This window comes from Podarcis bocagei, assembly GCF_964188305.1.
Source record: "Podarcis bocagei genome assembly, chromosome: 8".
Lineage (NCBI taxonomy): Eukaryota > Metazoa > Chordata > Lepidosauria > Squamata > Lacertidae > Podarcis > Podarcis bocagei.
In genome coordinates this window covers 40047796-40119884 of record NC_138133.1, presented here as the reverse complement: position 1 = coordinate 40119884, position 72089 = coordinate 40047796, and the positions used below count along the sequence as shown (strand labels likewise).

At 41.5% G+C, this 72089-nt stretch overlaps 1 long non-coding RNA gene across 1 annotated transcript; it reads right to left on the bottom strand.

The window, feature by feature from the left end:
* Positions 1 to 15764: 15764 nt before the first annotated feature.
* LOC308593366 lies at positions 15765 to 46094 on the bottom strand. Its single transcript, XR_014010921.1, has 3 exons — positions 45963 to 46094; positions 42373 to 42447; positions 15765 to 16084 (listed from the first exon to the last, which is right to left on the bottom strand). It is a non-coding gene; the product is annotated as an uncharacterized lncRNA (long non-coding RNA).
* Between the last annotated feature and the right edge of the window lie 25995 nt (positions 46095 to 72089).

Sequence of the window (72089 nt, the reverse complement as noted above, 5' to 3'; positions counted from 1 at the left end):
TTTTTATGTCATCCCTAAAGATGTATGACTCCTCCACAACATATCTTCATGAAGATTTAATGGGTTATTTTTAATGAGTAAGCTTTTCTCCTCCTTCTGGTATTTCTCTGTCATGTTAATTGTTACAAGATAAAGCTGATAAAGCTCTTTCCCTCCCTCCCCAGTGTTTGGTTAAAAGTTGCAATAATTTCTTTGATTCTTTGGGAAACTACAGTTCTTCGGAAGTATCTTTTGAAGTTGGGCGTTCTCTTTTGTTTGCTGGTAGGGCTAGATATAGAGTCTTGAAGAAATGAACATGAACATATTTTCTGTGGTATTTTCACTAATACATTCACTTAAATGACACTTTCCCCTTCATGTAAACATTAGTTGGTTGGAGAACTGCATCACAATATTTGTGCAATTGTGAATTTTGAAAGACAGCTGTGTTTTGGTTCAGGTACTGTTTTGGAAAGTTGTGATAGATTCACCTTCAGGTGAAAACAAATGAATTTCTGCCCCCATCCCTACTTGCAATTTTAAGAGAGTGGGGAATTGGGATGATATCTCTCTCCATCTGTGCTACCATTCTTCCTGGCTCTGCTTTTGTCTCTTCCCCACTCTGTGGCACAGATCCCCCAAATCTGGAGATGTTTGCAGTATCAAAACCTCATCTAAAATATGCAGCAGCATCCTATTGACCAAAAAAGCTAACCAGGAAATTCATATCCCTTCTCTTACTTTTGGAATATTGTATGGTATTTATATCAGGGGTTGGGCATCTCAAACCCAGGAGCCAAATGAAGTCCTCCAGGCCTTTCGGTTCAGTCCTTGGGACTCTTCCCAGGCCACAACCCACACTAGCCCTGTTTCACACCATCCTTGAGTGTTTTTGCCTGGCTGGAATGTGACCTGGAACTGTGATACTGTCTGTTGCTTGTCTGGAGGGAGGTCATAAGAACCTCTGGCTTTTGTGTGGCTGGAGAATAGCATCTTGCCAACAGGCTTTATCAGCAGTTTAAATTTATTACCCAGTCACTTTAATTATTACACTGGTCAACAACAAATTGTTGTCTGCATTTTTTCAGTTGATTTAGGTCAAATCTGATGCGCTGAATCCAAAAATGACATTGGTTTTGCTCAATCAGGTCAAGTTTTTGAGCTATGGCCACATGTCGTTTTTTATGTTTTTGTTCACATGTACGCTTGTGTGCAGCATTTTAGAAGAAGTTGGTGGGGATAAAATGCCATGTCGAATAATTGTTTTGATTAGAAATGATTATTTTAATGACAAGAAGTATTCAGGTCCGATAGTTCTGGGTGATTATGTCGAAAAGGGATCAGTTTGAAGCCATAAAACCTCGAAATCTTCCATAAATTGGTGCTGCAAAGCATAAAGTTGGGGGATCAAAACTAAGTTAATCCTGATCTTCAATCAGCACGTCATCCTATAGCTCATTGTGATGAAATTCCAGTGCCTATCTTCGGAGAACTTCCTGACATTAGTGACGAAGATGCCTCCAGTGTTGAAGGACATGAAGAAGAAGAAGTGGTTCTTGAAGATGATGCTCCACATCCATTTTCCCAAAAGGAGTTGAATGATCTAGTTCGCGAACCCAAAGATTGGAGACTGTTCATTGACAGCAGCAAGCGATCACTGAAATGTGTTCTGCTACACAACGGCAACCGGTTTGCCTCTATACCCCTGGCTCACTCGACTACACTGAAGGAGAACTATGAAGCTGTGAAGTATGTGCTCGAGAAAATTGGTTATGATCAGCATAAGTGGTTTATTTGTGTTGACCTGAAGATGGTGAACTTTTTGTTGGGACAACAGCCTGGCTTCACCAAGTACCCATGTTTTCTGTGCATGTGGGATAGTAGGGACCCTGCTCAGCATTACATGAAGAAGGACTGGCCTGTGCGGGAGGAATTGGTGCCTTGCAAAAAAAGGAACGTCAACAACGACCCTCTGGTGAACAGAGACAGAATACTCTTCCCACCGCTGCACATCAAGTTTGGCTTAATCAAGCAGTTCACCAAGGCTCTGGACAAGGATGGTGACTGCTTCACTTACTTGTGCCAGGCTTTTCCAGGATTGACCATGGAGAAGTTGAAAGCTGGCATCTTTGACGGTCCTCAGATCCATCAGCTCATCAGAGATCCAGAGTTCGGAAACTCAATGAACGAAGTGGAACTGGAAGTGTGGAAGGCATTTGTTCTGGTAGTGAATAACTTTCTTGGCAACAATAAGGCCAGAAACTACGCAGAACTTGTCAACAACATGCTGACTGCTTTCAGAAACCTGGGCTGCAACATGAGCGTCAAGATGCAATACCTATTTTCACATATGGACTGGTTTCCTGAGAACCTGGGTTCAATGAGTGACGAGCAGGGGGAGAGATTCCATTAGGACATGAAAGAGATGGAGACCAGGTATCAGGGTCGCTGGGACACAGTCATGATGGCTGACTACTGTTGGACTCTGAAGAGAGACCTCCCTGCCGCTGAGCATTCCAGGAGTTCCAAGAAACGGAAGTTCAAGCCCTGAAGTTTGAAAAATGGTGAAGCAACATGCAATTTACGTGTACTTACCTTTATCAATGCCCACCATTGAATTTACAGTAAACCTGACCTGATGGAGAGAAACGGATGCCATTTCCTGATTCAGCAGTGCAAAAATACCCTAAATCAGTTGTAGAAATCTAGACAACATTCAAAAAGTAAAAAACTGTTGCCCAGTGATATCTGTGTTGGTTTTAGTGGTGTTTTATGCTTTAAGGTTGTACACTGCCCTGATATTTTATGATATGGTGGCACTGAAATATTTTTATACAAATAAATGAATAAATATCACATCTCTTCCCATGTCTACTTTTGCCTCTGGCTACACTGGTATGTGATCCTAAGAAGGTTGCCCCACAAGGGAATTGTTATGTACTAAGCTTGGATCCTAGAACAATAGGCAGGTAAGATCCTAGAATGCAACAATCTGATTGGCCTGCAGGAGCAGCCCAATCAGGCCCCAGGAGGAAGTTAATCAGCCTGTTAGGCAGGTAGGATCCTGGAATGCAACAACTGATTGGCCTGCAGGAGCAGCCCAGTCAGGCTCCAGGAGGGAAGCAGAATCAGCCAATCAGACGGGACCCATTGTGTAAATAATGTATATAAAGCCAGAGGGTTGGGCTGTCGGGGAGGGGGGATTCATTCACTGTTTTACAAGCTGCAATAAAGAGCATGAAATCACTATGTGACTCTGAGTATCGTATATTTCAGGAATACTGCCCTTAGTTTGCAAAAAGTTTCCTATAGGAGGCTGCACAACAAAGTGGGATAAATACTGTTACCACACAATGGCCTTTGATCTGCACAGAAAGTGGAGTTTGCCAGACAGCTATCTGATGACCCCCTTGTGCTGCACATAGAAGAAGTGTCAACCATACCTATGATGGTTACATATGAAGCCACTCTTGCCTCTTTGACAACACAAAAGAAAAGAAAACAGAAAAATCATTTCAATATACTGTTTATTGATACAGATAAGCAAATTGTAACAGAAGCACAAGCCTCCCAATTTTCATCACTGGATGTGCAAGTGCAGTCACAATTCCTGTGTGAAATGTCCATACAGTAAGCTATTCTTCTTAAATTGCTAAAAAGGAACATGGCACAATTGTCTTTAACTTAAACCTTGGCTTCCTGTGTTGTTTTTCATCCTCCTTAACAGGAGGCAGAAAAACCAATATCTTATTTATACAGCAGGAACAAAAGACTTCTTTTCACTTTGAGTTCTGTGCATGAAAGAGCATCAGTTACCCACTCCCCTCCCTGCCCTGAAAGTCTTCTTTTTGACCTATCAGTGATCCTGCTTTGGAATCCCTGACTGCCTATTCAAACCAAATGATGACCAGCCAATGACACTTGAGTGCAAACAACTGGTAGGAGGTTATGCAGCAAATACTTTTTGACATGCTGCATAATTTAACATGAAATCTATTACTGCAACGCGTGGTGACCTCTAGGCCATCCTAAGGAGGGCTTGGGGAAGTTTAAAACAGTAGATTCTCTGCCATGTCCAAAGCTTTGCCAGCTTGTGCTGGCCAGGGTGGAAGGTGGGATTACTTGTTTCTGTCATTTCCATGAGAACACCTCTAGACAACCGTAGTTGATGGGAACCATGGGACTTTAGATCCATCAATTCCAAAGCCTTTGGTGTCTCACTCCCACCCAAAGTGCCCTCTTGCCATGTCTACCACAGGCAGCTGTCAGTGAGAGAAGCAGCCATGGCTGCATTCCAGTTGCTAGGGTGAAGCTGAAACCCAGTGGTGCACCTCTCTGTCAATGGAGACTGACTAACATAAACCTATGTGCCATCCTAACCCTGGCCCATTCCCAGGGGCTGGGTATGGATTGCACTCTGGATTGCTTTTAAAAATGAAACAAACCTTATTTCTAGAGAACCGATCTACAAATGGCTATTAACTATCACATCAAAAACAAAGCTTCTGCATAATGATTGCTGGATTTTTGCACAAGTAACCAGAAGAGTGATTAAGAGAAAAAAATAATCATGCTGGACCATTGGTCTGATCTAGCAAGGCAATATCTATGTTATCTAGGTACTTTATTCCTACAGTCACTATAAAATTCCTGATAATATTGTTGATACACATCTCAGACAAATAGAGCCTTCTACTATATTCTTTTTGGTTAAGCCACTATCTATCATTGCTATTTAGGTTGAACTGCTGCCCATTGCCACATTCTTTGGTCAGATGATCCTGATACATTGCAAAATACAACCTAATAACATGAAAACTCATTGTCAGTCTACTTTTATTTCATGCAGCTGCTGAAGACGACAACTGCCTAGCATGGGCTCAATTAACCAGGTACTATCCAAAGGGTCACAACACTTTTTGTTTTCAAACTTTTTCTACTATTCTACTGTTTCTACTATTTTCTATCATTATTCTCCTATTTAAATTCTACAGCGAGGTGTTGTAATGGAAACAATGTGAAAAGCAACTGAGAAATAATCATAATAATAAAATCCTTCTATTCTAAACCTTATCTCTATCCACAAACAGAAATATATAGTCCTGCCTAGATTTCCTTGCACACATCAGAGATCCATTATCCCAAAAATGTGGTGTAAAGGCTAAAAGACATAAATTGTGTGGGAGCTGATTGACTTTATCATGAGGCAGGGTTGTTATCAATGCTAGCAGGCATCTGGCTGTATTCACTTTGATTTACTCTGCTGAGCGTTTTTACAGATGTAAACCTGCTTTGCCAAGACAAATGGAGTGGTAAATAAACTAAATGCTCATTGTATAAGAAGAGGAATTGTGTCAAGGCTCTAGCCATAGCAGAAGGGAGGTTAGAGGCGGGGGAACCAGGTTCCTAAGACACAGCCTTCATCCTTCCTAAAGCATAGACTGAAGCCAAAATAAAAACCATTCCCGAGAGGGATAAAACAGCTCTAAAGGCAAAGGGGGGAAAACAGGCCTGCTGAGGTTAATCTTTTTATTTATCTGCCCACCCCCCACCCGCCCACAAAAGACATCTCAGCAAACAGTGGCAGATGTCACCCTGACAGGAAAAGTGGCAAATGGCCATATCTTTGTGACTTCTTTCACCAAAGTCAAGCTGTTTTTTCCACTCCATTCAGCATGTTTGTGCATGCTTGATTTGGTTGGAAGAAACAGCGGAGAAAAAAACCCAAAAATAAAAAGGGCAAGAGTTCTGGAATTCAATAGAAGGTCGAAATGGCAATCTTTTTGCCGGGTCCAGCTTCCTTTTATGCTTTGACATCTGGCGCCCATTACCAGGACAAACTGGAGCAATTCAAATAGCTGGAGTGAGGAGGGGGAATGAGGGTTTCTCTCCTTTTTATATACCGCACCAGCTACAAATTTGAGGACAGGAACCGGGCCTCTGCGTGATGCAGCACAGCAATAGATTGGCCACACTCGTTTCACAGGCATGGATGACTACAAATGTAATCAGTGATCACACTAGAGATGGCCACCCTGCAGGACACTCCTCTCACACAAAGAAGAAAAGAAATAATTATCCTGATGAGTTTGCGCTGAATTTTCAGCCTGTTATAGCATGAAGCTCAAGCATGAAGTTGATTCACATCATGAGGAGCCTATTACATGGTATCTCTGTCCTCACCAGTTGAGCAATTGAATAAATCTAGCAATGCAACATTTTCTACTTTGGGGCATCACATAACATCATAGAATTTTTAAAAGCAAAAATGTATCTTCTGCCTTAAACAACACACCAAAACAAAACAGCATCACAGAATCTCTCATTTATTTGCATTCTAATGGGCTTCACTTTCATCTTTGGCATCAATTCACAAAGAGGAGGAAACATACTGTACTTTTGAAGGCCCATGGTACACAGTTAACAACCATACTCATGGCTACAGGCGAAAACAGGTCTTGAACATAGAATCTATAAGTGAGATTTGCTTCAGAGAAAAGGCAATACATTATGTCCAATGAGTTGCACTTCACCAGGGAGGTGATAGCTTATCCATCTAGAGTCTTTCCATTGAAACACGTATGCTGTATCTGGGGCTGAGATTTGCTTTTCAGTTAAGATAGGTCATTCATATAAATATCTTGCCCCCATGGCTCTTTATTCCACTGACAAAGTCAAGTCTTAAGTATAAATAAGGGAGGGGAAATCAGAGTCTAAAAAAAGAAGCCCTCCTGTTCCAAAGGAGATAAAGGGCTTTTCACACAAAGTTGGTTGAGTCCCAGCTGCACAGCATGACAGATGTAATACTTAGCAAGACATCAGGCATATAACTGACACTATTTATGGCATCATAATATATATATTGAAGATCCTTAACTTACTAGGGAGCATGGAAGGTCTCTGCACAATAGTCAAAGAGTTCCTCCCTTCACAGCATTTTTGTAATGATGTTTGACAAAGTTTAATATAGTCTTATTGATGTAAGGACACTGCTGCAAAGGCAATTTAATGGCTGGCTTTTGATACACATTGTCACGCTTTAAACCTGACCACTACCCTCTGGCTTCTGACTATTACTATAAAGAAATAATAATGCTGCACTTTGCCTTATTAGGGCAGATAGTATTGCAAACAAAGAACAGATGCTGCAGCCACGGAAAAGTTATAAAGCAAAATGAATGAACCAAATTGTGGACCAGAATGAAACACACACTCACATTAAATCCCCCTTCGGACATTCTTAATGTGGCTTAAAAACAAAATGGAGAACACTGGAGGTGAGCATGCTATCTACACACACACACACACACACACACACACACACAATACTATTTGCCCACAAACTTGGAAGGGTGTATTGTACTTGTTGAAAACTGAGGCCTTAAAAGATGTGGGGAGGCTGCACAAGTACAGGAAGCTCCCTGCTTCACAAATGCACCTTCCAACTTGGGGGGGGGGGAGGGTGACGAAATCAGTAACCGTGTGTGGGGTTCTTTCATTGAAGGGGTTGAAATAGATGAGCCCTGTGGTCCCTTCCAACTCTACAATTCTATGATTCTATGAAACACAGCTACCATTCAAAAGTCACACTTTGCTGAAATTTGTGATAGTTCTCCAACCAATGCAAGCAAAATGTGTAAGTTGGTGGGGAGAATAAAATAAAATGCATTATATTAGGGAAACTTACCTGCAAAAGACATGTATATGAGGCAAAAATGCAAACTAATATGTTAAAATGTGCACTAAAATGCTGACAAATTTTCCTGATTAGAACAATAAATAACTCACCATCTGATGCAGAAATGTAGGGAACTGAACTGAACTTCTTTAAAAAATGAGAAACTGAGAGAAACCAAAATTGACAGATTCATGCAGCCTGTCCCCTTTTAGAAAGTGTTAGTTGGAGACAAGGGAAGAGGGGGTTCTTCTATCCAAGGGTTTGGTTATTAATCATCTTAAGACATTCTCAGAGGAGATCACACACACACACACACACACACACACACACACAAGCATTTTCCAATGGGGGGGGAGGAAGAGATCTAAAACACTTCTGCCCAAACTGACAATCATCCTGTCCTAGTTGAAGGCATCTGATACAAAAAGCTTTGCTGTGGGCTGGAAGCCAAGCACTTTATGATGCAGGCTAACAATAGCAAATGATTTCATTAGCATGGGCCCAGCTCTTGAGTTCTGCCAGTGGCCTTGACTCATTTACCCCATCATTTCCCTTCCCACTCAGCCCCTTCCCCGTTGTCCCTCCTCAGCTGGGATCACAACATTGCCTTGCTTTGCTGAATTCTATTTTTGTCCAAACCAATCAGAGTCTTCCACATAATGTATTCCCAAGCATTTTTTTTTCCTGAACAACATCTCAAGTGCCAAATACCAGACTTCATTAACTCTCCAGGACCCCCCCCCCATCCCCACCCCCAGCTGCTTCTTAGGACACAGATATCTAATGACTGCAGAAACCTACCATCCCTAGATTAGTCTTCACCCAACCAAACATACTTTCTCCCATTACAGTAACCATTTCTATCAGCAACAATAGCAAAATGTAACAACTATGTTCAGAGGCAGTATCCGTCTGAAGAGAAGATCTTGGAGACAAGCAACAAAGGGACACATTTGTTCATTCTTCACTGCTTGTCAGCTTCCCAGAAGTTTTTTGTGTTGCCACTGTTGAAAGCGGTGGGCTAAACAAAGACAAGTGATTTCCCCAAAAAAACCACAAACTGATTTCAAGGCAGGGGTAGGGTCTAAGCTGAATCACGTCTTTCATCCCAAATTTGCTGCTACACAGAATGCAAAACAGTGAAGTTGAGTGATAAGAGATTTGCCTGTTAGCAGAGAAGGAGGATAGGAAAATGCCCTGATCCAGCATTTAAGCATCTATGCACCCTGAATTCCAACATTTCAATTTATTCCTCCAAATCCAGAGAACAGCTTATCCCCTTGTGGCAATGTCAAACTCCTGATTTGATTGAACAAAGCTTGCATGGAGGATGAACTATGCTCGGTCTCTATTGAGCATTTGTTCTGACTTGCTTATGGTGAGGTTGAGGTTATATGGCAATCAACACTCATACTGATTTGCTTATATGGTGTTTACACTTCTTCCCATTAGTCAATTGTTCCTCCCACATTTTTCAGTTCATTTCCCTATCACTTTCTTAAAAGGAAAAAGTCAGATCCTTCCTTAAAGTGAATTTGTTGTGCAAGGGCACCCAAATATCTAATTACATGTTTTTAACATTTCGTGTAAGGTAAAGGTAAAGGGACCCCTGACCGTTAGGTCCAGTCATGGCCGACTCTGCGGTTGCGGCGCTCATCTCACTTTACTGGCCAAGGGAGCTGGCGTACAGCTTCCAGGTCATGTGGCCAGCATGACTAAGCCGCTTCTGGTGAACCAGAGCAGCGCACGGAAATGCCGTTTACCTTCCTGCTGGAGCAGTACCTATTTATCTACGTGCACTTTGACATGCTTTTGAACTGCTAGGTTGGCAGGAGCAGGAACCGAGCAACGGGAGCTCACCCCGTCACGGGGATTTGAACCGCCAACCTTCTGATTGGCAAGTCCTAGGCTCTGTGGTTTAACCCACAGCACCACCCATGTCCCTCTAACTTTTAGTGTAGAATATGCTTATTGTTGCTATTATTATTATTTTACAGAATTCAGAATCCTGTAAATAATGCAGAATTCAGAGAAGTGCAGATTTCAAGACACAGCTGTTTCAGTACATATATTGTTTTGGAAAATGACTGGTAACTTTGCCTTTAAATGCAAATTGAATTTCTCCCTCCTATCCCTAGAGTGATGACATGTCATCAAGCCACAGCTCTCCTGGAGCAATTGCATCTGCATTTCAGCAAGAGCGAAAGACAACAGAGCATGTTGACATGAGACTTGATTTTAGTGTCAAACCATGGTTTGTTGTTGTATCTAAATCAACTAAGAAACGAAACGTGTTTGATTTGATATTAATTCTGCCAAGAAAGAAGTTGCAGTAAAACACCAGGAAGGAACTATGGATGAAATGTTTCGTCTAGGAAACAGAATAGCAGTTATTAAATCCGACGATGACAATGATTTGTCAAAATATGTCAAAACTAAAATCTGCCTATAAATTGTAATATTCCATTTTTTGTGACATTAACTACAAAATGAAATGGGACTGCTGACACACTGGATGTTTCAATAGCTGTTCAGTGTTTCCAGCTTTTGGGCCATCCCAATGCAAATTAAAACCCACATAGTAACATGTTGCTTTAGGCATATCGCACACGGTTCTACAAAAGCATGGATATTTTTGAGGAGCATAGAGTTAACTTGAAGAAAGGCAAACAAAGGAAGAAAGTAGATCAAGGGATCTCAGCATGAAAATAGAAGTTTTGAAGTCTGAGAAGGCTTCAAGGGACCAAGTAGGAATTTTGCTAAGAGACCAGTGAGTTTTAGAGTCTGTGTAGACCAGGCATAGAGGGTTGTGCTTATCTTTGGATGACTTTAAAGATGACTTAGACAAATTCATGGAAAATAAGGCTATCAATGGCTATTAGCCATGATGGCTTATTCTGCTTCCACCACTGGAGGGAGTATGCCTCAGACTACTAGTTATGGGGTGTACAAGTGGGGAGAGTTCGGTTGCACTCAGGTCCTGCTTGTGGTTTCCTACAGGAAACTGGCTGGCCATTGTGAAGAAAAGATGTTGGACTGGATGTGCCTCTGGTCTGATCCAGAAGGAACTCTTCTTCTTGTGTTCTTATAGAAGCATACCCTGGAAATGTCAGAAATGGCTACAAAACCGAACAAAACATAGTTGGAAACGTGGAGGAAGGAGCTCAGTAGTAGTGAGAGTAACACAAGTCGATAACTGGTAAAACATAAGACTGTACCTCTGTCTTTTACACAGTCCCTTAAGAAGCTAGCACATATTACAACATGCAATATGCCTCATTTTTTTCACAGTGAGAGCCAGCTGGTGAGAGCCAACCTTCAAATCCATTTTGGTAGTGAGAGAAAAGTGACAGAAAAGCATTCTGCATATGCTCAAAGTCTCTCTGCCTCCTTCCCTCTTGATTTCAGACATACACTTTTCTATAGAGCATCATGACAACTGACAATTACTCAGGGCATAATTAGGATCCTGCTTTAGAGGAAGTCCTACATAGGTTACACTTCTGGCCTTTTTTTCTGTCCTAGCATGGTTTCTGGAACTGTACAATCTTCAGAAATCTATTTTTACTGAAAGTCCACCTGGAAAGGCATTTCCCTGTGTGCTGTGTACATGTCAAAATTGTGGATATTTGCCAGGTCAGTAAAGAATACATGTTGCCACCATCAAGTATGTGGGGGAACGATTCATGCACCTGCCAAAGAGAACTACAGGAAGCAAAGTCCCTTTCAAGCTAGCCTGTCAATGCTCACATCTAAAAGGCATCTAACAAATCCTTTCCTCTGAGCTTTTTCTATCTTTCTCCATTCTACTTGCTCAAATAAAACTGACTTCATTTGAAGTGTAACACTTCCCTGCAACTTAAAATGCAGTAGCATTCCTGCTGATTCTGGTGCCAGCAATCTGCCATCTCTGAGCTGAGCAAGGTTGTTTCAGATCTAAGTGGGATGACATTGTCCCTTTAAGGGATCATTTTTTTTCCTCCCATAGCTTTCAACCTCCTAGAGAAACTCTTTCAACAGATAAGGACATCATAAAATATTTTCCAGGTTTCTCAATTTTATTTTCTTTGACAGCATCTGGGTTTTTTTATTTAAAGAGATTATCTGGGAAAAAATATTGTTCTTCACCGTGTCACCTGTATCTCCTTTGCTTGCTTTTTTAAAAAAGTGAAGATTAAAATGGGTAACATCATGATCAGATATGTAGTTCTACTATGTTATTAGAAGATTAGAATTTCATCTTTAAAAGTAAATACATTTTAGAGTCTTTTTACATGAGCACCTTGGTAGACTGTAGGTGTAGCATGGTGAAATCTAGTTTCCAGAGCCGTTGCAAATAGTTGTTCATCTCTGTATAATGTTCTCACTTTTAAGTGTTGAAACACCTACTGTCACTTACACAGCTGCCAGTTAAGGGATATTTTATTCTACCTGCCAGCCAGCAAACATTTATCAGCAGGGCTGATTTGTGATAACCAGCCATTGTGAGAGGTTCTCTTTTTTGATGTCCTCATATCATCTTAATTTGAAGTCCTCCATTGTTTTCTCACCTTATATTTGATTTGGGGACTGGATATCTTGGCTATCAGTTAAGAGGAGGTTTCAATGGAAAAATTAACATCTCCTCTTGTGTTCAACCTTGGTAAAATTACAGACAATGGCTTTAAGAAGGGCGAGGAAAGATTTGTTACCTGAAGGCAGGGTCTCCACATTACAATGAAAATGAAGCTGCATTCTGATACTGTCAGAACTGGAGTTCAGTAATTCATGTAAGGCTTATGGACTAGTCCTGCTTTCCAACAACATGCCTCCCAGCTACATCTCTGACCTTTATGCCTTCAGTTGGGAGGTCTTAAGGGGCCTTTTATTTATGTTGAGCTACAGGTGGTCAAATGTCTCCCTGTGATCAGGAACTCTCATTACCAAAGACTTCCAACTACTGTATGTTCAGCTGAGCATGGTTAGAAGACCTTTCCTTACCTTTGTGCTAAACACCTGAAGGTCAGAAGTGGAGCCCAGTGTGGGTGTAAATGTTGGTGGCAGCCAATTCTTATTAAGTCTGAAACAAGCTACAGGTAGGGTGACATTCTGTTTATTTAGAACAATAGGAAATACTAGAATGTGGTGGGAAGGATAGGATTTGTTATTGTGTGTGCATGTAACATCTATCATTTCCTTTGCGTATCCTTCCCCCCTACTTTTGGTCTAGAGTCTATTGACAGATATAATTTTTATTCATTCCATGACGACTTCCAGCCATATCCACTGAAAGTTCACCCAGTGCAAGGTTGTGCATATGCTCCTTTATGACCACCAATGACCAACCATGTAACTTTTAGAGAAGACTACAAAGTCTCGTGTGCTGTGGCATGTTAAAAACTAATGGTCTCAAATCAACAGATTGAATTCACCTAATAAACCTGTGAGTAGAAGCCTTATGCAAGGGATTCCACTTATGAAATGGAGCTTTCTTCCTTTTTCTCCCTGCACCCCCTACAATTGGCTTGGAGGGTTTCAGGGGAGCCCTAGAACAGCATGCAGCAGGGAGGAGCTTCCATCTGGGAGGCTGCTATGCTTGCAAAGCTGGAACATTTGTAACAATGCAATTTTGAATTCCACTCAACATGTTGAGCTGTCAATTTCTTCAGAATGATTAACTATGACCAAATCACCTGCATGTCAATAGTATGTCCCCCAGGGTCCACTTTAGGAACTAAGAAATGGACATTCAGCAAGGTATAATTTGATGGACCCTGGCTGCAGCTGCTACCTTAGATGCCCCAGGATCTGTTGTCCTAGCAGTTCTGTAACCCCACAACCGTGTGAAGGTGGGGAGGTCTCCACCAGAAAGTGGGGACCACCAGGTAGCACAGAATTATAGGATGTTTGGGGCCACTGCATGTGGGGAAAATTAAGATGGTGGCTGCCCAGAGCCTCATAAGCAGGCATCATCATTGGTTGTGGGTCCTGACAGATGTCCAGGAATGTTAGGTGGTGACGTTGGGTCTGATGGGAACCATTGAGCTGTCAGATATTTGGAGCGACTTTCTTTGTTAGTGTGGCATTTGGCCCTGAAAGTCATTACAACCATTGATGGCATTGTCCCATTTTTTTGAACCAACTGCCAGTTTAAGAAAGGAATCCCATTTTTCCTATACAGCATTAACATACAAATACTATAAAAATCTGGCTGTTGTTAATCATTATCTTTCAGCAGTTATTTTTTTTTAAATATAAAGTTCTTTTTCCATGCTGATGATAAAAACTTGTTTTACTGCCTGCAGTCTACCCTGTGCTTTAGATTTTTATGCCTTCATATTTTGTATCCTTATCTGTTCTTCCATTTTCTGCAAAAGACTTTAGTACTCAAAGAGCAGAGGGATGCTACCTGCCATGATTTCTGCCAGTACAGTGATGTATTTGCAGTATGAGACACAGACCATTTTCTCCCTCTGGAATTACAGTGAGGAGAAGTGTTGGGTATGTGTGCCTGTGTAGTATTATTATTTTCCATTGAACTGGGGCACTTTAAACTGTTCTGAGAGACTATGTCCCTAGTCCCTGACTTAATACAGAAAAATAATAATGTAAGAATAGCAGTGAATCGTATACAGGAAGGCTCCAGCTGTGATTGCTGGCTTTTTAGTCTACAAAGCAGCACTAGGAGACTCAACTCAATTTAAGGGCTATAGCAGGCTCTATTTCACAAATGAGAAGTTTAGGCCACAAGGGAAGGGGAGAACAAGAATTGTATGCATGTGTTCATCATTAGAGTTGAGTGAACTGTTCACTACATAGCTTAGCTTTAAGCAAATGGGTATAAGAAATCTTTATATACACTGATTCTTTATTAGACTGATCAGTAACAATAGAACCCTTGGGAAAGAAATGGACTGATTGGGTCAGTCAATTGTTCCTTCTTACCTCACAAAGGGTATATTCACACCAGGGCTGACTCTACCATAGAGCAGTGCTGTACCACTCACAAAGCCTCTCCAGAAGCAGGCTACATCACAACATAACATCATCCAAGAGGCACAACTGGGGAAAAGGAATATAGAAAACTCATACAAATGTTCATCTCTCCCAATAGAGCTCTGTGTGATGAAGTCACCATCCCAAGGCCTATTCACACTGCAGGCAAATGGGATGTATCATGCGGGCAGGATATATCCATGTATTAATAGAAGTGTTAATTGCATGGTATTATCTTCATAGTGACATGTATGAAGCCGACTTACACATACCACTCATTTATGGCAACTTTTTTGTTGTTGTATTGTACTGCTGGTTTTGTATACTGCCTTTGTCTATTTCAGTAAAATAAAATGTGGTGGTAACAACAACAACAGCCCATATAAATGATTCTGCTATATGAAACCATTATTGCTGATGTGACTCTAGGAAAATTGCATTGCCACTATAACCCATATGAAAGCTATCCAGAATTTTATCCAGAGGGGTTACTCAAAATGCATGGGCTAGCTTCATCATCCAGATACTAATGCATATGCCAGCCATGTCCCCCAGCCTACTTGTGACCAACATCAGTCTGAAGGAGGACTATGTGCAGGGATACACAAGTATGAACACCGGCTTTGTTGGTGTCACATCAGCCAGCAGGATGCAGACAGTGGAGGTTACTCTATCGAGGCAAATGGGGTACTTCCTCACCATCCTCAGTTCTTCCAATTCCAATTCTCCCCACCTTCCTATTTAAAAGTGGCCAGCTTCTCGTGTGGGCACTAGCTCCTGTGTTATGGATAGCCTCTTCATTCTTGAATATGGGTTATGGGAGAGGTTTGTAAGGTTGTGTGAGAAATCCCTTTGAATCCTGAGTGAATGCTACAAATGTGAACACTATAACATGAAAAGACCATATTTTTCAGTCTATAAGATGCCCCCTATTTTGGGGGACTCTGATTTAAGAAAATGGAGGCAGATGGCCCCGTGTATAAGATGCCCCCTAATTTTAGACATAATTTTTAAGGGGAAAAACCTAGTCTTAAACACAGAAAAATATGGTAAATGGTGTACTCCAAAGCTGATGAAAAATCTCAGGCCAGGTGAGGAGGAGTAAGTGAGCAAAAAAAGCACACAGGCTAACTTCCAGAGTTACCAACACTTTAGTTATACAGACAAGCAGCTTTTATTCCTCAGATGTTTGTTATAGACCTTGACCTGTAGTGAGCCACAGATGATTTATTTTGTATTAGTGGTAGTTCTTCCTTGCTCTCAACAAGCCTGACTGATATGTTGGATTAGCCGTTGTGCACTCATGTTTTCTGCCTCATTTTCCAGGGTAAGGGTTTGTTTGTTGGTAATCCTCTTTGTAGCTCTCTTTCTTCCATAGCCCTTATTCAGCAAAAAGCATTGAACAAGTTATATTGTTTCTTGCTCCTGGGTCTGGTAGATATTTGCAAATCTCTGTGGAGAGGAATTTAAGGCCCAGGATTAAAAGTGAAGAAGTGTATCCAGGCAAACTTAGTTGTGCTTACTTCCAGTTGAAATCAACGGGACTTAAATCATTACTAGCATGTCCCATTGATTTCAGTGGGCAGGAGAAACAAATGGTAAGACACAGATTCCATATATTACAACACCAATCACAGTAAGAAAAAGCAAGATGACCTTAAAGAGCTCAGGAAAAGGTTTATTAGGCCCAACACATTTCATAATAAATCCTACGTCATTGATGTAGAGATAAATAATATAAAACTATTAAATACTTATATGAACCAGTACTTAATGGTAAGACTTTACATGGTCTCAAAATATCAACAGCAACCAGGAACAGGACAAACAACTAATCCATTGTTTAGAAAGTTCTGACTGGATTAAACTGGATTCAGCCCAAATTCTTTCTTTCTCATCAGCAGATGAAGCACACCACAGTGAGATCTGATTGAGATAGACATGGTTTAACTTCATGATATTTTGCATGTAGCTTGTACACAGTTTTCTTTGGGATCTGAACATATGGAAGAGCAGTCAGTGCTTTCCTTGCTCATTGCAAGCACACTCTGTGCCCTATTTGCCATACACACCATCTGTTGTTAGGGCATATGGATTGGTCCGTTGTCATGTGCTGAGCAGATAGTTGTACCTCCAGAGATTAAGCAAGTAAAGGAGGAGAAAAGCAGCAATGACTGGATGCAGTCAGGGGTGAATGATGCGCTACTTCTAATACTGCTAATTTATTTAGTATTCAGACTTCACTGAAGAACCTTTTGTCACATCATCCATCACAGAATGGCACTGGAGAGATGGAGTTTAGAAAAATTAAAAACCTGTTTGTTACTGTAAACCAAAGAGCATGAACAACATCCATCAAACACAGACAGAGGTGGAAGATAAACAAGAGTTGGTTGGAACCAATTGATGTGCACTGATTTTTTTCGTAACTCCAATTTATTAAAATGCTTCTGCTAGAGATTAACTATCTGTAGTGCAATATTTATCTTCTCTCCCCTTCCATCTGCATGGCTGCACATAGCAATTTCAAACACTTAAAAAAATTAAATGGGGGAAAAAACATGTTTCTTCTTATTTTTTTATAGTTTTACAGCTTATGCTAACTCCTGTATTTAGAAGACACACCACAGCTACATTTTTCAGTATGTTATAGCACATGGCAGGCATAAAAGGTATGCCTCCTACAGTAATGCTAAAAGCTGCTTGGCTTAATTCCCCCTAGTGTGTGCACAAGTATATGAGCTCATCCAGTGAATGGAACAGGCAGCCTTGGGGAGGTTCTATCTATCTCAGCTTCCATTTTATTTTATTTAAACATTTTATATACTGCTTAACACAGTAGTCTCTAAGAGGTGTAAAGTAAGATTTAAGCAAGCACAATAATGATAAAATTGGTTAAAACCATAAATAAAAAGTCTTTGCTCAGCACCAGAAGTTCAACAGAAATTGGAGGAGGGGGCATGTCTGATCTCAGCTGGAAGTTTGACAAAAGTGGGCCCAGAATTGAGCACACGGCTCCTGATAGAGGTGAGCTGTGCATCCAAGCCACCACTAGGCGTGACTCCTCCAGATGGTCCTTAAGGTATCCTGGACCCAATTTGTTAAGGCCCTTGTAAATTAATAGAATAACCTTGAATTAGTTTCTCTGTGAATTAACACTTTTCCATGTCTAAACTGGGTATGATAGTAATTGTACAATCTCACAGGGATTCTTGTTTTGATCACACACCAGAACCTTAACGAGCATCTATAATTTTAAATGGACTTTATGGGGATGCACAGCTATAAATAGGGATGCGGGTGGCGCTGTGGGTTAAACCACAGAGCCTAGGACTTGCCGATCAGAAGGTCACTAGTTCGAATCCCTGCGACGGGGTGAGCTCCCATTGCTCGGTCCCTGCTCCTGCCAACCTAGCAGTTTGAAAGCACGTCAAAGTGCAAGTAGATAAATAGGTACCGCTCCGGCGGGAAGGTAAATGGCATTTCCGTGCGCTGCTCTGGTTCGCCAGAAGTGGTTTAGTCATGCTGGCCGCATGACCCGGAAGCTGAACGCCGGCTCCCTCGGCCAATAAAGTGAGATGAGCGCTGCAACCCCAGAGTCGGTCATGACTGGACCTAATGGTCAGGGGTCCCTTTACCTTTACAGCTATAAATGATCACCAAAACAGCCATAATCAAATATCCTGGAAGTAAGTCAAAGCAGTACTAAACAAAACTCCTTTAGTGGTGTCATAGTTGGGCTAGAAGAATGGCTTGTGCAAGATAAGGCACAGGAAGTCAGCATGGGTCTCATTACTGGTTGTGCAACAGATTGTTGTAAGCACCAATACTTCCTGTTGTGAAACCTGTTGCATGATAAACTTCCACTAGTGCAGCTGTTGGATTTCATATGGCACAGCCATTATTCTTGCTCTTATGCTAGCACAACAGCCCTTGCACTGGCGGTCAGAGAACATTGAATCTGGAGTCATGGCTAGTACCATGCTGGTGTGCAATGGGTGTTGCACAACCTAGGAAGGTATGATCCTACCTTGGGAAAAATTGCCACTCTTTTCAAAATGATTTTAATTTCCTTTGGAGGTTCTCAAATGTTTTAACTGTGTAAGAACCTTAAAATTTGCTTTTGATTCTACACTAGATAAAGATTTTGCTGCTGCTTGAAGGATTCTTAAAATTTGGATGCTTAGATGACACTAAGGCACTTTATGCACTTTTGAAAAAATAAAAGGAATAATAATAATAATAATAATAATAATAATAATAATAATAATAATATGCAGTAATTATGACAAATGGTGATTCGTTCTTTCCTGTTTGGCATCTCTTGTATCCTGGAGAACAACTTTTAGATTTACTGAAAATGACTCTGAGCTTCATTTCAGTTTGAACACCTCTAAACTTCAACCATTCCCATGTATCATCCAGACTCTGTACTCATAACACTGGGAAGTAGATGCAATTTTCTTTTAAGGCAAACTTAATTATATTTATGCCTTTTCAAAATGACTGCTGCCAAATTTATATCTGAACTCATCATATCACTGGATTAGACATTCCGTATCATTCCCTGCTGCTGACTTCTGAGCATTATTTACTTGATTATAAAGCCTGGTTTGATGGGACACAATCACATTTCTGTTCTCAATTATCAGCCCAAACTGTGTTAGTCAGAGATCCCTTTGAATAAAGAAAATGACCTAATGGGTTAGTTCTCTGCCATGGAATTCAAATGTCTCTATTCAAATGTCAAACCAAACTCACTTTCGCTCCCCCTAACCTTTTTAAGTTAGCTAAAAGTATGGAAGCAACAAGCAATTTGATTTGCAACTTAGGGGCAGTTCAAGCATCATTCAAACTGGCATTCCTGTATATGCAGTGGAGCACAGGCTACATGTCTGCTGCCTATTACATATCAATTATAATGTGATTCATATATCTGCCCAAGTACACATAACCTCTGCAATCCATCTTCCTTGAAGAAGAAGGAATGGATGCTTTAGAAATTATGAACCGTATATCACAGCACCCAAATCCATGCTGTGTGTGCACCAGTAATCACTACTATCCCAAACATGCTTTTTTTTTAATTCACAAGCTATATATATATATATATATATATATATATGCAGGTTTTGGTGTTTTCGGGTATCTTCCCGTGTAAGAGTTGGGGTGTCTAGGCGACGTTTCGACGAGGTCTCACTCGTCATCTTCAGGCTGGTGCTTTCGGCTTCTTGTTACTAGAACAGAGCAGGATCTCAGTGTTTGAGTTCCTATAAATACTGTTGAGGGGGTGTGGTGTATAGCCTCCAACGTTCTGGGCAGAGAGGAAGTTCCCAGGTTATTGTGCCTTTTCTTCTTTTGTTCATTAATTACTTGAGGGATATCTTGAGTGATTTCTTGAGTGATATTCTGAGTACCACTTAGGAGGGTCATTAGGTGTGGATTAGTTGCTAAAGCTTTCGAGTCTTGACCTCTTGAGCTTGTGAAGAGTTTTTCTGAGTTTTTCTGAGAAGAGTTTTTCTGAGAAGATGGCTGTACTGCACTTAGTTGTGCTCTGGCTTGGCTTCGTGTATAGGGGCGAGCTGTGGTTTTGTGCCCTGTGCCAGCCAGATCTGTGTAGGGATTGCAGGGGGGTGCAGCATCCGGAGGTGCCACTATGGTTTGGCTACTGGATGGTATCTGTAATTTATCTGTGGAGAGGGTCTGGGTTTGGGTCTGGTGTGGTTGATTGGAGATGGCGTTCTGTGTGCCTCTGGTTCTGGTGTCGGTTTTTGTGGGGAGGGCTAATTTCCAGATGTCTGGCAGGCGGGACGTGTCGTCACGCTTGTTCATGTTGTGAGGGTGTTTCTCTATCTCGATGGCTTCCATGATTATTCTCTTGTGGTGATGTTCCATGTTAAAGAGCAATTTGGAATCTGCAAAATTAATTTCGTGTCCTGTTTCTTTCATGTGTTGGTAAAGAGAGGAAGTTTTTTCTTCTTTTTTGACGGCATTCTTGTGTTCTGCGATACGTGCATTTATTCGTCTGTTTGTTTGTCCAATGTACGTGGCTGGGCAGACTTTGCAGGGTATTTCATAGACCCCTTGGTTTTCTAACTGGATTTTATCTTTTGGGTTTCTGAGGATATTGGCTATTTTTTGGTTGGTGCAAAAGGCTGTTTTGATATTGTGTTTATGGAGGATTTTGCTAATTTTATCTGTGGTGCCCTTGATATAAGGAAGGAGGGCCATGCCATTGTTTTCTTCTGTGTCTTGGTTTTTGGGGGGTGTTTCTTTTTGGATTAGCTTCGTAACCCTGTTTTGCTGGTATCCGTTGGCGATTAACACATTTGAGAGATTCTGTAACTCAGTTGTCAAGTGGTCTTCGTCAGCCAGGCGTTTGGTTCTGGAGATGAGAGTCTTGGCTACGGAGTTTATTTGTGCAGGGTGGTGGTGTGATTGTGCATGTAAGTAGCGGTTGGTGTGTGTTTTTTTCCGGTAGATAGTGTGTCCTAGGGAGCCATCAGGTTTTTTGTAGATTAGGACGTCAAGGAAGGGAAGTTGGTTGTTGGCTTCTATTTCCATAGTGAATTGTATTTTGGGGTGTAGGCTGTTGAGATGTGTGAGGAAGCTATCTAGTTTTTCCTTCCCGTGTGGCCAAATTACAAAGGTGTCGTCAACATATCTGAGCCAAAGTTTGGGTTTGTGTTCTGACTTGTCTAAAGCATTGGTTTCAAAGTGTTCCATGTACAGATTTGCGATGACCGGTGAGAGGGGTGATCCCATAGGTGCTCCTTCTATCTGTTTGTATCTTTGTCCATTGTGGATGAAGTACGTGTTGGTTAGGCAGTGGTTGGTCAGGTCCAGGATGTATTCGGGGGGATTGTATTTGTTTTGAATGGCTGTCAAGGCTTCATTAATGGGCACTTGTGTGAAGAGAGATACAACATCGAAGCTCACAAGTAGGTCATCGGGATGTAGGTTTTGCTTCTTTATTGTTTCTATGAACTGGAAGGAGTTTGTAACGTGTGAAGCGATAGATTCTGCATAGGGCTGAAGTTGCTTAGCGAGAAATTTAGCGAGATTTTGTAGAGGTGAGCCTATGGAGCTGACTATTGGTCTGAGTGGTGTTCCTTCTTTGTGTATCTTGGGGAGACCGTAGAGTTTGGGGCATCTGGATGATTTTTCTCTGGGGATGATTCTTAGCTGGATTTCTTCACTGATAGGAGAGGCTTTTATTTTGGATTTGGTGGTTTTTTCCAGATAGGTGGTGGGATCTGTTTTTATAGGTTGGTAGGTAGGGTCTTGGAGTAGATTTGATAGTTTTGCTTGGTAGTCCGATGTGTTCATCACAACAGTGGCATTACCTTTGTCTGCTGGGAGAATGATTATGTTGTTGTCTTTCTTCAGGTTGGTGAGTGCTTTCTGTTCTTCTTTGTGTAAGTTGCTTCTGGGTGGTTTGCTGGAGCAGAGGATGTTGGTGACTTCGAGTCTGATTTTATTGGCCATCCAGTAGCCAAACCATAGTGGCACCTCCGGATGCTGCACCCCCCTGCAATCCCTACACAGATCTGGCTGGCACAGGGCACAAAACCACAGCTCGCCCCTATACACGAAGCCAAGCCAGAGCACAACTAAGTGCAGTACAGCCATCTTCTCAGAAAAACTCTTCTCAGAAAAACTCAGAAAAACTCTTCACAAGCTCAAGAGGTCAAGACACGAAAGCTTTAGCAACTAATCCACACCTAATGACCCTCCTAAGTGGTACTCAGAATATCACTCAAGAAATCACTCAAGATATCCCTCAAGTAATTAATGAACAAAAGAAGAAAAGGCACAATAACCTGGGAACTTCCTCTCTGCCCAGAACGTTGGAGGCTATACACCACACCCCCTCAACAGTATTTATAGGAACTCAAACACTGAGATCCTGCTCTGTTCTAGTAACAAGAAGCCGAAAGCACCAGCCTGAAGATGACGAGTGAGACCTCGTCGAAACGTCGCCTAGACACCCCAACTCTTACACGGGAAGATACCCGAAAACACCAAAACCTGCATTCCTGTACCCGTGAAAATCTACGAAAGCAAATATATATATATATATATATATATATATATATATATTTGCTTTCGTAGATTTTCACGGGTACAGGAATGTAGGTTTTGGTGTCTTCGGGTGTCTTCCCGTGTAAGAGTTGGGGTGTCTAGGCGACGTTTCGACGAGGTCTCACTCGTCATCTTCAGGCTGGTGCTTTCGGCTGTTCTAGTAACAAGAAGCCGAAAGCACCAGCCTGAAGATGACGAGTGAGACCTCGTCGAAACGTCGCCTAGACACCCCAACTCTTACACGGGAAGACACCCGAAGACACCAAAACCTACATATATATATATATATATATATATGCAGGTTTTGTTGTCTTCGGGTGTCTTCCCGTGTAAGAGTTGGGGTGTCTAGGCGACGTTTCGACGAGGTCTCACTCGTCATCTTCAGGCTGGTGCTTTCGGCTTCTTGTTACTGGAACAGAGCATCACACCACCACCCTGCACAAATAAACTCCGTAGCCAAGACTCTCATCTCCAGAACCAAACGCCTGGCTGACAAAGACCACTTGACAACTGAGTTACAGAATCTCTCAAATGTGTTAATCACCAACGGATACCAGCAAAACAGGGTTACGAAACTAATCCAAAAAGAAACACCCCCCAAAAACCAAGACACAGAAGAAAACAATGGCATGGCCCTCCTTCCTTATATCAAAGGCACTACAGATAAAATTAGCAAAATCCTCCATAAACACAATATCAAAACAGCCTTTTGCACCAACCAAAAAATAGCCAATATCCTCAGAAACCCCAAAGATAAAATCCAGTTAGAAAACCAAGGGGTCTATGAAATACCCTGCAAAGTCTGCCCAGCCACGTACATTGGACAAACAAACAGACGAATAAATGCACGTATCGCAGAACACAAGAATGCCGTCAAAAAAGAAGAAAAAACTTCCTCTCTTTACCAACACATGAAAGAAACGGGACACGAAATTAATTTTGCAGATTCCAAATTGCTCTTTAACATGGAACATCACCACAAGAGAATAATCATGGAAGCCATCGAGATAGAGAAACACCCTCACAACATGAACAAGCGTGACGACACGTCCCGCCTGCCAGACATCTGGAAATTAGCCCTCCCCACAAAAACCGACACCAGAACCAGAGGCACACAGAATGCCATCTCCAATCAACCTCACCAGACCCAAACCCAGACCCTCTCCACAGATAAATTACAGACACCATCCAGTAGCCAAACCATAGTGGCACCTCCGGATGCTGCACCCCCCTGCAATCCCTACACAGATCTGGCTGGCACAGGGCACAAAACCACAGCTCGCCCCTATACACGAAGCCAAGCCAGAGCACAACTAAATGCAGTACAGCCATCTTCTCAGAAAAAACTCTTCATAAGCTCAAGAGGTCAAGACACGAAAGCTTTAGCAACTAATCCACACCTAATGACCCTCCTAAATGGTACTCAGAATATCACTCAAGAAATCTCTCAAGATATCCCTCAAGTAATTAATGAACAAAAGAAGAAAAGGCACACTAACCTGGGAACTTCCTCTCTGCCCAGAACGTTGGAGGCTATACACCACACCCCCTCAACAGTATTTATAGGAACTCAAACACTGAGATCCTGCTCTGTTCCAGTAACAAGAAGCCGAAAGCACCAGCCTGAAGATGACGAGTGAGACCTCGTCGAAACGTCGCCTAGACACCCCAACTCTTACACGGGAAGACACCCGAAGACAACAAAACCTGCATTCCTGTACCCGTGAAAATCTACGAAAGCATATATATATATATATATATATATATATATATATATATATATATATATATATATATATATAACTGTCACTATAAATAGCATTTATAAGTGGCACCAGGATGACTGTGAAACTTGTAGTATTTTGAATGTGAGTGCATTATACTGTACAGAGCCAAACGAAAGCCGAACCGTTTAATTATCGCTTTCTGCGTTCATATTCCTTGGACATGATTCTGTTGTTTCCAGTCTTCCTTTTCTTTTCTCTCTGTTAAATATGAAATGGGAGTAATTAATTTTAGACTCCCTAGAGCCTATTGCAACAACCTTGGGAATTGGATAACAGTCTGCACGAGGCAAACCATGTTGTCAAGATAATTTTTACTGCAGCTTGATGTTTCTTGTGCTGTTCTAATAAAGACCACTCCATTTCACGCACATAAAACTATATTGACAATCAATCCTCCACACTCTGGCTATTCCAACCATTTGCGCTCTTCCTTTAATGCCCTAGGACACCTCTGTGTTAACTTATAGTGTGGTAACGTCAGCTGCTTGCATGCATAAGAACTTAGACGGCTGCAAATTTTATTGCAGCTGTTTATCAATTGAGGGAAGGGCAAGTAAGCATTCTTCCCCCATCCCTTTAAATTGCACAGCAGAAAACACTTGGTAAATTTTCAGCCTCTGTTCTCATTGAATCCCATGTAGCACCAGATCTATTTACTCAGATTACTACCCATTGGTAGAACCAGGTTATCACCACAAAGATAGGAAGACACATGGGAAATAGGAAGCTGAGTCAGACAACTCACCCATCTACCTTTGTATTGCCTGCACTGACTGGCAGTGGCTCTCCAGAGTTTCAGACTTGGGACTTTCTCGACCCTAACTGGAGATGCCAAAGAATGAACCTGCATCTCACATTAATTTCTCATTCTAATCCCAGGTGCTCAGCTTGTGGAGTCCTTGAGTTTCTATTCTTCTCTAGCTGAGCTTCTAGTTAAGCACTTTCACATCAGCTGGCTAACAGCTGTAAGATGGCTAATTAACCTAATTGGCTTATCTTAATGATTTAGGACTATCTACAAAGGATCCAAACAATGACCAAAACATGGAAATACATCTCAGCTTCCATTTTATCATGATGGTGATTAGAAGAAAACAAAGCTGATTTTACAGAAGTGACCTGCTTGCTAAACAGAGCTCTTTAATATCAGCTGCAAAAGGTCTGAAAACTTCCAGTTTGGAATAATGAAGCTTGCCGTTAAACACCGTTATCCAGTGGTCTTGCTGCCAGCCCAACAGAGAGCATGTGAGAAACATAGAAGGGTTCTGCAGTCTGTTTTGTACTGTTTCTGCATATTGTCTTGCACATTCAGGGATGAGGTTGTATGCATTTTTCAGCATATATCCTGCCCAGCTCTGGAAGCTCAGAGCAAATGGTTCAGAGCAACAGATGATCTCAGCAACTACTTAAAAAAAGAACAGATGGCCTAGGTGAGGCAGGTATCACTGATATCTGACCCTCAAGAGGCTGGATGTGGGGAAACCCTTCATGCCTCAAGGGGCATAAAATGGCTTTGACCATAACTAGCTCTCTGTGGAAGGGCTCTTGATCCAGCAGATGTTCCCACATGAGTTGAGGTGACATTTCCTCTGATCTGCCCTTCCCACTATAGGCCCCTGCACTGCCTCTCATGATGCTCTGGAGGGTCCACCAACCTTCTAGAACAGTTCAGGGAACAACAAGGCTGCAGAGAAGAAGTATCTTGTGAATGTCCCTTTGTTCATCAGACCCAAGCAGATATTTTCCTCCTGTTGCATCATTTGGACAGCATTGGGATATTTTTTCACCCAGGCATTTGTTACTTGAAAGGTAGCAGGTTTCAGCAGAAAGTGTTACAGGGTTCAAAATGGTTTATTTAATTGCTTAACTTTTTTGTAATTGTTTAGTTATTTCCTTGTAGAACTACTAAAATATAAACTGTTATGTTGTTTGTTTAATATTTCGTATTTGGGGCAACATTTAATTACTGGTGTGTGTGTGTGTGTGTGTGTGTGTGTGTGTGTGTGTGTGTGTGTATATATATATATATATATATATATATATATATATATATATATATATAACTTATTTAATTGGAAGCAGAATGATGATCAGAACAGACCATTGGCCTGATCCAGTCGTCCTCCTTATGCCTTCAGAGGCAGTAGTAGTCTCCTGACTGCTACCTGTTGGGCAGGTGTGGGCAACTTTGGGCCTGCTATAAGTCAGACCCTCCAAGTGTTGCTATTTTCCAGAGACAGTCCCTGATTTACACAAACCATCCTGGTTTCTGATTTGATCTGAAAATGTCCCACTTTTCCTTAGGGTGCCCCTATTTTCATCAGAGAAATGTTGGAAGGTATGGTAGGAAGTCCCTATTTTCTTTGGAGGATGTTGGAGGGTATGGAGGTATCTGACCCCAGAGCTGTCTGAAAGCAGCCCTGTATAGGGAAGTTTTTTATCTTTTTATATATGTTGGAAGCTACCCAGAGTGGATGAAATAATCCAGTCAGATGGATAAATGGTAAAATTATTAATATGGAATGGGAGATGCCTATTTTCATCAAAGAAATGTTGGAGGGTATGCATAAGTTGTCAAATTACAGCTCCCATGATCCCTGGCCCATTGGTTATGGTTGCTGGAGCTGATGGCGTGGCAACATCATGAGGGCTAAATATTTCTCATACCTGCTCTAAGGAATGCTGCTGTTCCTGGAAGCATCTAACTGACCACTGTTGAAAACAGAATGCTGAACTAGGTCAGTCCCTGGATTGGAGCAGCTGTCTTCTTATCTTTAATAAGGGTTTTTTATTCAAATGTTCATAGAGTTTCCATTGCTTGCTAAATATAAAAAATTAGACCATGTCACAGTAACTTTCTGGTGCATTTTATCCTTTAGATGTCCTTTGAGAAATCTTGATGTACAACCTAGTCACTTTCAAGTGCTTTTATTCATTGAGCAAAATGGGACAAGGGCCTTCATCAACTGAAATACTAACAGGGACTAGCCTGAGAATGTGATTTTAAATACCTGTTATTATTTTTCAGAGAGACCAGGGTGTGGGGTGGGGGGGGGAAGTCTGCATAACATCAGCACTTCAGTAAAGTGTAAAGCAGAGTGCATTATGTAATAGCCAAGGTTGTATCTGATTTTTTTTAAAAAAAATTTTACAGAGCTGCTAATTGGAAGATGAAACGAGCAGAGCAAAATGCACAGGCGGTGTTTTCCGCCATGTACCATATGATTAAAAGATCACCTTTTTTGCTTCATACCCGCCATCTGACTCAGTTTTTTTCTGAGGGATTCAGCATCTTCCTGAACTGTATCCAACAGAGAGAGAAAGAGAGGGAGAGAGATAAAGTAAAATAAAAAAGTAGAGCTTGTTAAGTTTTGGGGGCAAAAAGCAAGCAAGCCGACAAACAAAAACCCTCTATCACGAATTGTTTGTGTCACCCACAGCTCACCAAAGAGATTTTCCAGAGAACTACACTACGTACCGTAGTTTTGACCGCTGAAGTGAAAATCTTTGCGGAGCTTACATTTTCAGGAATAGTTTGTCGCTTTCCAATTGCTTTAGGATTTTCAAAGTTCACTGTTCATTTTGGCTCCTGGTTGCTTTTAAAATTTATGTTACCAGATGAAGGAGCTAATCTCTTTTGATTCAGATCCATTCACTCTGGGAGTTCAATTTAAAAAGTTAGTATGTCCTCAGAAAGAAATAGGGGGGGGGAGCCCCAGCAACATGAAATTGGATTACTTACTTTGGGGAAAAAATGTGACTGGCAGCCCCATCTGTAACTAGTTATGCTGATTTAGCTCTATTGATTCCAGAAGGAGAAGGGACCAAACAACTTAAATCTATGAATTTAATTGTGTTATTTCTTCCTGACCATTAGAGAGGATAAAAGAGAAGAACAAGATAAGGAAAACAAAAAGTGGCATTAAGCTATGAAATTGACACCCAAATCTTCTGGATCGCCTCAGACTGCAGTTGTGGCAGAAGCCTAATCACATATTATGGCAAAACCTCCCTCTTGCTATTCTGCCTGGCCCATTTCCACCTGTCTGACTCCATTTAGCAAGGCTGCTCCATTTACTAAGGGTGACTAGAGATCCCATATGTTATGGGAAGAATCATGGTCATGTACGGTATGTATTTTCTGGCCCCTTGCAGGAGACAGAGGAATTGATGGTGGATGATGCCTTAGAGCTTAGATCTAAAGAGTGACATGAGACAAACTGCTCAGCCATTGTTTGGCATGCTGTCGACATGTTTTCTGCTACTTTTCATTATTGATGGTTAATACTGCACTTTTCAACTGCCTCATTGTAATGAAGTGAATTGGTTTGAAACCTTTTGAGACACCTTACTGATTTAGCAGAGTTGGGGAAAGATTTATTAGCTAAAAGTGGTTACAGTGGTGCCTCGGGTTGAGAACATGGGTTGATAAACATGGAAAGCTATTACATGGATTCTATGCATATTTGCTAGGTAGAAGATTCTGGTGAATAATATAACACAGGAGTCACCCATATGATGCTAAGTAGTGTCCATGAAAGATCACAGTAATACCCCCTCAAAAATCCACAGAGAGTGTTTGCTCTTCCTGCTCAGTTCCTGTATGAACTGGCTCAGCCTCTCCTACCTTAAATAAACTCATATTTCCTATACAGTGGTACCTTGGGTTAAGTACTTAATTCATTCTGGAGGTCCGTTCTTAACCCGAAACTGTTCCTAACCTGAGGTACCACTTTAGCTAATGGGGCCTCCCACTGCTGCCACGCAATTTCTGTTCTTATCCTGAAGCAAAGTTCTTAACACAAGGTACTATTTCTGGGTTAACAGTCTGTAACCTGAAGTTTCTGTAACCTGAAGCGTCTGTAACCCAAGGTACCACTGTATTAATTTTGTGATAATTGGGACATACCCAACTAAGTCATGCACAGAGCAGTCCCAGACTTAAGCCTGTTGATTTCAGTGGGTCTGTTCCCTGTTGGATACTTATTGTTTGTGTTCTTTTCCTTTGGATATAAATACTGTTTGTTCCCACAAGTTCACAGAGGAGGGTGGTCCATTATGCAGTATGACTCTGAATACACGCTGCTGTGAATCAGAGGTTCGTAGGATGGTGTTGCACTCATGCCATGTTTGCGGGCTTCCCATGTGCATCTGGTTGGCCACTGTAAGAAAAGGATGCTGAACTAGACAGATCTCTGGCCTGATTCCATAGGTTATTCATATGTTCATTAGGGGGGTTGCCACCAGCATCAAAATGCCAACTCCCACCTGCTTACCTTCTTACTTATCTCCAGTCCATGAGATGGAGCTACCCATAAACTCCTTTCCCTGCTTAGAAACAGTGCTGTTCTTGAATAATGTTGTAGAGAGGATGAGGAGCACCAAACTAGACTTAGTTCGCTCTGCTTGTTATTGGGTCTGGTTTCACCTACTCCCTGATTTCTGCCCCACCAGTGCCAATGGGCACTAACCACCAATAGGCATGTACAAACCAAAATATCTTCAGTTCATTACAGCAACAGACGAAGCCACAATATAGCTGGTACAGGATGCAAGAAAAAACTGGGAGGGTCACACCACCATGCATAATTGTCATTCTGTAGATAGAAGATGCTGCAAAGGTTTTAGTAAAACACAGCTCTTTACAGTTCAACCACAGATTGCAGCCAAGTAGACTAATCCTATGAATGTTTATTCAGGAGTCTTAAACTTTAAAGGAGACTTTCCCCCAATTTGCATAGATATGCAAACTTAATCAAATATAAATTCTAATTTTGAAATTCAGATGGTTTTTATTCAAGAAATTTAAGACTTATTCTGAGATCTTTTTATGACTCTTGGGTTTTACTTTCAGCTTATTTCCATTCACAGTCATTTTTATTTATATTATCCATTTTTTGTTTTTGTTTTTTCCTGTTAACTTTTGCCTTTTGATACTTTTCTTCAGCTACCTATGCCTTAATGGTGAATGACAAGTCTGGGGCAGTCCATCATCTGGTGACCTGTTTATAATCTATCTTCCTCATTTCTTGATTTTAAAATGGCATTTTTTAAACAAATAAAAAGCAGCCCCTTTTCTCACTGCAATGACTAATGGTGCTATGCTTAATATGATGCAATGTTTAATATTCAGGGCTAGTTTTACTGCAGTGCTTTTGGTACAGTAAACCTTTATGCTTTTATGTTTCTCTTTTTTCCTTCAGATTTATTTTATATCAAACATTTTTGTACCCAGCTTTGTTCTTTCTGGATTTCAAGAAGTGTAAAATCAATAGCCATAGCAAGAATACAATGATAAAACAAGAAATAAGATTCCTAAATTAACTTCCAACACTTTAAAGGACCCAGGATGCCTAACAGCAATTAAAAAAAATTATACAAATGTCATAACAACATACAAATATCAGAAAAATACATTTAAATGACAACAAATTTATAACCACTTTTAAAGATACAGTAGGAAAAACAATGAACTCATCCTGTTGATCTTGACCAGCATCACCAAGTGCTGGCAAGATTAATGTGTTTTTAAGCAACATCAAAACTTCAGCAGTAGAGAGGGCAATCCTATCTCAGTGATGGAGGAGTTCCATAAACAGAGGCTCTGCCACCATGCCACCACCCTATGAGTCTCAACCAGGGCTGATCCATCCATGTGTCAAGGTGAGGTGACCACCCTGGGGACAGCTGCCTCCAACAAATACATCACCCACTGCTGCTGCTGCTATGGTGAAAGCAGTGGCTGTGGTGCGCTCCTTGGAAGTTGGATCTGCCATCTCCTTGGCTGTCTCCCCATGCCTCCTCTACAACATCCTACCCCTAGCGAGGAAATGGCAGAAGTTGCCTTCTCCTGGGTTCTGTGCCTGCCCAGCATGATTCAGAGTGTGACCTCCCCTGTGTTAAAATTAAAAGCAACAATATTTTAATTCCCACTTCAGTTGTCGGGTAAGGTTGATTTGACACCCACCCCCTGTTCCCTAAACAGTCGTACACTGGAAGTCAAACGGAATCTGTTCCAGACGTCTGTTTGACTTGCAAAACATTCGGAAACCAAAGTGTGGCTTCTGAATCGGAAGCCTCTAGAAGCCCCATTGGACGTTCGGCTTCCAAAAGAATGTTCGAAAACCAGAACATTCACTTCCAGGTTTCGATCTTTCAGGAGCAGATTTGTTTGGGAGTCAAGGCATTTGAGATCCAAGGTATGACTGGAATGGGTTACTTCCGGGTTTCACCGCTCGCGCATGCGCAGACACTCAAATGAGATCACGCGCATGCGCAGAAGTGGCTAATCACGACCCGCGCATGTGTGGGTTGCGTTCTGCTCAGGATGCTCCGGATCCCGTTTGCATCCAGAGGTACCACCTGTATAGATCTTCATTCACTCCTCCTTCCCTGGTGGAAGCATTTTGTGGTTTACCTCAGGTGCCAAAAGGTCTTGGGCCAGCCCTGCCCTCACCTCTTGGTTTCTGTTGCCCTGTAAACAATGGCAACAGAAACACCACACTGAGCATGTGTCACTCCCCTCTGGAACTAAAGGGCAATTCCCCAGGTTTGCACATGCTCATTGACTAAGAACATTGTTCAGTAACTTGGTTCTGACCTAATGAGAAAAAAGCGCAAATTATAGGTAATATTTTAAACTGGGAAATAATAAAATTAAATGAAAAAGAAATACTGCAGGGCAAGTTGACTTATCAAGCAAAAACAGCTAAGAACAACAGAGCACTGGAAATTAATTCAGTACATGTAGGTTGGCTCCATATCATTCTGACAGGTCTCGCACCTACCAGTCCTTGAAACAAATAATAAAAATTCTTCCTCACCTCTCCCCATCTTCTCCCATATCTATATATACTTAAAAGTCGTTTTCCCAAGAGAACAATTTACTGTTTCCTTGAATTGGGCATCACAGTTGTAGACAGAAGGAATGCAATGACCCCAATAAAGCAAGTTGCCTTGCCCCCAAAAAACTGTCAAAGCTTTCTTCCTTATTGTTTTCTAGGTTAAGGAGTTAGCAAAGTGGGAAACTTACTTATCATACAGAATCTGTCTAACTCCTCGCAAACTTTAAACAGACACACTAAGCAATGATGACAACTTTGGCCAAGATTTCTGTTTGTGTTTGTAAAGAAATGTACTGCTTTAGGAAGAATGTTCCTTCTGTGTTTGTGCTCTCTCTCTCTCTCTCTCTCTCTCTCTCTCTCTCTCTCCTGCTTTCTCCTTTTAAATGTACATTAAAATACACAGGACTCTTGCAAATGTGATTCTTCTAAATGCTAGTGTGGGAGAAATCAAGGTACCATAGCATAATCTAAACTTTCCAGGATAGTTTCCTGTCGGTTTAAGTGGTGTGCAGATAAGAATGTGAAAGTTCACAGAAAATAGCAGAGCCATATATAATGATATATTGATTTTGAAAAAGTTCAGCATGGATGCATGTTTCCCAGCTACAAGTGGGACCTATAACAAAATGTTACTGAATGGAGTGTTGAAAGCTAGTTGTGCCAGCCACTCAGCCATACCCCTTTCAAGAATTCTCCATTCCACCACCACTCCTCCAAAAACAGTCAACATTCCATGAGCACTGAACATGCTCAGGCGTCATTGTGCAGTTTGGATGTTTCATCTTTATTTTTATTTTGTTCTGCTAACTTCAAGCTTCACGAAAGCCTGCTGATTCCTTTCCATGTGTGTGTGGTGACATTTTGGCTATATAAGTATCTTCATTCAGATAATGAGTCTGGTTGTGGTATATAGGATAATAAATCTATAGCATTTTAACTCTCTCTTTTTAAAATAAGAATAAGATTCTGATCTCCTTAAGTTAATTTGCATAACCAGCTTTCCCATTAGAGGCTTCTGAGCACACACATGTGGCGAAACCTGGAAGTATACACGTGTTTGCAAGCCAAAAAGACACAACATGAAACTAACGCAACATGGGGTATGACTGTAGTATAAAATACCTAAAATGTTCATTCAATAGCATAGTAATTGCATCACTAACTTAAGTCTAATTGAGTTCATTGAGACCTTAGTATAACTAGAATCTAGTTTAGAAACACACACACACACACACACACACACACACCTTGTAAAAATATGCAGGAGTGCACCATTCTTGGTTGTGATCTTTCTGTAAGAAAACTATCCCCTTAATTTAAGAAATGGCATTATTGCCTAAAACTGTGCTGATTTTTTCACTGAACTAAATTACTTAATTCTAGATTTTGAAAGATCCTTGTTGAAGGGAGCACTGGAGCTGTGTCCATGATTCATGTTCTTAGCATTATTATGCCATTCTTTATCCTGCCTAATAGTCTACCAAAATATCTGATATCTGAAACTGCCAGCTTTTCAAGGACTGTTTGGGCTTGGATGGTATGTAAAACAGCTTGGGTGCGTGTTTTTTCTGAGTCAGGTGTGCTATTTTTGCTCATATTACTCATTTGAATTTCTAAAGGATCAGCAGCCTGCTTGTCATTGTATAATCCAGGAACGTTAATTAAATAGATCAGCACATAAAAGCAACAATTTTCACCTCAAAAACCAGCATTACACTGAGTAGGTCATGTTTCTTATCTTTAGAGATTGCCAAGAACACTTAAGATGACTATAATTGGGGAGGGGAGGGGAAGGATGTAAGAATCTTTAAAGTTCATCTCAGTGTTCAGCTTTCCATGGTTTATCCGTTCCCTCATTGTGTTATGCATTCTTTTTCGGTATCTCGTCTTTTAATCACGTTTCCTCCAGTTGGAGAAAAAAGAGGATAAAAGCATCCTGAAAGAAGAACGTAAGCAAAGGGTTGATTTTTGCCCTCAGCTATATTTAATATTTGTTTGCTCGCTAGTGATCAGAGGTTTATTTTCAGTTGGCCACAGATTTCTCTTCACAGTCTGGACAGAAAGAAGGTAGAGTAGCAACATGGACTGACTCTGTAAACCACTGCCATGGAATTCAGGGAGACTTCTCCCCCAATGCATTTTCCTGAGTTTTTCAGCCAGTGACTGAAGTGTTTATGAATAAAACTGTCATTTGGACATATGTTGCTTCTATTTAAAACTGCTCTTTCCATGTTTATATACAGTCTGAAAAGAGAGAGAGAGAGAGGATCAGGAAGAAGTCAGGCATTTTTGAGTGTTTTAAAAACAAGTTAAATTTCACTTCATCTACAGAACACTTCAGATTCTTCTGTTTCTGCATTATGCTATTTGTATGTTTCAGCAAAGGATAGAAGCAGGAGTGTCTCTCTCTCTTTTTTTGTTCACTGAAAATGCCATTAGTCATAAATATCAAGATAAGCTTCTGAATTGAGCTTTGTACCATTTAACATGTCAAATCTGAAGATAAGATTGGAGTACACAGACAATTAGGGGTGCCAATTATCTTCCATATATTCAAAGTCATAAAAGTAAAGTAATATGATTTTTCTTTATGTAATACATCAAAGAGAATTATACAGCAAAGACATGAAGCAGTGGTTAACTCTTCCTCCTTTGGAAATTAGTGGCAAGAAACTTCAGGTTTTTCCGCAATATCGACTTTATTCAATCAGTTTAAGAAAAAAACAAACTACAGTGCAATATAGATCCCTATACCCCAAAGATACCCAGCCCCCCAAGGAGGACATGCAATTAAAATCTTAGTTCTTTATTGGCAATGACATCAGCTCCTAAGGTGCAAGAGTCACATGCACTGCTCCTGCAAAATAGCTAGGCATCTCCTTCTGCAGTATTCTCCGACTCAACAGTTGGAGCAACAGCATGACCATGCCTCCATCAGCACATTTAAACCCCCTCTTCTGACGCAGTGTGTTCAAGCCACCAGCAACTTTTCCTGTGTCAGCTCCAGCTACTCCTGTTGCTTTAAGCCCCTTCTCACCATTGGAAACTGTGAGGGACTGTCTCTTCCACCTCTGTACCTTCCTGCAGCTCTTCTGCACCTAGTTGTCTTCTCCTGTCTCTGACTGCCCAGCCTCTTTCTCTTTTCCCACCTCAGAACCCCATAAATCACTGGCCCCTTCCCACTGCTGCCTGCCCCTGACACACTAGCATGACAAATACACCAGTGGAGATTCTGCCAGTGGAGCTATTACGCAGCAAGGATGTACAGAAGACCGGCTGAAATGGGGCGGAAATGTGGGCAGCATAGGGAAGGAATGGACTTATGCTGCATCCTATACAATTTTCATCATCACTATCCAATCTCTCCAAAAGAAGCATGCAAGCCATAGGCATGACCGAAAAGCATGTGTGCTTTTTCCATCGGGGGAATTAATTCTTAATTTTAGAATTTCTCATTGCTGAATTCAACAGCATAATGGAAAAGAGAACCAATGAAAATTTAAAGCTGCAAGCAGAAATTGATCTTTTCCCATTTATATATATATATATATATATATATATATATATATATATATATATATATATGCAGGTTTTGGTGTCTTCGGGTGTCTTCCCGTGTAAGAGTTGGGGTGTCTAGGCGACGTTTCGACGAGGTCTCACTCGTCATCTTCAGGCTGGTGCTTTCGGCTTCTTGTTACTAGAACAGAGCGGGATCTCAGTGTTTGAGTTCCTATAAATACTGTTGAGGGGGTGTGGTGTATAGCCTCCAACGTTCTGGGCAGAGAGGGAGTTCCCAGGTTAGTGTGCCTTTTCTTCTTTTGTTCCTTAATTACTTGAGGGATATCTTGAGTGATTTCTTGAGTGATATTCTGAGTACCACTTAGGAGGGTCATTAGGTGTGGATTAGTTGCTAAAGCTTTCGTGTCTTGACCTCTTGAGCTTGTGAAGAGTTTTTCTGAGAAGATGGCTGTACTGCACTTAGTTGTGCTCTGGCTTGGCTTCGTGTATAGGGGCGAGCTGTGGTTTTGTGCCCTGTGCCAGCCAGATCTGTGTAGGGATTGCAGGGGGGTGCAGCATCCGGAGGTGCCACTATGGTTTGGCTACTGGATGGTGTCTGTACTTTATCTGTGGAGAGGGTCTGGGTTTGGGTCTGGTGTGGTTGATTGGAGATGGCGTTCTGTGTGTCTCTGGTTCTGGTGTCTGGCTGACAAAGACCACTTGACAACTGAGTTACAGAATCTCTCAAATGTGTTAATCGCCAACGGATACCAACAAAACAGGGTTACGAAGCTAATTCAAAAAGAAACACCCCCCAAAAACCAAGACACAGAAGAAAACAATGGCATGGCCCTCCTTCCTTATATCAAGGGCACTACAGATAAAATTAGCAAAATCCTCCATAAACACAATATCAAAACAGCCTTTTGCACCAACCAAAAAATAGCCAATATCCTCAGAAACCCAAAAGATAAAATCCAGTTAGAAAACCAAGGGGTCTATGAAATACCCTGCAAAGTCTGCCCAGCCACGTACATTGGACAAACAAACAGACGAATAAATGCACGTATCGCAGAACACAAGAATGCCGTCAAAAAAGAAGAAAAAACTTCCTCTCTTTACCAACACATGAAAGAAACAGGACACGAAATTAATTTTGCAGATTCCAAATTGCTCTTTAACATGGAACATCACCACAAGAGAATAATCATGGAAGCCATCGAGATAGAGAAACACCCTCACAACATGAACAAGCGTGACGACACGTCCCGCCTGCCAGACATCTGGAAATTAGCCCTCCCCACAAAAACCGACACCAGAACCAGAGACACACAGAACGCCATCTCCAATCAACCACACCAGACCCAAACCCAGACCCTCTCCACAGATAAAGTACAGACACCATCCAGTAGCCAAACCATAGTGGCACCTCCGGATGCTGCACCCCCCTGCAATCCCTACACAGATCTGGCTGGCACAGGGCACAAAACCACAGCTCGCCCCTATACACGAAGCCAAGCCAGAGCACAACTAAGTGCAGTACAGCCATCTTCTCAGAAAAACTCTTCACAAGCTCAAGAGGTCAAGACACGAAAGCTTTAGCAACTAATCCACACCTAATGACCCTCCTAAGTGGTACTCAGAATATCACTCAAGAAATCACTCAAGATATCCCTCAAGTAATTAAGGAACAAAAGAAGAAAAGGCACACTAACCTGGGAACTCCCTCTCTGCCCAGAACGTTGGAGGCTATACACCACACCCCCTCAACAGTATTTATAGGAACTCAAACACTGAGATCCCGCTCTGTTCTAGTAACAAGAAGCCGAAAGCACCAGCCTGAAGATGACGAGTGAGACCTCGTCGAAACGTCGCCTAGACACCCCAACTCTTACACGGGAAGACACCCGAAGACACCAAAACCTGCATTCCTGTACCCGTGAAAATCTACGAAAGCAAATATATATATATATATATATATATATATATATATATATATATATATATACACACACACACACACATATATATATGCACATATGTATATGTATAAGATTATACAGGTGGCCAACCTGTATAAATCAAACTCTAAGAAGATTGAGCCTTCCTTCTCTTAGAAATGTCTCATTTTCCCCACTTCAGTGTGGTGCAATCCATTTACACCAAATAGTATACCATAGAAGATATCAATAGACTGTGGAATCAAATGGCTTTATAATCTGGTGAATTTAAGAAGGTTCCCCAGCAGGATTCATATCACTATCATTTTGAAGTCCAGATCCAAACCTCATTGGTTATGATTGATGAACTATGATTGCACTGATGTTGTATCATATAAATATTTGTCACCCTATTTTTGATGTAAACATGTACTGACTAACATGCTCTGCTTTCCAAAGTGCCCACTGGAGAAAAGTAATAATGCTATCACCAGTCATATTCTAGGGGGAAATGCACATGGTACAAAATTTAGAATATTATTATATATCTAGTTAAAAGCGCTCAGTCTAAAGCCCAGAAGAATTCTGTCATTGTCACCTTTCATAGATTCCAGTTTTCTTCACAGCTCAGATTAAAGTGACACTTTCTGATGAAAGCTGAGTTATTAAGAATACTCTCATGGAAGTCTGTTCCACTGAATTCAGTTAAATGGGTTTAGAAATGAGGCAAAGTATGTGAGGTTACAACCTTTTACTGGGCAACCTTCATTGCTCAAATTAGAAGCATACCTGTGCACATTTGATTATGAATAAAGTCCACTAAACGTACTTTGTGAGACTGGAGTCAGCATTGTCACTCAGGGGGATGAAGCAACTTCAGGCAGCCCCATGGAATGGTGGTGGTCAATTTAGTGGGTGAGATCTGGGCAGCTTAGGATACATTGGATCTCCAGTTCAGCTTGCTGATTCCCAGCTCATTAAACTCCAAACCCTGGCACAGCTGAAGATACACTTATGTAACTTACTGAGTCAGGGCTTAACCAGTTGAGCAGAGACAGGCTGACTTCAGGTTGGTGCAAAAAAAAACCCCAAAGTGGATGTGATGGGGGTGAAACAAAAGAAGACTTAGGCTGGATCCTAAGTTCAGTTATGTGTACTGGAAACTTAGCACACTATTTTAAAGGCTTGTTTGCCCTCTGTTAGGCTTAGACAGAGCAACAGCAGCTACCCTGCTGCTGGATGGCATTTGGATCTGGTGTAACATTAACTGAACACCTCTGTGCTTTATGCCAGCTTCTTCAGCATATGATTGCTCCCTAAGGCAGAAATTGATATCTGTGTGGCGCAGGAAGGCTTGTAAAGTGTTCTCCTGTATGTGTAGTGCCATTTGAGATCAGCTTCAGGTAGCAAAATGTCATGGGCAGAAAAGCCAAATTCTCATGTGATGTCACCAAGCCTGCGGTGGCATTTCATGAGATGTTGGCGAAGCCTTGTGACACTTAAAGTTGCCTTATGTACCTTTAGCAGTAATGGAGAGGAGGGCATTTCAGCAGTGGTAAATCTATTTCATCACCACTTTACCACATGCTGAACTCTTCACAGATCCATTCAGGCCTCATCCTCAGTTTGATTCCAAGAATTGGCCTTGACATTTATTATAATCTGCATTTATTTTCTCTCTGTGTTTAAGCAAACATCATCCTCAAATGAAGTGACTTGCACTGCCTCTTATGCAAAAGGCTGATTATTAAAATGATCTGCTGCTGGTTTTGGATTTTCAAATAAATTTGGTTCCATGGTAATTCTACTGCGCAAATGGCAAGGGCTGTGTCACACTTTGCTGTTCTGCAAGATTGCATTGGCCAGTTGACAAGTGAGGAAACAATAGACAACTCAATACTTTCAGTGTGCAACAACATAAAATGGATGGTGTGTGTGTGTGTGTGTGTGTGCAGGGACGCGGACTTAGAAAAAATATTGGGGGGGCCCGGGAAAGCTCATGAATAATAAATAAGCTCATGAATATGCAAATAAAGTGGCTCCAGCCCTAAATGGGGCAAGCCACGCCCCCCCAGCCAGCCGATTGGCTGGCTGGGAGGTGTGGCCAGTCGGGATTCCCCTGTTCTCGCGGGATTTCCGGCAGTGCCTCCGATTAGGGCGCGCGGCTGGCTGGCTGGCGAAGGAGCAGGTGAGGAGGAGGCGGGGGACGGCGGCGGCGCTCTGCTGAAAGGGCGCCCGCCCGAGATTATTGGGGGGGCTGAGCCCCCCAAAAAAATTTTTTGAGGGGGCTCGAGCCCCCTCAAGCCCCATGGAGTCGGCGCCTATGTGTGTGTGTGTGTGTGTGTGTGAGAGAGAGAGAGAGAGAGAGAGAGAAGAAAGAAAGAAAGAAAGAAAGAAAGAAAGAAAGAAAGAAAGAAAGAAAGAAAGAAAAGATGGAGGTTTATCTTCACTGTTTTATAGGATGTCAGCTTTTAAAAACACTCATGAGGATGGTCTGTTTATCCTCTGTATTCATAGTTTATCTTCTTAGGAACAAAATTATAGCCTCATAAAGTTATGCAATGGAACTGTAACTGTTTAATTAGAATTCAGCATAAAGTATTGTAGACACTTCTCTAAAATTGATTGTTTTGGTTAATTGCTAGTAATAAAATAATATTAAGCACATTCGTTGATTAAACTTTTATATGCAAAAATACTGTAAGAATATGAGCAAATAATATATATGGTGCAATTATTACATGCCCATAAGGACTTATTTAATTTTATAAGGCTTGTTAAATGCTGAGTATTCTTTTTTCCAACTCTATAATAAGATGCTCCTAGCTGCAGTGAAATAAGTGGTTTCTGCAGGAACGTGTATTGGATAATCTCAGTGCTTGTAGCATTATTTGATTTATAAATAGGTCAATGTTTCAAAAAGATAGCTTTCAGGCAATAAAACAAGCAGTGAGATTATTTCAAACAAGTGAGAATAAAACCACTAGTTAAATATGATAAATTCTCATTGACCCTACACCGCATGAATGGAGACAGAAATAACTTGGTGGGTTTAACCATCTTATCTTTATATTCTTACATATCTGCAACTAAACTAGTTAAGGCTAAATAATTATCCTACTTGCTCCCAAGATTAGAGTTACAAACCCTCATTTTCAGCAACTCTCCTTGGGGTGAGAGAAGCTGAAAGGGATGGTACCTACTATATGAAATTAGCTGAGGCTGGTGAGAACTCCTCTAGGAATGACTAGGGCAAAAAAAGACTGATATTATGTTGTTGTCGTGTCTGACTCTTCGTGACCCCATGGACCAGAGCACGCCAGGCACTCCTGTCTTCCACTGCCTCCCGCAGTTTAGTCAAACTCATGCTGGTAGCTTCGAGAACACTGTCCAACCATCTCGTCCTCTGTTGTCTCCTTCTCCTTGTGCCCTCCATCTTTCCCAACATCAGGGTCTTTTCCAGGGAGTCTTCTCTTCTCATGAGGTGGCCAAAGTATTGGAGTCTCAGCTTCATGATCTGTCCTTCCAATGAGCACTCAGGGCTGATTTCCTTCAGAATGGATAGGTTTGATCTTCTTGCGGTCCCTGGGACTCTCAAGAGTCTCCTCCAGCACCATAATTCAAAAGCATCAATTCTTTGGTGATCAGCCTTCTTTATGGTCCAGCTCTCACTTCCATACATCACTACTGGGAAAACCATAGCTTTTACTATACGGACCTTTGTTGGCAAGGTGATGTCTCTGCTTTTTAAGATGCTGTCTAGGTTTGTCATTGCTTTTCTCCCAAGAAGCAGGCGTCTTTTAATTTCGTGGCTGCTGTCACCATCTGCGGTGATCATGGAGCCCAAGAAAGTAAAATGTCTCACTGCCTCCATTTCTTCCCCTGCTATTTGCCAGGAGGTGATGGGACCTAGTCAAGGTTAATTGTAAAAGAAGAGGGAGTGTCATTAGCTTTAAGCCTGTTTGATGCTATTTCAGGACTCCAAGATTCTATAGTGTGACAAGGTTGCTTAGGATAAGCTTTCCTACAGCATAGGTTTTTATTATTATAATTATTCATTTTTAGTAAAGTCCCATCTGCTTTTATTTACTCCCAACTCCACTGCACCTGCCAGTTGAGATCTGTACATGGTTTGATGCAAATGTAGCAATCAATGAGTCCTTAATACCCAGAAAAGCAGATAGGCAAAAAAAGAGTCTTTCAGTTAAGTGGTCAGGCTGCTGCTACAGGAAATTTGATGAGGCCTCATTGCCTTAAATTAGGGTGGACATGTCTAACCTTCATTGGCCAGGCTGCAATGTGGCAACATCACCAGGCCAGTGTGTCCCATGTCTCCAGCACAGTGGAGAACATTAACAGATTCACTAAGCAAAAGAGTTGTATAATTCTTGCCTCTCCTAACTACAAATTATATTATTTTCAGGTAAAAATGTAAAATAAACAATGATTTGTTGAAGGACATTCAGACATGGTTCAAATTTAGCCCTAGTTATACTGGATTTCTGAAATTTGATTTAAAATACTTCTAGAAAAAGCCCTCTCCCCACTTTTAAAAATACTCACCCCCCCAAAAAAAAACCACTTACCACAATGCTGTAGCACTCTTTCCATTCATTTTAATAAACACACAGTAGTTAGGACTCTTAAAAGGCTACACAAACCTAAGGGGAAAAATAAGAGAAGACAAACAAATTGAATAATGAATCATTAATGTTTATTCTTATCTCAGATTATTTTTATTCAAATAATATCTTTCTGTTTTCTAAGAAACAACTAAATTGGATAAAATGCCCTACCACTCAGCCAAGAAAAGAGGAAAGTATAGGAAAGCTGATTCACACTAATAACAATGACATCCAAATAGGGTTAGGGAGGTGACAAAAACAGCTGAACTGAGACAAGTAGACTAAAGTACTGGTTTCAATTGTTTGGAAACAAGACAATAGCCCACTGGTCTTCTAAACACCATTCTTTCCCAGACAGAACTCAAAAAGGAAGAATGGACATATGCTAAACAAGGTTACTGCAAAATCCCTTCCCCAATTCACAGCCATTGAAGTGTTCTGGGAAAATAATTCAGTTTGATTAAAACCTAGACCTGTCCATCAAAATGAAAACTGCCCCTACACCTCCATGTCCATGATGCTCAGATCAGAATGTTTTCCGAGTCAACTTGGCTTTGCTTTTTTAAAAAAGAAAAATGCAGCGATCCCTTCATTTCAAATGACACCCAAGTCCAAAGAGTGACTCAGGACTTTAGAGAACCCATGAGGTCTGACTCAGGCATGTGAAAATCTCACCTGAATCATCCCTATTGCAATTTTGCCTCAAGCATTTAGTATGGATATAAATTTCATGCAATTGAATGTTGCAGGAGATTATAGAAAAATGTTTGGGCTTGGTTGGTGGAATGTGTTTTATCTTCCCAAAAACAAAATAGGGTAAGGAAGTGGTACTGTTGTCACTATTATTTCCACATTAGGACACAGGTGGCTCCGTGGTCTAAACCACCAAGCCTCTTGGGCTTGCTGATTGTAAGGTTGGCAGTTCAAATCCTTGTGAAGAGGTGAGATCCTGTTGTTTTGTCCCAGCTCATGCCAACCTGGCAGTTGGCAGGAAAGCATACCAACATGAGTAGATAAATAGGTAGGAACGCAAATAGTGTTTCCATGCGCTATGGCATTCATCATGGTGTTCCGTGCACCAGAAGCAGTTTAGTCTTGCTGGCCGCATGACCCGGAAAAGCTGTCTGTGGACAAACGCCGGTTCCCTTGGCCTGAGATGAGCACTGCACCCCATAGTCGAATTTGACTGTACCTAACCGTCCAGAGGTTCTTTACTTTTACCCCTTACCTATTATTTCCATTGTAAATTAATTGAACCAGTACACACACTGTTTGGTGTGCTCACTATTCCAAAAGGAAGTGGATTTACAGTTAGGAGAGCTTGAAAAGGATCTTGAAGTTTATGCCATGCAAGTTCATATCTATAGATATAGGTAAATAACCAGCCATTAGCCTATTTACCATGTACCATTAGTGGCAGCAGTTGCTCAAGATTCAAGGAGGAGATTTTTTACCATCCTGACTAGCTAAGATGCTTTGAACTAGCGATACAGCTCAGGACCATATGTTTGCGAAGCATGTATTACTGAGCTATGGGCCTTGCCACACAACATGCAAGACAAGGCCTGGTGAGCTAGTTGAAATCCTCTAAATTCTACACAAGGGCTTATTCTTTCTCTCCCCCCCCCCCCCGAAACCAGAGCATATTTTGTGCTAAAGCGTTTGCATGGCGATAAACAAGGAACCCAATTATGCTGTTTTTACAGAGTCATCTTAAAACAACCCAACATCTTGTACAGGCAGTAAAGTCCACAAATGACTTCAGAAGAAAGTGTTCATAAATAAAAGGAGAGGTGTTCTGAATAAAAATGATAAAACTGACATTTTCTCACCCAGCTTGCTAACAGAATATTCACCTTTTGTAAGCAGGAGAATATGGAGTCAGGTGTTCATGAGAATAAAAGTATCCGTAACTTGTTGAGGATTTTAACTGCCAGATAATCTACAGTTTGCTAAGAGTGCAACTGGAAAGGGGTTCAAATCTCAGATAGATGATAAATGTGCTTGAAGATATTCATTGTATTAGGCACTCACCAAATCGTTATGTGAGAAAAGAACTGTCCCAATTTTATCATAAAAAAATGCAATCTCAAGAGGTCAGGTCATTTGCCCTTTATAATAAATGAAAATATGGCCAAGAAATTGAAGCTGTAATTTTATTCCCAATTTTTTACTTCTAGCAGTTTCTGGACAATGGTTTAGCGTTTGATCAACTGGTGAAGAGTGCTTTGCACACTATGACTGTGAAGGAGAAATATCAATATAATGATTCTCCAAAGCCCCTTGCAATGGAGAATGCAGTAACATGTAAATGTGAGGCTCCCAGTAGAGAAGATGCTCTCATTGTTTCACACAGGAAAGCCTTGGAGAGAAAAATACATTTCCCCCGAAATGTCATCTAACAGATGAGGCTAGATGCAGGTTCATATGAAGGGACCTTTAGAAACATTTTTAGAATAATGTTTTTCACTCATGCCATACCATTCTTATGCCAACCCTTTCTACAAATATAGGAAAAAGCCAAGAAAGTTGATCAGGGAAGAGGGCTTGATATCTGTTGTGAATAGCTTCTGTGTCTGATAAACATGGAAAGCTATTACATGGATTCTATGCATATTTGCTAGGTAGAAGATTCTGGTGAATAATATAACACAGGAGCCACCCATATGATGCTAAGTAGTGTCCATGAAAGGTCACAGTAATATCCCCTCAAAAATCCACAGAGAGACTGTTTGCTCTTCCTGCTCAGTTCCTGTATGAACTGGCTCAGCCTCTCCTGCCTTAAATATACTCATATTTCCTATACAGTGGTACCTTGGGTTAAGTACTTAATTCGTTCCGGAGGTCCGTTCTTAACCTGAAACTGTTCTTAACCTGAAGCACCACTTTAGCTAATGGGGTCTCCTGCTGCTGCTGCGCCACCAGAGCATGATTTCTGTTCTCATCCTGAAGCAAAGTTCTTAACCCGAGGTAATATTTCTGGGTTAGCAGAGTCTGTAACCTGAAGCGGATGTAACCTGAGGTACCACTGTATTTCCCTTCTACAACTGGTTGAGCTAGGGATATGAGCTGTGGCATTAATCAAGCCAGATACCTCAGGAAATCAAATGTGGCTTCATGACAGCCTCAGTTTGTGACCCTTATGTAAATAGAATTCACCAAAAGTGAGAGTTTAATGGACAGCATTAGCTTAGGTCCGTTAGTATGATGAACATTGGATGCAACTCCAGGATTGTTGATGATGCAATGGCCGCTTGCGCCTTTCTGGGTGGGCAGAGTTTGCGGCCCCTTGCAGTCCGACTCCATCCCTGGCAGCCATGAATCACAAGCTTGGCCATCCAATGAGATTCTGGCCAGCTGCACTACAGGGTGGAATTGTCGCCAAAACATCAAAATTGAACGGGCCAATGAGGAGCCTGCTTCAAAATCTGTCTGAGGACTGAGAAGCTGCTTTGGAACATTGCAGCATATGAGCTTTAGGACAATCAGGAAAAAGGGAATTGTAGTCTGTTCCTTTCTGAAGTGATCCTGTCCTTATCAAAAAGTCCCACCAAGGCTTGGAATGTGCCATTTTCTTTTAAACAAGTCAGAATATGCCTTTGATATCTTCAAAAACATGCTGTTCAACCATGAAAGAAGTTTAGAGTCAGTGTGGTGTAATGCTTAGTTATCATGTCCGACTAAGCTTTCAAAGTCACACATACAATCATGGAACTCACTGGCTGGCCTTAGTTAAGTTACCAACTGTCACCCTAAATGACCTCAAAGGGTTGTTGCAAGAATAAAATAGGAGTGGGTACCCTATCTTGTGCCCCTTTTCAAAAAGGGGAATATCAAGGTAATAGATAGATATGTCAACATAGATTTTGAAGCGACAAGGCAAATCTGTTAAATCAGTCATATTAATTTATTGCACAGAGGCATCACTTAAAAAATTAACTGCCATTTGGAATAAAATGACACATATCCTTATAACAAACCTCTCTTTCTTTGGATTAATGTGGGGGGTTTTATCCATGAAATCAAAACATCAAATACCCAAATTGTGGAATAAAGATAAACAGTCATTTTTCTACCCTCAGGGAAAGTCTGTCCCTGAATTACTATCCCCCCCCCCTCAAAGCCTTGTCCTCCCTGCCTTATCTGACTATCTGAACAGTGCTTTGCCCCTTTAAAAGTCCCTCAGCACAAGAAATGAAGTGTTACGAATAACAGCTCTGTAATTTCAATATGAGATACATTTCTCATTTTAAGAGGTTTATTACAAAGGTCACTGCTGAATGAATAACATGTGGAAATAAGATATTTAATAGAAGTGCACAGAACTGCAACAGCTCTCTAAAATCGAAGACCAAAAGAGGCAGCTAGGATCATTTGAAGGACAGACATACAAGTTGCTGTTTTAATGTAACATTCCTTGTAGTAGCTGTTTGCTTGATATTTTCCCTTGTTATCGAACTTCAGAGACTCACTGGTGGTAGCTTTACTGCCTTAAAGTAGAAATTTAAAGGCTACTATATCTCAAAGAAAAGGTAGACACAACTATCTGGTGAGAACAAGAGATTGGTAGATAAATGGATTAATGTTTAACAGAAGCCCAGGCTGTCGTTTATATGAAAGATCTTTTACATCAGGGAGGTGGATTATGAATGCTTCCATTTCTGTCTGACAGTTAGGGGAGGATAAGCAGGGAAAAAAGGCCTCCTATAATCAACCAAACAATGTGTTTTTAGCAGACTTACAAGAAAAAACACTTTCTGTGCTCTTCTTATCTGCTTATTCGCTTGCTATTTCCTGCTTCTTTAGTTGAAAGGGAAAGCTGATGGAATTTTTGGCGGCTAAAGAAAGAACTCAAAGGGCAAGAGAGCCTTTGCTCAGACCTACAAAGTTTTGGCCAGGTGACAACCTTTAGTAGAACAAACGGGAAATGCAGATGAAAACACTGTTGAAACCATCTGTCCTCTGCAACCCCAACAGATGGGGATATTATTCAGAAAAGTGGAAGCCTGACATGGTACAGTTTCTCCCCCCCCCCTCCTGGATTTGGGAACATCTCACTTTTTATCATGTTAATTAGTGCAGTGTTTCCCAACCTTTTTTGGGCAAAGGCACACTTGTTTGATGAAAAAAATCTCGAGGCACACCACCATTACAGCCCCGTGACGTCAGCGCGCAGTGTCACGCCGGGAGGGACGCACGAAAGTGTAAGTTTCAATTTTTTTCCCTCCCCCTTGCCGGGGAACCTCCAAGCTTTGGGGGTGGGGGGGAGGAGGCAGCAAAGCGAGGCAGGAAGGAGAGCGCGGCTTGGCTGGGTGAGCTTTGGCAGGGAATGAGAGCCGCGAGGCGGGCACTGCGGACGGAGGCGCTGCCCGCCGAGCTCGCAGGCAGCCAGGCAGGCAGACGGCGAGAGCCCCACTAGTGTGCCGCGGAACAGTGGTTGGGAAACACTGAATTAGTGTATGTTTATATACTGCATGCTTCCCTTGTTTTCTTATAATGGCAATGGTGCTTACCTGAGAGGTGCGAGAATTGAATTCTGGAGGGAAAAGCTTCACTAAAGAGTACACCCAGGTATCTAAATGAGCAAGTTTGTTCTATTGCTTGCTGATCCAAGTACCATTTATACCTAGGACTGTGTTTGCCCAAAAGAAATCATCCCAACTCACTCATCCCAGTGTATCTCAGATTAGGATTGTGTCCTTAGTGTGGTCATTAATTTCAGTGGGTCTACCCTGATTAAAATTAATTGATTACAACCCGTTCACATTGACAGGTTGTGTTGCTCTCCCATATATAGAGATAGATAGATGATAGATAGATATAATAATAATAATAATTTATTATTTATACCCCACCCATCTGGCTGGGCTTCCCCAGCCACTCAGATAGATAGAACAGGAAGCATGCTTATAACCCATTGTTCATTTCAAAATGAACTGCCGTGTTGAGGCACACTTAGGTCCCATTAAATGTGATATCACATTGAGAAATTGTTTTTCATTGGATTACTCTGCTGCAGTGCTGTAATATTTAAAGGCCCTCACCCACATGTTCAGGAAGAAAGTTAATCCCTTTTACTTCCTCCACAAAAGCCCCTGGGACCTATGTGTATGTCACTTTGAGGGCTTAATGCACTCTGGGGGTGCTTCTGTGCATGTAAATGTTATCTACTTTGGTCAAAAGGAGGGCAAAGTTGTAACTGGTTTATATTTCCCATACAGAGCTTCTTTTGTATAAAAAATGGCTTGGAGCGCATATTACAGGAAAAAGCAGAGGATGCCTACACACAAAACTGTTGACAGCAGAAAATGTAGTTCCCCCCACCACAAACTGAAATTGTCCATGTTTTTCCTCAACTTTCAATCTAGATTGATTATAGATCCTGCTGTCCACAAGGGAGGGTGTGCTTTTTTGATACAATTTGAAAACCTTCCCCTTGATTAGGTTACCTGTGTTTTTTCTTCCCTGCACATACCCCAGGGGAATGAAGAAGGAAGTACTGATTGTGATCTTGGCATTCACTGACCCATAACATCATTGGGCAGATATTGATACACACAGCCCATTGCCAGGACTGCCTACATCTGTTTTCACCTGTTTTCGAATGAACACACCGTGAGGTAATGCAGATTCAATCCAAAATTCTCTAATTAGTTTTTTATTATCTGGATGAAACCAGTTTCTGAAGAAGAGCTTTTCCGGGGCAAAAAGAAAAAGCAGTAGATCTAGAATGTGTGTGTACTAGGTTGAAAAAACATAAGTACTCAGTCTTCATTGATTCTAGAATAAAAAACAGCCAAAGAGAGTGAGCACAAAGCGAATTAGAAATGGATCAGATTATTTTTTTCGTTAAACAAATAACACCCACAGATAAAGATAAAAAACAAATCTTGAGGTCAGTGCATACCCCTAGTCCCCTTGTGTCTCTAGTTAGATACAAATTCAGCCTGTTGTTCAGGAGAACAAATTGATGCTTTCTGTGAATTATCAAACTGATTATTATCTACAAATATTTGCCATTCAATTGAACCTACAACAGAGCATAACAGCTTTCAATAAAACATTCATTATGATGCTATGAGGCCTTCAATGGCACATAAAATAGATCCCAAACTGCACATTACATGCAACTTTCCATTACATACTGCACAGAAATGTCCTTGACATTCAAGACTTTGCTATACATATTTCAGCATGCGTCACTCCAGGGTGTATTTGAAAATACCCTCCACTTGCCTTTAATAATAATGACTTGTCATATGGAATCCAGATCTTGGCTAATCTAACATAATACGAACTTGATGGTTTTTATTAACTGTCAAATGAAGCCCAATTGCCGTCAGAAACATTTTCCCCTTCTGTCATGCATTTGTTCCTAGCATGCTTCATTCCTGACCACTAACGGAAAAGGTTAATAAACTACAGTATTAGATGCCATTAATATTCAATATGCATGGCATGCGAATAATTTTGCAGACTTTTGAATTTTGGAAGATGTGGGGCCATTAATGTGTCTATTCTACAGCCTTGTAAAAGGGCACAATGCTGGATGCACCCCCCTAATTTGAAAGCTAAAAGGTCTGTGAAGATTCCTCACCACATTAGTTCCTTCCCACCTTGATTGAAATTCAGGTGGTTGCTTCTGAATTTTGCAGGGCTCGTTTTTCCTTCACTTTCTATCTCCTCTCCCATTCTTGTTATTTAGGAGTTCTTATTAATCCAATTGTCTTTTATACACATCTTTACTGAATAGCAATGAATGTGAACGGAATATAAGGCAATAAAGACTCCAGATGGCATTTGGGGCCATTTGGTCATTAGTATCAAAAGGTTAGTGATCATCCGTACTTTTTATTTCAACAGCATTATGAACCAAAGGAAAAGAATCCACCTAGTGTATACTTGAAGTGCAAAACCACCTCCAAACAACTCCCAGAGTAAATTAGTTGTAAACGGGGATTTTTTTTATTTCATTTTGTTGTTCTTTGAAGGCAATTGTTTTTTGATTGATGAAATACTTGATCAGCCGTGGAAAGGTGTTGAGTATGGTTTTCTATTTCCTTTTTTTAAAAAGTGTTCATCGCATTTCTTTCCTTTCCCCCCTTTTCTCCCTGTAATTATTATTAATTACATAAGAAAATAGCTAACATTTCTTCACATTTCATATGACTTCTCTCCACCATTAAATTTTTTTCCCATAAATTAGGATAAACAAATACAAAAGTGGGAAAGTTTTTTGTTGTTTTTTTAAGCTGTTGGCATTGCTGGGTGTTCTGGTGCGGCAGCAGCAGAGCTCTGGGTAATGTCTCCAGTCATCCTTCCCAGAATGCCTCTGGGTAGAATGCTAATAGCAGGGAGGCTTCCAGGAAAGAAAAGTAATGGTGATCAAAGCTCCATTGCTATTGCCCCACAATACCTGAGCTGGCAGCAATACAGTTGCATAAAAACAAACAAACTGTAAATGGAAGGGCAAAGAAAAGAAAGGAAAAAGACACTGGTGTGTGTGTGTGTGTGTGTGTGTGTGTGTGTGTGTGTGTTCATTTATTGTTAGATTAAATTTGAGATTTTTATGTACAGTGATTCATTAATGAAATGTTTAAAAGGAAAGACCCTCCCACCTCTTGTGGGAATCTGTTCCACTGTTGAACAGCTCTTACTGTCAGAAAGCACTTCTGATATTTAGTTGGAATTCCTTTCTTGTAATCCATTGGTTTGTGTCCTACCTTCCAGAGCAGGAAAAAACAAGCATGTTTCATTTTCCTTGTGACAGCCCTTTAGATATTTGAAGATGGCTATCATATCACCTCTCAGTCTCCTCTTTTCCCAGTTCCATCAACTGTTCCTCAGAAGGCTTGCTTTCCAGACCCTTGATGATCTTGGTCGTCCTCTTCTGCACACATTCCAGCGTTGTGCAGAATCAGAACCAGGATTTTCACCAGGATGGCAGAAGGCAGCTGAAATGTATTCAGAGACAAATAAATAAAAATAAATAAAAAGGAGATAATTAAGTTGGTCCATGGACCACAAGCACAGCTCTGGAACCAGCAATTCGTTAAGGCCAAGAGACAGAAATCCTAAATTGCCTTACATATTTTCATTTCCAATTGCCTATTTTTAATAAATCATGAGCCTTTGTTTAGAAATTAAGATTTTTGAAACAGTGCAGAAGGAAATATACTTTACGGACACATACCTGGATTCGATTTGAAATACCTTTGAACTATGCAGGCATTGTCATTGATTTTTTTTTTTTTTAAGTTTTCTTACAAGACAGAATCTTCAAAGGCTCCACTCTATGGGTTCCTGCAAAGAGATTAAATCATTTAGAAGTCTAGTGTACATGTAGTCTAGCTCAAGCCTCAGTGTCAGTTTAAATCTGGGTCAACAGATCAAACCTGCTGTACAGATGAAGCCTTGTAGGAGATAATGACACTCTTGCAGTCCCATTTCATCATGAAAGAGAGGGTAAGCACTATCATACTTAAGAAGTTCCTACTTCTATCATTTAATTTCCTGTAGAACTAATGGATCATTTAACCCCATGGTAGTCCTGTGTAGTGTCTTTCAGTTTATTTGGCCTCACAGTAATATTCTGTTGTTTCATTCATTACTGTTTGTATATTGATCTGTGTTTCTTGACAGTGTTGAGGTAAAGGATAAGTCTGCTTTAAATTAACAGGGAAAATATCACTGTCAGAAAAATGAAAGCTAATAAGATATTCATAGATGTGAATTAGCAATGAATATTAAAAGGTACCTACTTCGCGTGGACATTCAATCAGCTAATTATCCATAAAAACTTACTGCTTCTTGAATTACTGCTTACCAAAGAGTACTTTTGGCAGACTTTGTGATGAATCCTGGCCAAAAACACTCTTTCATGTACTGCATGGAGGGGAAACCACCTTGAAATAATGTTCAGAAGTGGTAGTATAATTTCTTTGATACGGAGTGAGGAAGGATGGCATGTTTTATATCCCAGCGGGTAGCTAATTAGATTCGGGAACCAAATGTATACAGCATGTTCTGGTTTAGGCACCATATTTCTATACATTGTGTGTAGCACACAGGATCGTCATTTTTTATTTTAGTAAGTTAAAAAAACAACAACAAACCACGCACAAATGCACAGAACAAATTTATATCGTTCCCCTTAATAGAAAACTCAGGTGTAAGTGCCAACAGAAAAAAAGAGCCACTAAAAAAGAAGGGAAAGATATCAGCATCCTCCAGAGAAGTTTGCAGAAGGACAAAGGAAACCTTTAAAAATATATATCCTATGGGGCAAACTTCTAGATCCAAAGCCCAAGAAGAATCTGCTATACTTTGCGGTCACAGAATGCTGAATGACAGCAGGCAGCTGTTTTTTCTTAAAAACATAATGTTTAGGGGTACTCTCATTTTCCTACTCATATTGAAATACTGCCCCTCAATGAGACCAAATTTAGATTCACAAAATGTTTAGGGGTATGTGTCCACCCAGAAAAAAAGCACTGATAGCAGGAAAGCAAAAACAGAAAATGGGCACAGGTAGATGGAATGGAATATCCTGGGAGGGGCATGACAGGCTGACTGGAATCCTGAACAGGAGCATTTCTGTTAGTAGGGTCAAGATACACAGTAGCATTTCCTTAGAGGTCCCACTAGTTGCTCTGTAGTTAAGAGCGGATGTCCTTGTACTTTCAACTTGGTTTCTAGCCCAAATGTCTATGTTCTCTGTCAACTGCTGGGGGCAGTATGCTTGTGAATACAGTGGTACCTCAGTTTTCGAACGTAATCCATTCCGGAAGTCCGTTCAAGATCCGAAACGTTTGAAAACCAAAAACTGAAAGTGGAAGCCTCAAAACGGAAGCCTCGACATGGAACACTCAAAACGGAAGCTGTGTTTCTTGTTCAACTTCCAAGGCACATTAAAAAACCAAGGCATTTACTGCCAGGTTTTCAGCATTCGAGTTCCGAAACATTTGACTACGGAGGCATTCGATAAACCGAGGTCCCACTGTATCAGTTGCTGGAAACAGCAGGAGGGGAGAGTGCTGTTGCACTCAGGTCCTTCTTGCACACTTCCCACAGGCATCTGGTTGACTACTGTGAGAACAAGGTGCTGGACTAGATGGCTACTGGCACAATCCATTACAGTCATAAGATGCTACACATTTCTTATTAAGACCATCTATTGATTTACTTACAATGCTTAGATGTCCATAGAAGGGAATGAAGAAAGAACTGCCCAGTGTGGAATTAGGACATATCAAGATTCCTGGCTGGGCTTGAGGGGATCTACAAGGTGAATCACTGGCTAGGAGCCTTTAGGGTCCGCAGGCTCTAGGATAGGAACTAAGCAGCATCAGGCAAAGACTGGGGTTCTGAGCCTTTAAAGAGCACTGCAGTTCTTAACACTAGCTCTGACTGAATTATAATAGAGGCATAAATTGCAGTAGAGCTTGTTTTGGGGGATGCTTCCTCAACTCCCTGTGGATTGCTACTGTCCTTCCTGTGGTCATTTAACTTGGCACAGGCTGATAAAGTGAGATCACTAAACATGATGCTGTAGTGTGTTGAAGCTCAGCACAGACTTCAGCTCAATTCCTGGATACTTCAATGTAAAGGAAATGTAAGTAAATCTGTTTTCAAAAATAGGTTAGAAAGAAACTACAGCTGGCAACATCTGGTGGTAGAAGGGGGAAAATAATTTAGGGCTGCTTACAAAGAGATTTTTCACTATTGTTATTAACCATATATATTCTGCCCTTCAATATAGTTTTCTCAGGGTGATCCAGTAAAAAAGAAAAAAAATCACAATGAGTTAATAACAACACTGAAAGTCATAGAAAAACATACAAAGGCTGGCTGTGGTAAAAGTATCACATCTGAACCAGTAAGGAGGCTGATCTGGCACTTCAAAGATAGGAAAAAAAGTGGATAATTCCATAAACAGTTACCTTTCATTTCGTATCTGACACTGGAGATATGCAGAAGAAGGCTTGTATGATGATCTCAGTGCACAGGGTAGGAGGATGTGGAGACAGTATAATAAGTCACAGAAGGCACTTTCAGGTATGGAAAAACCAATATAAGATAGTTGGGCCACACATTATGTCTGAGTTGTGCAATATATATATTTTAGCCACATCTTTTTTTTTTTTTTTAAAAAATGTGGCCATAGAGTAAAAAAGGGCAACATCAGAGAAAGAAAGAAAAGTAGATAGTCTAAAGAGGACCAAAAATGTTGGCTGAGGCCCTTTCTCAGCTTTGGGGCTACATGTCCCCATGAATGACCTTCTAGGAGCAATATGATTTGGGCTAAAGGGAAGAGCCAAGGGGAAAAGAAGTGACGCTACTCACTCTATCTTTCATACACACCCATCCACAGACACCCATTCATATGCAAGCATCTGTACATGACACCTCTAAACATGCATTCTCACACAGAATATACCCTCTCTCTCACTGCTTCCCCCCACCTAACAATAATATAACAAAAGACTGGATTAAGAAGTACTTTCAGTTATTACATAAAGAGCTGTAAATATTTTGATAATTTGAATTTGCTCTGTTAGATATATGTACTATGCTCAAGGCAATGTATTACTACAATATAATATAAAGGACTTTCGGTATTTACACAGAAATCATTACATTTTCTCTCACTCACAATTAATATTATAAATAGTATACAGTGTCCCATCTTTGAATAGTATGCAGTGCATCGTAAAGCTCATGATAAAATTATACATACTGTTCAAACTTTCTTGCGTTGACTAACTTCAAATTGTTATCTTCTTTGCATCTAATTAAATAAAACCATACTAATTAATATCCACACTGAAACTGTCCTTCCAACCTTCTTAATGGATTCTATGGTATTATCTGTGATTCGTGTGAGGACCTTTTCAGTAGTGGCACCCACCCGGTGAAACACCCTCCCATCAGATGTCAAAGAAATAAACAATTATCTGACATTTAGAATACATCTGAAGGCAGCCCTGTTTAGGGAAGTTTTTAATGACTGATGTTTTAATGTATTTTTAATCTTTTGTTGGAGGCCGCCCAGAGTGACAGGGGAATCCCTGTCAGATGGGCGAGGTATAAATTATTTATTTATTTATTTATTTATTTATTTATTTATTTATTTATTTTGCAGGGGATTGGGCCAGGTGAGCCTTTGGGTCCCTTCCAGCTCTACCATTCTTACGATTCTGAGACAACATCTCTATCAGTCTGGGTGGCAGTTAGAAAACTTACATTGACCTATTCTTTGTACTTACAATTTATTTAATTTATGGTGCTCTCATGAAGAATGTTCTCAGCGATGAGTGCAATTCCACTCTAACGGAAGATATGTGTAGGTATAAGCCAAGGTTTTGCATATGAGCTGAAATGCACTTAAGATGAAGCTGCATTTCTGCACACCTTTCATTAGGAATCTCTGTATGTATGTAGTTTACAGTGGCAATAAGGTTCTGCCACATGAGCTCCCTGGTGCCACTAATTCATGCATAGTTACACAGGCAGTGACTTATCCTCAGTCTCACAACTAGCAGCAGTATAGTAGGCAATGAATTAAGGCCCTGCGGTTTATGTCCCTCCATGTCTTATGGCTTAATTAAAAATGAACTGGTTTATTAAAGTAGGAGAGATGAAATTCCAGACCTCATTGTGTGTGGATTATACTCTGAGCAACAGAAAACCCTGTTGTGGAGCAGCAGTGTTGGATTAGGGAGACCTGGCATGAATTCCTGGATCAGCCATGAAGTGATCTTGGTCTATCACTGTCTGTCAGCCTACGCAGTCTCATGTATGCAGTCATGCACTCCTTAATGAAACAACTGTTAATAAAACAGGAATCTTATTATTTGAGGGAGACTTTGCCTACCTTCCCTTTCACTCCAGTAGGTTTTCTCCTGGCATCAGCCTTACTGCGTGGCAAGGTCAAACCTGTATCTGACATATTTATTTTCAGTTACAAGCAGCTGCAGAGGTCTTTGAATTTTGACTGAAGCCCTCTTCAGCCTGGAAGCATCAATGCAAAGGTTTATAGTGGGGAAAAGTGTGTTAGACCCTTTCCTCCAACATTCCCAGGTGCACCCTCACCATGCCTGATGTTCATGGGTGTAGCATGAAGGTGTGAAGGGAGCTTGTATATGTCTTTGCTTTACAAGCATTCTTGAGATTGGGGCTCCTGCTTTATCAGGGTCACCAATCATGAGGAAGCTTGTAAGTACCATTTAGGTGAATGCACAGCATTCAACAGCATCAAGAAGGCCACAGGGTGCTCATTCCTGCTCTAAAAATGTAAGAGTCTTGCTGGACCAGGCCAAGCCCATCTAGTCCATCTTCCTGTTCTCACAGTGGCCAACCTACAAGCCTACAAGCAAGACTTGAGTGCAACAGCACTCTACCCAATTGCAATCCTCAGGAGCTGATATGCAAAGGCATACTGACAGGGTACATACACCATAACCATTACAGCTAGTAGCCATCTCCTCCTTCAGTTTGCCTCATCATTCAAGTTGGTGGCCATCTGTACCTCCAATGGGAGCAAACACCTATTGTGGGAGCAAATCTCTGCATCCTTTTGTTCTTGTATTTCCAAGCCAAATGCCCAATGAAGACAATGGATGGTGGATATATTTAGTGTACATATTTCCTAGCTTGGAGTCAGAGTGGAGAAACCTGGGTTCAAATTAAGCAGCTCAGTGGCTGGCCTGAATTTACCCCCACTGGGTTTTTGTGTAAAGATAAAATGGGATGATTTGATGCACCACAGCCTGGCATCGCAAGAGGAGGAGTGGTGCATACGTGAATGAATGAATTTATTAATACGGTCACAGACCAGCAGCAACACACACAATATCACAGATCATAAAAATATCAGAAATACAAAGGACAATATGAGTATAACAAGGATTTAAATATAAAAATTAAAATTAATTATTAGCGTGCTCCCTGTAGTTAACATTTGGGGGTTTGGTCATTATGGGATACCACTTGCTTCCTGCGATTGATTGCAGACACACAGAATTTGGCTACATTTAATGTAGTCTTGGGATTCTTATCCTCTAGCAGTAGTTTTAAACTATGGAGTTCCGATTCTTTCCTGGACTTTTGCAAAACAGGTGTAATAAAAGTCAAACGTATATCCTCATAAAGACGACAACGTAATAATACATGTAGAGCAGTTTCAACTTCCAACGAGCCACAAGGGCAGACCCGTGCTGTATATGGTTTACCCTCAAATCTGCCCTGAAGTAAGGCAGAAGGGAGAACGTTGACTCTGGCGAGAGTAAAAGACCGTCTGTATTTGGGTACCTGAAGACCTGACAGATAGTTAGCTGGAGAGAAACCTCTCCCATGGTCCCTTATTGCTGGGTGTTTGATCATTTCGCCCATGTGGCATTGTAATTCTACGTCCCAAATACGCTGGCGAATTGTAGTCCTAGCTTTCTCGAAGCCTGTCGCTATCAGAGTCTGTAGTGGGATCCCCAAGCCTTTGAGCTTTTCCAGCAGTGTAGCTTTGGTGCATACGTGTGATCACAGAAATTGCTTCTAGTAACAGTTATTAAGAGGAGATTGGGTGGGAACCATGAAGGGCAAAAGGAAAGAATAAATGGCCTAAAAAGCAGGATGAGCCACTCTCATTTTATTGTTTGAAATTCTGAGCAAAACTTCAGTATCGATTTAAGTTCCCATGCACATCATCCTTCCAAATGAAGCTCTGATCCATGCCGCTGAAATTACGAAGTGCCAGAATTACTCTAATTCTTTCTCCTCAAGAATGAACCTATCCCTGTTTTTACCCAATTATGAGGTCTGTTTGTTCCACTATTTGTATTCCTCTAATTGTCCATTGCTAAAAGTCTGTCACTGGATGATGCCTAAGTACATTATCAAACATTTTGGTAATGACTCATGCATAGCAGAGATATCTTTCTTTATTTGCCTAATCAGTATCACACTTTTCAGTTTTCCTAGATCATTACCTCTGGCATGTGTCACAATACTTCTGGGGCCTCGGAAATTAGCTAACAATTCAGAAATAAAAACCAGCAGTCGCTGCCAAATTACTCCTTTCTCTCCTTGCCATATACTCTTACACGTTGAAGCTTAGGAATGTTTAGCACTGAAACAAATATCTCGAACAGATTTTGAATTTATTGGATTTTCATTCTTTGAATGATTGGATTAACAACTAATTCATGGCTGAATGAATTGTTTCAAAGCACAAGAATGCACAGAAATGTTTTAGGCATTATAGGAGGTGTTTGCTATTCCTCCACTTAATTGTTCACCCACCTTGTTATCCTTTCCAATATTCAGTGGATTATATTATTTAATTTAAGGTCCTGTATTATGGAGGCAATTTGACAACCTTTACCAATTACTTCTGAATATTTCAGAGAGTTTCAACTGAGTTTTATGTGTCTTCAGGGTTGCTGTTTGTTTTGCCTTTACTCGGGGGTTTGAAAAAAGCATAAGTTAAGAATCAGCCCTGAAATTGACAGCTATCTATCTTAAAAAATATAGGTGATACCCAATGTAAGTCATACTCAGAGTTGATCCACTGAATTACTAAAATCCATTCATTTAAATGGGTCTATGCTTGGAATGGCTTAGTCAGATGTCACCCTATGCCAGTTTTGAGTTTTAAAGAAGTATTTGATTTCTAAGGAACTCAAGCACATCTAAGCACATCCCAAGGATGGGGAAGATGTGACATTTTTCTTAGAATCAGCGAATCATAGAATTGTAGAGTTGGAAGGTACCCTGAGGGTCATCTAGTTCAACCCCCTGCAATGCAGGTATCTCAACTAAAGCATCCATGACAGATGACCATCCAAAACTCCAAGGAAGGAGAGTCCACCACCTTCGGAGGGAGTCTGTCCCAATGTCAAACAGCTCTTACCATCAGAAAGTACTTCCTGGTGTCTCATCAGGTTCTTCTTTCTTGTAGCTTGAATCCATTAATTCAGATCCTACATTCCAAAGCATGTGACAACCCTTTAGATATTTAAAGATGACTATCATATCTCTTCTCAGCCTCTTATCAAGCTAAACATACCCAATTCCCTCAACCGTTCCTTATAAAGCTTGGCTTCCAGAACCTTGATTGTCTTTGTCACCCTCCTTTATCTATGTTCCAGCTTGTCAATATCTTTCTTAAATTGTGGTGCCCAGAACTGGACACAGTACTCCAGGTGTGCTCCAACCAAGGCAGAATAGAGTCAGACTATGACTTCCCTTGATCAGGACTCTATACTTCTGTTGATGCAGCCTAGAATAGCATTTGCTCTCTTTTTTGCTGCTGCATCACACTGTTGACTCACATGCAAATTGTGGTCTGCTAAAACCCCTAGATCCTTTTCACATATACTCCTGGCAAGCCAGGTGTCCCTCATCATTTTTGTACAGCTGGTTCTTCCTGCCTAAGTGTACAACCCCACATTTGGCCCTATGGAAATTTGTTGGGGGGGGGTTGGGGGGCAGTTCTCCAATCTGTTAAAGTAATATTGAATCCTGATTCTGTCTTCTGTGGCATTAGCTACCCGTCCCAGTTTGGTATCATCTGAAAATTTGATGAGAATCCCCTCAATTCCTTCATCCAAATAATTTATAAGGAGGTGGAAAACAATTGGCCCAGGACAGAACCCTGCAGCATCCCATTCATCACTTTTTTCCAGGATGATGATGAATCACTTATCCAGTTGTTCTTTCCTGGACTGAGGCTAAATTGTAGCTTGTGTCTGAGGATACAAATGCAGACCTTTCCCTATGGGATGTTCAGAACTTGTGGTACTTTCTGAAGCCAATCAGAAACAGTGTTAGGACAGAACCAAGCAATATTCTCAAGTGGGAGCTGCACGGTTAGACCTTTCCCTAGACTGAAGAGAGAAAGAAAGCAGACTTGTATACAAAACAGTACAACTTACACTCTGAAAGGCAGGTAGAAGGGTGCCACCGTACATGACATAGCTTCTGAAGAACAGATTCCAGAGTACTTCCATTCCTACAACCATTTCCTCTGCACAGATAGGATAAGGAGCCAGTAGGACAAATCATCCAACTTGCAGCATCAAGAAGGGACAAACATCATCATAAGCATTCTAGGAACAGCAGCTGCAAATGGTGTTGAGAGGTATTTTTAGACTTTGGGCTTAATAGTTTTCCTGGGTGTGTATTTATTTATATAATAGTGTGTATTAATTTAAAATATGTCTGGCATGTCATCCTGTGGTTGCGGGAGCAGAGAAGGCTTTGCAGACTTACTGGTGCCTGGGATGTCTGCTCCAAATACCTGCTCTGAGAGTGCCACTGAGTGCTGCTGATATGATTTACAGTTCTCATGACATATGCAGCCAATTAAATGGGATTCTGGTCTCTAGAATTCTTGGTGACCTGAGCTAGATGTCTGGGACAGAACCAAGTCTCCAAATGAACGTGGATTTGTGGATAATCTTTCATGCAGTGTTTAAAGAAGATAGAGAAGGGGATTCATGCTAACAGTTTGTACTGGGTCCAAAGAAATTATGCTTGGACGTGGCATCTACCTTTTTCTGGATTGCCTCATTATTACGTATATCATCTGACATGTATTAAGTACAATGCAGCCAAGTCCTCTAATCATTTTGAATTGATCTGGAACTCTGGGATTTGTTTTTGTTTTAAGGCAAAGCATGCATTTCTTTGTACTGGGTTATCTTGTGATGTCTGTAGCATGGTGCTGTTCCAATTGATTGCAAGATTGTTTGTCCAGAGCATCATTTTTTAAAATTACCTTTGTCTATTCTGTGTCACACTTTCTACATATGTCTGATGACTTTGTTTAAGTCACCTGGAATGTGGAAAAAGGACACTATATGAACAATTTATTTCTTCTAACATGTTAAAAATAATGGCATAAATGCTAATAATGATATTTATGTGCATAGGGCATTTTAGAGCCCACTGAAAATTTACCATCCAAATTAATTGTATTTAAATGTGCCAATAAGTATTTAATTTATGCTGGAAGGCTGTCAGCTCCCAACCTTTACATATGTATCAAAAGAGATTATGATTATACCCTACTATATAATTTGCATCAATTTCTGATGCACTGTTTATGAATCAGAGCCACGTTAGTAATACCCCTTTGAAAATTTATGGAAAGTTGCCTCTTGGCAGCAGTTAAGGGGTCTCTAGCAGGGGGAACACAATTTCACTTACACTGCTGATAATGGTCCTGGGAGAGATTTCTAGTTGGGCATCATTGTCCAGGCACTCAGCCAATCACTTTGTAGCCTGAGGGTAAAAATAGACAGAATGCAGAGGGGATTTGGAGAATTACTTGCATTTCAATACACTAGGTGACAATGGAGAACACAGCTATAGGGAGGGCCTGCTGATAGGTGATAATATGCCTCCAGGAAAGTGATATTAGAGATCATAGATTCCTGTGAATTCTATTTTGCAGTAATTGCCACCTAGCAGCAGTGAAGAAAGCACAGGAGATTCTTGCCTTATGCCTCTGTATGCTGGAGCTAGTCAAAGAGCTGGAGACTTGTTGTGACAAGACAAATAGTTTTGAACTCTTTATGGAGCTCATCAGGCCCAGGGGCACTCCTGTCACACTCCTGTGACACTCCTGTCTTCTATCTCTGGCCCCAGAATTCTTACCCACTGGGGAGCACTCAATTGTCTTCTCTTGAGGAACACAAACACTTCCATATGCATATTTCCATAAGTCCAAAGGCTGGTACAAGAACCACTTTCGTTGCTGTTCATGCCTTAAGTACAGAAGGAAATCATTTCCTTTCTTCTTATGAGACTTATGGAATCTCAGTTAACACATCCACATGCTCTTTTCTAATCCATTTTTTTGAGTCTCAAAGAGCACCCCCCAAGGTCTCCAAGTCATAAAATGAAGGAAAAGATTAATGCACATCTTCCTAGACATTCAGAGATTTTCCTCTACACTGTTTCAGGTGGTGGATACAATCAGATGGGTGTTCATGTCGAAGCCAGAATTCAGGTTTCAGACAGGACCCTGGACAGCTCCAAGGGAAGCTAGAGCTTCAGACACTGGTGATATGATTCCTGCTGGAAGTACAAGCTGTATGGGCTTCAAGCCCCATGGGGAGTTCTTGTGAAGTGGTCATGCACCACATGATTTTGACACCCTTGACCACATGCAGAGGATGTCCCTTCACCCAATCAGGTTTAGAAGTCCATGGACCTTGTACTTCTGTTGATTAATATGATCCCAGTCTTATGCTGCCAGTTGGATGCATAGCTAGACTTCAGCAGAAGGACCCTGATGACAAACCTGTGAGTACCTATCTAAGAACTTCAGGTGACAGTTTTAGGATGTAAGATATATTCAACAGGCCTTTGCTTTACTGGAAAGATAATGTTCTACCAAGTGTCTTGTTTTATTTGCTGAATCTGTCCCTGTTTTGAAGTGGATTTGTATGAGTCAGTGGGAACATATATTGGCAATATTGAAATAACCTCACTGGCTTCCCTGTCCATTTCCAAGGACAATTTAAAGTTCTAGTGCCCTATAATGCTTACAATAGCCCAGGCGAAGGAAGGAACATGTGCTGCCATACCCATGTGCCCTTTTGGGTTACAACAAGAGCAAGGATGCCACACTGCTCTTGATCTTGGTCTTATGAGGTAGAAGAATGATTGTGGGTGCTCTCTGGAGAGATCAGGGAGTACCAGTGGACAAGGAGTGTGAGACTTTTGCCCTAATTTTTAGTGTCCTGGCAAATAGAAGGGGAAGAAATGGAGGCAGTGAGAGATTTTACTTTCTTGGGCTCCATTATCACTCCAGATGGTGACAGCAGTCACGAAATTAAAAGACACCTGCTCCTTGGGAGAAAGGCGATGGCAAACCTAGACAGCATCTTAAAAAGCAGAGACATCACCTTACCAAGAAAGGTCTGTATAGTTAAAGCCATGGTTTTCCCAGTAGTGATGTATGGAAGTGAGAGCTGGACCATAAAGAAGGCTGATCGCCGAAGAATTGATGCTTTTGAATTATGGTGCTGGAGGAGACTCTTGAGAGTCCCATGGACTGCAAGAAGATCAAACGTATCCATTCTTAAGGAAATCAGCCCTGAGTGCTCACTGGAAGGACAGATCATGAAACTGAGGCTCCAATACTTTGGCCACCTCATGAGAAGAGAAGACTCCCTGGAAAAGACCCTGATGTTGGGAAAGATGGAGGGCACAAGGAGAAGGGGACGACAGAGGACGAGATGGTTGGACAGTGTTCTCGAAGCTACAAACATGAGTCTGTCCAAACTGCGGGTGGCAGTGGAAGACAGGAGTGCCTGGCGTGATCTGGTCCATGGGGTCACGAAGAGTCGGACACGACTAAACGACTAAACAACAACAACAATCTTTAGCAGAGCTTCTCTAACTGGTCCACCAGCAAGTGACCCAACACTGGAACGAAGAGAGTACCCTCTCAGTAATGGCACTCCAATTGTGAAATTCCCTCCTTATAAAAATGCATACTTTATGATGAATTACATTTAGATTTGTGTGTGTGTATTTCGTTATAAGTAGAGATGTTCATGTTAATGTAAATTAACGTGGAAACCGGACTTATGAATTAGCCCATGTAAAACCGATACATACTGAAAATCAGTGCATAAGGAGAGTGCTTGACCTCATTCCCTGCACACCCCGTCCAGAAACACAAACACACACACACACACACAGAGAGAGAGAGAGAGAGAGAGAGAGAGAGAGAGAGAGAGAGTAAAATCTTGTAAAATAAAATATAAAGCGGGAACTCCCACAGCCAATTTTCACTTCTGAATTTAAGGACTTTTAAAAGCCACACTGGACCTTAGATTTATTACCAATTTTCCTGGTGGTTTGTGGGCTATCGTGTCCATAAAGTAAAAATGACAAAGCAGAGAGGCAAAATACACAGATTGTGTCTACTGCTGCTTGTAGTTAGCAGCTTACAACAATGATGGTAGGTGGGGAGGGACAAGGAGAATGGAAGTGCTGCACCCGAGGTGTGTAGATTCTGCTAGCAATGGATGGAAGCCAGGAACATTTCATAGATCTCTGCCAAAAGGTAAAACAAAATCCTATCAGACTGACATCAATTTTTTTTCCTTGCAAAGAAGCATGAAACCAGAGCCAGAAAACAGAGAGGCTAGAGTCAGTTTCACATCCCTGCTGGTGTTTCTGCTAACTGGTGTTTCTGAATTACTTCCAGGTGGGTATTCATTCCCTTCTAGGGGTTCTGGCTCATTCAAAACCTGCACTTGTTAGGTGAGAGTATGTGGTCTGTAAGAAGTATTTGGATAATACACTTTTCTAAACACTTTCAGTCAATCAAGTTGCTGGGATATATACAGCAACACTGAATTCTAAATAAATAAATAAAAATCGGTTACAATCAGAGGTACATATTGTTTGGTATGATACTGTTACACATCACCCCATTCTCCAAGCAGTGAGAGATTGCAGGGGTTTGAGATGCTTATGCCAAGTTGCCTTCTTTGGAATGAAGGTCATCTGAGACTGAGGTGTCTTTAGGACAGTGTTTCCCAACCACTGTTCCGCGGCACACTAGTGTGCCGCGAGATGTTGCCTGGTGTGCTGCGGGAAAAATTAAAAAATTCGAAAGATTTTTTTTTAAGTCAAATTTTCGATTGGGGCGCCATCACTAGATGACCCCTGGGGTTCCCTCCCTCCCGCTCTGCGCCTCCCTCCTCCTCCTCCTCCGGGGAGGCCCTTCCTGGCTCTCGGCCAAGGCTTGGCAGCTGCCACTCACTCACTCGCTCGCCCACCCGTCCCTCCATCCCTCACCCGGCCTCTCCCCCTCCGTCCCCGGCACGGGGGCTGCCGGGATCCGTAGTCCCCTCGCGGGGTGCGCGAACTACGTTTCCCAGCGTGGCCTGGCGGGCCGGGCGTTTTGTTTGAAGCGCTCTTCTCCCGGCCATGGAATGAGCGCAGCGGCGGCGGCCGGGCGGGCAGGGGCTCTTCCGCACAGACCCCACGCAGCCTGCCTGCGCCCCCGTGGAGATCGGGCGGCAGGATGGAGCCCGGGGATCCCCGCGGAGGCGGAGCGGCGGAGGCTGCCCCCCAGGTAGGGCTGCGTGGGGGGGGGGTGTTATTTTTGCAATGCTGCATCCGCGCCGGAGGGGACGCATCGGACTGCGGGGAGACCCCTTGGCGGGCGTGCAAGGCAATGCATGTGTGCAGGTGTTGCATGGAGTGCAGTGCAATGCAATGGCAACGCGGCGCCCTGCATGCATGCATGCAACTTCCACCGGCGCTCCGGACTTGGCAGGTGAGGGGGGTCCCCAGTGGGTGGCAGAGAGAGCCGGGAGGGCGAAGGGGAGCCGGGGGGGAGCAGCGCTGCTCCCCGAGCCGAGCCCGGGGGGAAACTTCGGCGTCGTTGCGCCGGGTGTTGGAAGCGGAGGCTGGCAGGGGCCCCTCACCTGCAAAACCTGGTTGCCTCTCATATATTTCGTGCATTGCATTCATCGCCCGCTTTCTCCTCCAAGGAGCTCCCGGGGGCGCGCGTGGTTCTCCCCGTGTTATCCTCGCAACAACAGCCCTGCGAGGTGGGTCAGGCGAGTGGCCCAAGGGAGCACCCAGGGATTGTCCTGGCCAGGTGGGGTGATTTGAACCCTGCTCTCTGCCCGGTCTTCGTCCTCATTTAGCCCCCACATGTGCATGACTGTGCATGACTGAGGTTTCCCCCCCTCGTCTTGGCTATGGTGTGAGTCTGTGCTGTTAATTAATGGGGTTCTGCCTTCGGAGAAGATGAGCCAGCCCTCAAGGAGGTGATTATGTAATTTGCTAGCAATTCATGTCCCTCCCGGCGTGACGCTGCGCGCTGACGTCACGGGGCTGTAATGGTGGTGTGCCTCGAGATTTTTTTCATGAAACAAGTGTGCCTTTGCTCAAAAAAGGTTGGGAAACACTGCTTTAGGATATATGGTTTTATTTACACATATATACAAGCTGAGGATGAGTTGGAGAGGATCACAGTAATAACAGCCCAACAGATATTGCTTCTCCATCACTCTCATACTTGGGTCCAGCCCAGACCAAGCATGTCTCTGTGTCTCCAACTTTCCAGCTCAGCTCTTACACATCACACTGGCTATTGTTGCTCTGCCTACCAGCTGCATAGGGAGGCCCACACATGTGCCCTATGGCATACAGTCAGTCACAACTGTTGCCCGGACAAAGGGGCTGGTTTGGCAAAGTACTGGAACCCAAGAACTGATATAACCTGCATGCTTGTTAAAGAAAGCCAGGATGGTGTTCACTGTCAATTTTGTCTTCCTCAAATCTGTTTGTTGTGTATGTGTGTGTGTTGCCCTATTGATGGTAAAGTTCAAATGATATTTTAAAAACTGTGAAACTGATGGAAATGTTCTTAGCCTTGTAAATTAATGAGTAGACCTGCAGAACATGGCAAATACAATCCGTTCATCTTTTCAAAGCTCCAGCATTTTATGTACAAGCTGGATCAGCCAATATATTTAAAAGGCACTGAGGCTAGCAGTGCTTTTCAAGCCTTGACAGTTTACTGAACTCTGTTCATTATTAATAGTGCAACTCGATGGAGAAATATTTCTTTGAATGATGAATCAATGGTTGACTTGGACCTCTCAGAGAAGCTCTTAGGCTTGTTTGTGTTGTTGCAATTGATGCCATCGATGTACAGTTGAAGCTCTGGGGTACAAAGGTAAATGGAGAATGTTAAGTTGTGTGCCATCATGTCATTAGGAAAAGATTGCTTTGTCTTGCATGCTCTGGGTCCACTCACTTCAAGGTCTATGTGCAAATTGCTTTTTAATGAGAATGAAGAACCTGAATTTTTCAAGGCCAGGGCAATGTGTTTAATTTTTGTCAGTAATAGGGAAGCCAAGGTGAACTTTAATGAAACTGTCCACTTGAGCACCTGTGTTGATGTGCATATATGTGTTTATGAGAGAGATAACCTGTTGTATGATCATGTTGTACAATTTAAAGCTAGCGTTTATTTTAAAACACCATCCGAATCCATCTGTTGCATTCATGCCTATTATACTATTATACTAGTCATGATAAATGCTTATCTAGCCTCCTGTAAATAAGAAATCTAAGGCCTGTTTCTTCACTGTTACACTGTATAGCAGGGTTGGAGAACGCAGGGATCTGAATCCATCGCCGAACCAACTCTGAGTATTTAATGATTTTTCTTTCCTTCATAAAATCTTTTGGTCAGCTAACCATTTTGAACCCATAAATCCTAATTATAATATATTCTTGCTTGTTGAAAGTAAATTAAAGTAAATGAAGATACTGATGGAGAAATACCTGGGGATAATAATGATCTGAAGTTATACCAGTTATTCAATATTGCATCTCTAATTACATTAGTTTTCTCTATTTGGCTGCATCTTTCTTTCAAAGGGGGAATATAATGACATCCTCCGAGTTTCCTGCTTCACAGCAAGAAAGACATTCTTGCTTTGAAATTTTAGATCATGTTCACCATCCTATTTCAGCTGAGTATATGCTACTACAATTCTTTTAAAGTTATTTATTCGCCTTGAATTTGAAGTTCCTTTAATATTGCTGTGCTCCATACCCCCTAAGTTTTGCATTGTCCTTTGTCTGCATATCATTGCAACCTAAATACTACTATCAGGTCACACTTGGGCTCCAGGTCATTTTAGATTTTACTAGCAAGCAAGGAAAATTTGCAGCAAGTTGTAGAAAGGCTGGTTTTTAGCTGCATCCAAAATTACATAGTGTAGCGTGTGGGCATTGGTTTGGTTATTTTTTTAAAAAAACTTCACAGTAAACAGAGATACAGGGTTTTTGAAAGCCATCAGCGAAAGGTCCCCTGCTTGAAAAAAATGGTGACCTAAGTTATGCACTTTTGCATATCCAGTAACTCTCAATGCTCAGTGGGGCACTAGAATCACACAATCACTCCTCAACATACATATAATATAACAGAGAATCCATGAATACAAGAATAATTGTATCCATCCTTATGGGGAAAAGTTTGTGGGAACTATATTTGCATGCATCCATATGAACTATGCAGGACACAGAATCTAGATCTGTTGCATATTGAGGGTGTGTGCATGTTCAAATATGTATCAAGAAATGGCATCCCGCCTTGTGGATCAGGATCTAGAATCAATCTAGACTGAAAGCAGCTTGCTGAGGGCAAGCATGAATGGAAAACTGCATTTTTTCTGTTATAAACAGGATAGTGTGTATGCAGCCTAATGGTGAAAGTCTAAATGGGAAATTTCCTTGCTCAGTTGAAACCCTACACAGTTAAAGGAGGAAAGTGGTGCACTGGAGTTGGGCCCATCTTGGGACGGCCTCCCACGTGTTTGCTTGCATGCAAGGAGAATGAATGCCCAAATAGAGCTAAAGGTCTAAAGAATCTTTGGGGCTGGTGATGAAGAAACTGCACAGCTGCACCTTTAGCTGTCACATCTAGATCCCTAGGAAATCTTTGCCTGCTACATTTCCATGTGACATGCTGCTCTTAATGCATGGGGAAAGGCCATTGTAAAAGATAACAACCTTAATGGGGGAGAGGAACCCTGTTCAAGCCCATTGCAATAAATGGAGGCAGTGCAAAGCTTGCAGACTGCAGCTGTTGTAGCCCCCTCTAAAGGTACTGTGATGGTTTCAGCCTGTGGAATATGTGTGTACTTCAGAATGGTGGCATCCAACTTTAAAAAATCATCAATATGATTATCATGTTCTTCACTAACTGTTTATCATTTCAAAGGTGTTCACAAGATATGAAATGCTGACGAGTTAAATAGAAGGGTCAGAAAACATCCTTATTAACTGTCTTATTTTATTTGGAAAAGTGTCTGCTGTAAAAGAATGAACGAAAGAAAAGAAAAAAGCATTGCAATTACTAATTTTGTTTTTGGTCATTTTCTGTGTTAACAGAGCACAATTCCAATACCCATAATTCATCCTAATACTGATGACATCTTCATTGTCTGACAACTTTCCCTCTCCTTTCGAGGGTGAAAATGGGGCTGGAATGGGGGCTGAGAACATTCTGTAAAAGGAGTGGCTTCTGGCATCACATTCATTCTGGTATGAGCAAACATGCAAACACTGAGAGCCTTGTTCATTTTTGGTACTTAGATGGGAACATGGTGTAGCTTTTCCCAAAAGACACCCTGACCTATGGATGACTCTAGACAAGTCAGCATATCACTGAAAGACACTTCTTTCCCCATTCTGGTTTCCTCCAGCTCTCTTGGACTATGACTCCCAAAATCACTGACCATTGGCCATGCTGACTGGGAAAGATGGGGGTTATAGTGCCAAACATCTGGGAAATCCTGTGTAAATACAGTGATTATGATCTGAGGGCAATAACTGTGGTGATGCTGGCAAAAGTCAGATGGCATTTCCATGTTACAAATTTCCCGATCAGTGTCCAGCCATGCTCTGGTTCTGGGGTGGTCACTAAGCCAGAAGTGGAGAAAAAGCTAGACCTCCAGGACAGGAGACTGGTCAAACTCTGGAGGAGTCTGCTACTATTTGGGCAAGACATGGCAGTCAGTTATGCCTCAGTTTCAACCATGTACGTTTGAGGAATCTACCCAGCATTGCACCTCCAATGGGTGCAAATCACCAATTGCTGCAGCCGCTAGTGCAAATGTTTGCCTCTTCCACTGTGGGGTCTGCATGGGTTCATTACTGTCATACCATTCCTGCTTTACAAGTGTGATCTACCAGTGATGATATCCTCTTACCATGCACTGAAGGTGTAGAATGTGCAAATGCCCCAATGCTCATGGTATAAGGTTGAGGAAAGAGAGACAAAGAAGAATAAGTATACTGGGTTAGATCCAGATTTGCTTCTCCGTGAACAGAAAGGCTCCTTCCATTTAGGGAGACAAGCAGGATCCTGTGGAGACTTCCTGTATCCCATAATCTTCTAGAACAGCTGTGTGTGAGACACAAGGGGCTGTGGGTAGAAAGGGGAATTGTTGAACTCACCTTCCTGATCCCTTTGATCACTGTGAGTGGAAATCTGCTGAAGATTGAGCTCAGTGGATAGAATCCAGGGCCATGCCTAGACTAAATCCACTTAAACCACTTAGTGATATGACTAACTTAAGTGATTTCAGTGGGCCTACTCTAAGCAAGCCTTAGCATGGATCTAATTTTTCATTCATTTCATTTTTCTGTCCCTGTGTACTGGGATAAAGGGGGCTAAGAGAAAGAAAATCTAAGAGCACGAGCCAAATATTTGAAGCCTCTGAGCTCTCTAAAATGAGGTGATTGTTCCCTCATAGACTCTTCTCCTCAAGATAGTGTGAGTTCTGCACAGACTGAAAGTTAACTGCTTTTTATTTCTCACATTGCAGTTAATACAGTGGTGCCTCGCAAGACAAAATTAATTCGTTCCGCGAGTTTTGTCGTCTTGCGATTTTTTTCGTCTTGCGAAGCACGGTGTCGGGAAAGTTTTGGAAAAGCTTCAAAAATCACCAAAGTCTTTAAAAACCTCAAAAAAGGCTACCACACCGTGTTTTATGAGTTGCTCCTCGAAGTCAAGTCGCAACTGTATTAACGGTGTTAAGAAAAAGGAAACAAACTTGCAAGACGTTTCCGTCTTGCGAAGCAAGCCCATAGGGAAAATCGTCTTGCGAAGCAGCTCAAAAAACAAAAAACCCTTTCGTCTACCGAGTTTTTTGTCTTGCGAGGCATTCGTCATGTGAGGTACCACTGTAGTCTTTATTCAAATTACAAAACAAGATGAGTCGGGCGTTATTTATCACAGCTTCTGAGGCTCCACAGGACACTTTATACTAACAACACTTCTGTTTAAAAAATGCCTGGAAAGTTAATAGATGTCTGTTGCTCGGGGGGGGGGGTGGTGGTGCATGCAGATGGGCACCTTTTATAAAATACAAAACTGAGCTCTAGCATTTGGAAGGAGAAAATATCTTTTCTTCAAGACACACAATGCAAGGTACTTAGATAGTGCAACATAAGATGAAGAGCTGTAAACTCACTTGGGGGCATAAATGCATTCCTGAATGTGTTAACCATATGCCAGGTGACAGAAGGTTACTTCAGTGTTATTGACTCGCTTTGCTGTGGTGTAATAAGAATCTAGTACTGGCACCTTAGCAACTGCAGTTATCCTTATGTTTCAACATATCAGTATAGGAAGTGTTTTGCATCTCTAGGGTGAATATAATACCCTCTTAGTCACAAAGATATATTCCTGGGAGACATCTCAGAATAGCTCACTTCAGAGCTTGCCAAGGAGTGATGTGCTGCTTCTCAGAACAAACTATTATAAGGTATCCAGTAACTTCTTATATATTTCATGTTGTAGGTATTTTAACCAAAGAATTATTTTCCTTGTTAGAATTTAAGTACCATCAGAACCTCCCCGCCCCTGCCCCCCAGTACTAGGATATAATTCTCTGGAGACTTGCCCATGGTCTGCAAGATGTGAAATGAAGGATACTCTTTTACTGCTTACGGTCATTTGTTACACAAACACAGCTATGGATTAATAAGAGTTGTGCACATGACAGTAACATTGATTCTGAGGGGATTTACGCATATGTAAATGTATACTGTAAGGTAGTGCATGGCTCCCACCTGACCTGAGACCCAATCTAGGCCAATTTAGGACTGACCTGACC